The sequence below is a fragment of the Nuphar pumila genome, chromosome 2, assembly GCF_984573655.1.
Source record: "Nuphar pumila chromosome 2, dmNupPumi1.hap1.1, whole genome shotgun sequence".
Lineage (NCBI taxonomy): Eukaryota > Viridiplantae > Streptophyta > Magnoliopsida > Nymphaeales > Nymphaeaceae > Nuphar > Nuphar pumila.
In genome coordinates this window covers 117,463,831-117,535,919 of record NC_143250.1, presented here as the reverse complement: position 1 = coordinate 117,535,919, position 72,089 = coordinate 117,463,831, and the positions used below count along the sequence as shown (strand labels likewise).

Below are 72,089 nucleotides of genomic sequence, written 5' to 3'. Positions count from 1 at the left end.
CAAATTTAAAATGCTTGACAGAGCTTGCAAAAATGATAGTAATGATAAAAAAGCATAATGTGTTTTCTTTGATTTATCTACTTATCACGCATAATGTGTTTTCTTTGATTTATCTCCTTATCACTTTAGCTTTGACTCTGCTGATCCCAATGACAAGTATTGAAAGAGATTTTTCAGTTATAATATTATCAAGACTCGATTGCGTAACTAAATGGAAGACGAATGAATTAATGAATAATGTTTTGATTACCTACGTCGAGAAGGACATATTTGACACTATTAGCAATGATTCAATTATGAATGATTTTCATAATATGAAAAACCGGCAAGGTCAATTATAAAAGGTATGCTTTAAAATATTATTATTTGATTTTTTAAATATGTTATATAGTTTATTAATTTTTATTTTCCTTTTCATTGTGTATTTGTGCACCCTAGGCTAAATTCCTAGCTCCGCCACTTTTTTTGTAGGTTATATTGCTTAATGGGTTAAACCATATTAATGGATTGAATAAACCATGTTGTATTGCATAGGAGGACCAAAATTCAAGATTGATTTAGATGCTTCGAACATTATGAGATGTAGAATTTTGAATTTTATGTTTTTTTATTTAATTCATTTTTTTGTTCTAAAAATTAATTTATTAATGTTATTAAAAAAATGACCCACACATAGGTTTGGGTCAAGACCAACCCGCTTCACATTGACCCATTGGGCTAAGTCATGGGCTGCTCTTCAAACCCGAACCCGTTAAGAACAGGGCCAAAACCCAGCCCGTAAGTAAACAGATTGGGTCATTTCCGGGCTCGGCCGCACTTAAAGCCCAACCCGATGCTCTCCTACACTTTAGTGAGGAAAACCCTGGGTGGGGCCTCACAACCACCCAGGCTTACGTGGCCCACCTCTGAAAGCTATGGACACGCGATAGCTAGGGTTTGATCCGGTGCCTTCATCTCAGCACCGTCACAACCACCCCGCTGGCCCTCGAATCACCCAGCTATGATGAAGGTCTCAGTCATTGTGGCTTCCACCGCCTGGGTCGGGTGCAACTTGATCCAATCAGCCTAAACGGATACGGACATAGCCTTTGTGGATGATTACATTGTGGGAAGAGTGGGTGATATTTTATATAAAAGTGATGGCTGCAAGAGTCGTGTCTCCGACATTCGGCCTCGTGGCTTCCCGGCCTAAATTCACGGGTTTTCCGGCGAAAAAACCGCCGCTTCGGGGTCCGCAGTTCGTCGGAGGCGCGACACCGGAGACGGCCGTGGAGAGCTCTACTACAGAGAGCCCTTCCGACGGCCCTTCTTCTTCATCGGTGGTGGGCAAACCCCAGGGCTTCTCCTCTCTTATCACCGCCGACAACGTCCAGAAGGCACTCCGAGGCATCGGTACTCTCTCTCTCATTGTGGGGGAAACTAAGAGGAGGATCTGAGATTAATTAATTGATTGAATAAATGAATTAGAATGCAGCCATCACGACCATCGATCATTATGCCAGGCTCGGCATCCCCCAGGAAGCACCCTATGATCAGGTACCTACCTCTCAAATTCCTCTTCTTATGAGCATTTTCCAAATCTGCAAGTAATTTCTTGATCTCCATTCCCCAATTATAACTCATCTTCTCGTGCACCACCTAGCATCTGAGTTCCCTGTTATCCCAACCAGATCACCGTTGCGTACAAAAGAAAATGCGAGGATTGTTGGGTCCGGCTGGGGGTTTTCCGGCGAGGCCAACTATTCGACATTCCGCAGGGTGGCGATGGCCCTGCATAAAAAGAAAATAGCAGAGCGTACCTGATGCCGCCATTGATGGAGCTACTGTAGTCGCCGAAGTTTTCTGCTCAGCCGGACTACAGCCCTTCACGAGCTCAGGCTACCAGAAGCAGTCAGTGAGTAGACCTTTGATTTCCTTCTCACAAGGTCGCTCATGATACCCTGTTCTTATATGCATAAGCTGGGAACGGTTACGCACCGTTCCCCTTCATCTCATGCTGATTTATCGGCAGGATCATCCCTCAACGGGGATGTATCCACATTGTGGATAACCACCACGTTAATCGTGGTGGTTAATCCAACATTCTCCCACTTGATCCAACGATAAATCTTTTTAACCAGAAAACCTTATGGAAATAACTTGATGAATAGATTGGCCTTTATAATCTATTCTAAAGGTCCTTAGTTGAATCTCTAATCCTTAGAAGATTGACAACAACTATAATGAGAATAAAAAACTGAAAGTGATCACTTTATTTATGTGCATATGTCAAAAAGAGTTTAACAATCTCATCCTCATTACATATTCGGAATATAATCCTGGTGCTAGCCCTTTAGTAAGAGGATCAACGATCATCTCTTTGGTACCAATATTGGCAATATGCACTAAATGATTCTCCGTCCTTTATTTAACAACAAAATACTTCAATTTCATATGCTTGCATGACGTAGTACTTTTGTTGTTGTTTGAAAATGATACCGCAGCTTCATTATCACAGTAGACCTTCAGTGGCTTTCCAATGGAATCGACCACCTTTAACTGTAATATGAAGTTCTTTAACCATATAGCCTGCGAAGTAGTCTCGTATAATGCAATGAATTCTACCTCCATGGTGTGGGCAACAGTGGTCGTCTGCTTTCCACTCCTCCAAGAGATCGCTCCCCCAACAAGTAAGAAGACATACCCAGTAGTAGACTTTCTACTATCCAGGCATCCTCCTAAATCTGCATCTGAGTAGCCAATGACCTTGAGATGATCAACTTTATGATACGTTAGCATATAGTCTTTTGTCCCTTGCAAGTACCGCAAGACTTTCTTGGCAGCCTTCCAATGGGGTAAACCTGCATTACTGAAATCTGCCAAGTACCCCTACTGCAAAAGAAATATCTGGTCGAGAACATGTCTGCGCGTACTGCAAGCTGCCAACAACTGATGCATATGGATAAGCACTCATCTGTGCTTTGTCAATATCGTTTTGTGGACAATCCTTTAGGCTTAGCTTGTCACCTTTTGATATGGGTGTAGAAGTAGGAGAACAATTCTCCATCTCATATCGCTTTAACACCTTTTCTATATAGGATCTTTGGGAGAGGCCTAGAAAACCTTTTGCTCGGTCTCGACAAAACTCAATGCCAAGAACATAAGCAGCCTCACCCATATCTTTCATATCAAAATATGATGCAAGAAATTGTTTTGTCTATGAAAGCAACTTTATATCGTTGGTTGCAAGTAAGATGTCATCCACATACAACATCAATATAATGAACTTACTCCCACTTTCCTTAAGGTATATACATTGATCAATAATGTTTTCTGTAAACCCGAAAGTCACAATGACTTGGGAAAATTTAATATACCACTGTCGGGAGGCCTGTTTAAGTCCATATATTGATTTGTTAAGCTTACAAACCAAACGATCATTTTCAGAGAAACCAAGAGGTTGTTCCATGTATACCTCTTCATTCAGATCTCCGTTGAGGAACATTGTTTTCACATCCATCTGATGTAGCTCTAAGTCATAATGAGCTACGAGGGCCAGAATAATCCTCATTGACTCCTTAGTTTAGACAGGAGAGAATGTCTCATTATAGTCAATGCCCTCCATTTGGGTGAATCATTTAGCAACCAATCTTGCTTTATGTCTCTTTATGTTACCTTTGGAGTCCTTGGTCTTAAAGACCCATTTACACCCTACGGGCTTTACTCCTTTAGGTAACGTGACAAGATCCCACACTTGATTTTTAGCCATAGAGTCTAACTCTTCTTTCATGGCTTCAATCCAGTGCGAAGATTGTTTGGTTTCAACAGCTTTCACAAAATTCAACGGGTCATCATCCATATCTATGAAATCACCAGGCTCCTGAAGGTACACCACATAATCAGGATGTATGGCAGATCTCCTAATTCTTGTGGATCTCCAAACAGGTCGTTCCTCAGGCTCAGATGGAAGCTGATCATCCTATTCGTGCTCTTCCGCATTGTCCATAATAGGTTCACTTTGGATTTGTGCATTAACGATCGAATGATCAACCACACCATCATTGGGAATAACAATGTGATATCTTTCGATGTTTTCTTTAACAGGTTATAAAACTTGATCCTGTATTTCCTCAAAATCAATGCTTTGAAGTGCACTCAATCCTACTGAACCATCTTCTAGGAATTTAGCCTTATCCGTTTCAACAATCTGTGGTGAGTGAGATGGGCAATAAAACATGTACCCTTTTGATCTTTCTGGATAACCAATGAAATATGCACTGGTTGTTCTTTGATCAAAGGCTTTAATGTGGAGGTTATATAGTTTAGCCTCTGCAGGACATCCCCATATGTGCATATAAGACAATGATGGTTTCCTACCTGTCCACAACTCGTAAGGAGTTTTAGGCACAGATTTCGTAGGAACCTTATTCAAAATATGCACAGTTGTCCTTAAGGCTTCACCCCACAACTTTATGGGAAGTGTTGAATAATTCAACATAGCCCTGACCATTTCTTTAAGCGTACGATTTCTCCTTTCAGCTACACCATTCTGATAGGCACTATCAGGCATGGTATATTGAGGCACAATGCCTTCCTCTTTAAGAAATCGCGCGAATAGTCCTTCCCTTTGCCCCATCTCAGTAAACCTACCATAATATTCGCCACTTCTATCAGACCTGACTATTTTAATAACCTTATCAGTTTGTTTCTCTACTTCTTTCTTAAATTCTTTAAACATCTGAAAAATATCAGATTTTTCGAAAATCAAGTAGAGATACATATACCGAGAATAGTCATCAATAAAGGTGACAAAATATTTTTTGCCTGTTTAACAGGGAGAAAATGGTCCACATACATCTGTATGGACTATTTCTAATATCTCACTACTGCGTTTGGCACCCTCTTTATATATGTTTGTATGCTTAGCCTTTATGCAATCAACACATGAGTCATTGCCAGTAAAATCTAGAGATTGCAAGATCCCTTCATTTACCAGTCTCTTTATTCTCTTTTCAGATATATGACCCAACCTTCGATGCCAAAGCATATAAGATTTATCATCTGTCATGCTACGTTTATTTCCAACCAATTCGTATTCAGAAGTCAAAGACTCCTGAGTTTGGATCTTCACATTCAATCTATATAAACCATCATAAACTGATGCAGAACCAATTTCAATTGAATTTTTGAATATGAACAATTTGGAATTTTCAAACTTAAAACAATATCCAAATTTATTCAACTTTGAAATTGAAATTAAGTTTCTACTATACGATGGAATATAAAAGACATCATGAAGATCTAAAACTATGCCTGTATCCAGAGTAATCCTGCAGGTTCCAACACCCTTCACATGTGAACGCATATTGTTTCCCGAATAGATGCTTTTCTCATGCATTTTTTGTTCCCTTCTGCTCATGAACAACTGTAGACAGTTGGAAATATGAACAGTAGCACCAGAATCAATCCACCAGCTATTTTCAGGAATTTGTAATAAATTACATTAATGAGAAACAAATGACAAATTACCTTTTTTTTCCAACCACTTCTTGTACTTTATGCAATCTGCCTTTATGTGTCCCTTCTTCTTGCAAAAGAAGTACTTTATGGGAGTAGAGTTAGATTGCTTGTCTTGAGATGACTTATCCCCAGTTGGCTTCTTCCTAGCATTTCTCTTAAATGCATTCTTCTTTGGTCCTACCTTGGACGTATGAGAAGCTATATGTGCACTCTGTACCTTCTCACCTTTCATCCTCTCTTCTTCTTCAACACACTTGGACATAAGTTCATTAAATGTCCATTCATCATTATGTGTGTTGTACGAGATTTTGAAAGGTCCGTATTTCAAGAGTAAGGATGTTAGGACTAAATGCACTATGAAAGAATCATAGATGGTGAGTTTCATGTCATTCAACTGAGATGCTATGTTCCTCATCTCCAAAATATGCTGACGAATGTTCTCCCCTCCAGTATATTTCATAGATATCAGTTTTGACATCAGGGTACTGGCTCTGGCCTTGTTTGAACTCACAAACTGTGCCTCAATGACATTCATGAATTCCCTCACTGTTTTGCATTGTGGGATAGCACTTCGAATGTTCTTAGCTACTTTAGATTGCAAAAGCAACAAGCTAAGTCTATTCGAGCGCTCCCACTTCTCAAAAGCAATCTTTTGATCAACGGTACTCTGATCAGTGAGGGCAGCGAGTTCATCTATCCTTAGGGCCAAATCTAGATCCATAGACCCTAATGCAAAAAGAACAGTTTCTTTCCAATCACTAAAATTAGATCCATCTAGAAAAAGTATAGAGCTAGAGCCATCTAAAATCACAGAACTAGAAACTGCATGACAAAAGACACATATCAGGAAACATTCATACGAGACTAAAACTTTAGTGGAAAAAGCAAAATAATAAAAGCCCTTGATATGTTTCTTTCTAGGCGAGTGAAGGGGGTCATCAGAGTCCTACTTTGGTAAGAGCTCCGACACGCGAAACCACTTCGCCTACCGACCATATTCGGTAAAACTAAGGTTCTTGTGAAGTTAGACCATCAACACAAGGTACCTTTGGATACTCATGTGTGATGTATCTCGACACATTTACCTTATTCTACCCTACTTAAATTCCAAACACGATAAAACTATCTTTGGGTCGTTTATCGTTTCATGAATATAAGTACAACATTAATATTGATTAAAACCATATGATAGTACAACATTTTGACAACATACGTGTATTCAGTCACTTTGGTGACATGAATACACTAAGTTATCTGACTATCCTTAATGCCAATATTATATATAAAATAATATCTTAAAATAGTCCGTAAACCGAATGGGCTAGACATATGACTCTCGAAATGGTTCTAAAACTAAATGAACCTGTCATATGTTTCACGAACCGGTCTTAAAGCACTCTGAACCGGTCTGAAACAGCCCCGAACCGATCATCCAAGGGTCTGAACCGGTTCTGAACCTTATGAACCGGGTCAAATATGAACAAAAGTTCATTAAAACCCTATAACCATATGCCAAAACCCCTGTATTTTCTTATATTTAAGAAAACAGGGCCTTAACATCTCGGAACTGATGAGAAACTCGAAGGAACCGGCCAAAAACGGCTCCGAACCGGTCCCAGAAAGGGGCCGAGTCAGTCCCTTATCCGGTTCAGGCCAAATAGTGTCTGGACCCTCCTGGATCCGGGTCAGACCCGACTGCAAACTGGATCCGAGTCAGACCCGGGATTATCTGGATCCGGGTCAGACCCGATAAGATCTGGATCCGAGTCGGACCCGGTACTGTCAGGATCCGGGTCGGACCCGGTAATGACTGGATCCGGGTCAGACCCGGTACTGTTCGGATCCGGATCTGGGCCGGATCCGGTATTACTGGATCCGGGTCTGACCCGGGGTTTACTTTATACGGGTCGGACCCGAGCGGGTCCCCACCCGAATCCCGAATCCGAATCAACTTTATGGATCAGATTCGGGTGGGCGGGTCCGGTTCAGAAAATGAACCCAACCTGAAACAAATTTTTTTTTTGAAAAAAGGGCAGAAAACCCAATCTTTTTAGAAAAGAGGGGTTTTCCCCTTCTTTTCATTGCCGGCGACCAATGTCGCCGGTCGGCAACCAACGTCGCCTGCCGGCGACCCACGCCGCCTGCCGGCGACCCACGCCGCCTGCCGGCGATGCCCCCTGCCGACGACCAACACCGCCGCTCCAGATGGTGTTTCTCCTCCAGCGAAAACAACCATCCATCTGCTGGCCAAAACAGATGCCGCAGAACCCTTTCCAGAAATTCGGCGACTCAATAGTCGCCGGCGACAGTCCCAGCAACGCTTTAATGGCGGATGAAGGAGTGAAACGCCGACGGTGTCCTCGCCGACAGAAAACCCCCAAAACAGAGGTAAAAGATTTTTTTTTAATCAATCTGTCGCCCAACGGCGACAGTCGCCGGTGCCGGCGACAGGCGCCGGTGACCAGCAGCAGTGTCACCCCACGGTGACCTGCTTTGCTGGTCAACCCAGAGCACACCCCGCAGCGGAAGCGTGGTGTGGGCCCATAACCCAATGTCGGGTCCGGCTGGGGGTTTTCCGGTGAGGCCAACTATTCGGCATTCCGCAGCGTGGCGATGGCCCTGCATAAAAAGAAAACAGCAGAGCGTACCTGATGCCGCCATTGATGGAGCTACTGTGGTCGCCGGAGTTTTCTGCTCAGCCAGACTGCAGCCCTTCACGAGCCCAGGCTACCAGATGCAGTCGGTGAGTAGACCTTCGATTTCCTTCTCACAAGGTCGCTCATGATACCCTGTTCTTATATGCATAAGGTGGGAACGGTTACGCACCGTTCCCCTTCATCTCATGCTGATTTATCGGCAGGATCATCCCTCAACGGGGATGTATCCACATTGTGGATAACAACCACGTTAATCGTGGGGGTTAATCCAACAAGGATCTCATGTATCAAGGACTGGATGAGGAGCAAGCCGAGAAGGGATTGGAGCTCTTGAAGGTTAGATAACCCACATTTCTAGATTTTGGCTCCTACCGGATGTATTGCTACAGTATGAAGTTTTTATTCACGATGTTGATGAGTTTAGGTTATCATAGTTTTGTTACGACTAATGGTAGATGTTGTATGACCATGGATCCCTTGCTTCCAATTAGGAATCTTATGCGATTCTCTCGTCCGAAGAAGAGAGAAGATTATATGATTGGAGTTTAGCAAGGAGCGAGAAACCCGACCGATACGTTTGGCCATTCGAAGTTGACATAACCCAGACCCCTACTCAGCCTCCTTCCCCTCAGGTATCGATCTTCCACCCTCTCTTATCATAACTTGCTAGTAATGGGTCTACATTAGCAATGCCTTTTGTGTTGCGTTTGAATTAGAATTTATTATTATTATGTTTTTGCCGTCACATATAAAGTATAGCAATTACTTTTACACGACTCATCGGTGGAAGTCTTTTTCGTTGACACTTATGAATGCATGTTCAAATCAGGGTTACCAGAAACTTCACTACTTGCACGTGGGTAACTCATTTTTTTGAGAAACGGTTTCCGAAACGTGAACCCAACCTCTCGGAAACTTGTGGGAAACACATTTTCAATGTGCGAGAAAACCTATTTACTTTGGATGAAAAACACATTTTCTATGTGTTTTATACATTTTGTTTAAATAAGAAAATATTTTTATACAAAAAATTTCTCTCTCTCTCACACACACACACGTGTACACACGTTTTTCGTTTCACATGAACCTAAAAAGATATTTCCACGTTCTGTTTCCCTTCCTGGAAACCTTGGTCCAAATTAATCGTTTTAATATCCAAATTCCTTTCCTATAGGAATGAGGCCTTGCTGCAAAATATTATTACAGGTTCAGTGCTATCATTCCGTCCTAAGATTGGTCAGTGGTGAAGCTAAACATGATTGAACCACCTTGTACCGAATTTTGTCGTCTAAAGCAGGGTTATATGTCCTTTTTTTAGGGGGAGGGCTATATATATCTTAGAAGCAGCCTTCTTTTTACATTAATTGACCCCTTTCAGGGGCGTAGCTAGGATTCATGTGAGGGGGGGGGGGGGGGGGGGGCAAACAGGGGTGTAGCAAAAAAAACTGTATTTGTGTGATAGTCGGGGGTTCGGGGGCAGCGCCCCCGATTTTTTTTTTTTTGAGATAAAATAAAAATGGCTACAATTATTAATAAAAATCTATTTCATATGGACAAATCAAACTATTTGCTGCAGTCAGGGCTGGGCTAAAAAATGGATAAAAATCTATTTCATATGGAATCAGGGCAGGGCTAGGACTGGGCTTTTAAAAAAAAAAAATTAACTGTTTGGGGAGGCAGGACTGGGCTACAGCCCAGTCCTGCCCCCCCCTAGCTACGCCCCTGCCCCCTTTCATCAAACATGACTTTTTGGTTATATGTTTTCATGCAGATGTTTGCTTAAATTTTGCTTCTGTCGTAATTAAGATGGGTTTTTTTTTCTTCTTCATGTGTTGTTTTTTCAGTTTGCTCAACTTCAACAATGGTTAGTAATGTACTGCTTAAGAGCATAATATTTTGTCATCGTGCATGTAGGAACCAGAGGATGTTGGACCAACCAGGCTGGTATGTTATTTTTTCTTAGGTTGGTTCGTATTGGCTGTTGTACTGTCAATCGCTCTCAATAGGTAAACAAATCTTAATGCATTCAATTTGAAAGGTACCAGGGACAAGAACACTCTCATCAGTTGATTGGTGCTTATATCTTGTCTGTTATGATGGCCAACTTAGTCCTTAATGTATTTGATGATTAATCTCTTTTAAATCTGTGGTCTGTTCAATCATATGGATGTAAAGGTAATCTCTGTCTATTTTATTAAAATTGTATGCTTATACATTGAAATATTCAAAATAACATTTTATTGATTAAAAAAATCCCTGTCCTCGTCCTATTTTTTAAAATGTTTTCACACTCAAGTTGCGTGTCAAGTCTTACTAACATCTTCATGTCTGGTAGGAGAACCTAGTGCACGTCACCTTGTGTTGGGACGTTGCAAGTTCGAATCCCAATGGTATCATTGTATAACTGGTAGGGGTCTGCCTAACCTCAGCTTGCCTTGATAACAGATAATGAGGAAAAAATTAAATAAGCCACTCATGGTTCAGCTTGTGCTCAGCGCGAAGAGTTCATTCATTCTTGTAAATACCTTGGTAAGCCATCATGAACAGAAGGTATTCAGTTGGACTCATGACGCAAGGTTTTTAAGTAGTAATAAATATATTTTATTCCATACAATGGAGTGTGAAATGGATAGTTGAAGCATTTGGCTTGCAAGAAATAGGTTTAGAAATCAAATCCTACTGCTACATGTTTTGAAACAATGTACTTTTTAGTAAATGAGTTACCTCAAACTCAATTTGTTTATCTCAAGCTCATCATGAACACGAAGTCAACTTGACTTGATGCAATAATGAGCTAAGTTTCAATACCTCATGTTCAGGTCACTCGACTCGTGGAGCATCCTTAATGCTGAGTGTGTAGTAGTTCTCTATCAGACAAAAAGAATTGGCCAAGACAGAATCGGTGGCCTGTGAATACGCTATTTCTTCCGTATTATTTTGCATAAAGTTTGACTTAGCCAGAAAGGGTTACTTTTATTCTACCACTATTAATAGATATGTTTGCCAAAAACTTACGTGGATTTTACTTTGAATTAAGGGTGTCAATGGGTCGGGTTTGACCTAGTCCCTACCCATATCAAACCCTATAGGGTCAGGGTTTGGTGATACACAAGAAGGCCCGATTAGAATCAAGGTTAAACCCGAAGGGTCCGATTAATATATGAAGCCGGGCTTGGTTTATGATATTTCATACCAAACCTGAGCCCGACCCAAGTTTCGGCTAAGATCCACAAATTTTTAATGTAAAAATGATAAAATATATTATTTTGCAGACTACAGCCAGCGATCTATGTAATCCTTGTAGAAAACAAGTATAGTTCTCTAATGGAGGGTCCAATTAAACATGGGTCCGAACTCGACACCATCATCTCAAGTCAGGTTTGGGTCTAATTTCACATAGGTTCGAACCAAACCCGCCCCATACCAAACCCTATAGGATCAGGGCTTGATGATAAATAAGAAGACCCTATTAGAATCCGGGTCAAACTTGAAGGGTTCGATTAATATATAAAGTCGAATATGTTTATGAAATTTCATGACAGATCCAGGCCCTACTCGAGTTCCGATTAAGATCTGCAAATTTTCAATGTAAAAATGATAAAAAAATATTATTTTACCGAGTATGATCCAAGTCTGATTCATGTAATCGTTATAGAATCCATGTATTCAAGACCCGATACCATTATCTCAAGTCAGGTTCGAGTCTGGTTTCACATAGGTTTGAACCAAACCCGATCCATTGACACACCTACTATGAACTCATGCTGGAAACGGGTTCTGTTGGTCTTTTCGCTACCCCTACATGTGAGTTTCAACAAGTTCTTTTCCAAACTCTCCTTTACTTTTCCTAACCATAGTTCCCTTGATATTTTATGTCCTATTAACAGTACCTCACAAACCTATATATTGCTCGGATTTGAAACCAATGAAGTCAGTCTGATTAATATTTAATTCGGACCTGCAGAGTCCAAGTAGCGCATGGACTCGTATCTAGTTCATGAATTTTTATACCAGATCCTGGCCTGACCGTGTCCCAATTAAGATCATTACATACAATATATATAAAATAACATTTTACTGGATTTGGAATATGGCATACACATCCAAACCTGGTTCTGGTCCCCTTTATGCCAGGTCTAGATGGATCTAGACCCAATCCCAGCACTACTACTTTAAAGCAAGACCTGGGTCTGGATCCTCCCAGGCACAAGCTCCAATACGTTCACAGTCTAATGCCCATTAAGTTATCCCACATGGAAAATCATTTTCTAGAATATTTAGTAGAAAAGTAGAGTTTTCTATTCCACTAAATATTCTAGAAAATTATTTTTAGGTAACCTAGCACCTCTTTTGAACTAGACCCTCATGTAAGTTAGATGGTCCAACTTACTATTACCAGTAAGGTAAATCCTTTAAACAGGAGAAAGATTTTCTTTTTCTTTTGTTCTTTTCAACAAATGTTCAAAAAGATGTACCTTATTAATATGAGTGAATTTAGGTATTTGGAAAGTGGTAGCTGCCTCATATCGCCGACCCCAATTGTTTGGGATGAAGGCGTTGTTGTTGTTGTTGTTGTTGTTGTGGAAAGTGGTAGCTGCCATATCCTGGATTTGGTATATAGCAACCAAAATCCACCCTTGAATGCAAATATAAAAAAGCAAAAGCGCCAATGTAGTATGAGGAAATGCTTTTTTAGAGTAGATTCAAACACCCCGATATGATAACATTTTAATTAATATGATAACATTTTAATTAAATGTGAACATTTTCATGATATGAATGATTATTTACCAAAAATAATAATTTATCGTGGATCTGAATCTCAAACTGGTTGAATTTTGGGTTTGAGTAAAATAGGTAGTGATTGAGGGGCAAAATCATTATTTTTGGAAAGGCAATGGGTGTTTTGGGCTAGGAACATGCTAAAAAAAATTGAACCAAGTCTCGGACGTTTTTGTCATGGGGATATGAAAGGAATTTTTGTTAAAGATGATGGTTTTACAAGGTAATGGCAAAATTGTTATTTAGGTTTCATGTGAGGGTATTTTTGGTAGGCAAAATACCTACCAGTATTCTTTTTCATTTTGAGGGCATTGCTGTTGGTGGAACAGCTGTTGATGAGTAGAAGCCAAGTGGCCTCACCCTCTCTCTCTTAACCCTGGTTTAGGATAAGCTTTAAAACATAGTTTATTTTTAATCATCTTTCCCTTCATGCATAGTCTCTCTCTCATCTTCACCACCTTGTCCCTGTTCACTAACGTAGAGGGTGTTCTCTTTCTCCTCTCACTCAACTTCTTCTTCTTACCCTCTCATTCGATTGTCGAGGCAAAAAAGAGGTAATGCAACTTAAAGAGCTGCATGGTGGTTGGGGTTTTGATACACTTGAGGACTCTTGCAAAGTTGGGGCAAATCTCGGACTGTTTCAACTATATTCTTATAGTTGGACGATTTAAGATGTATGATTCTCTACTCTCACGATAACTAAGAAGTATGAAACATGGACAGATATTATGCATGTTAGAAACCATGTCTAGGGTAAGAGGTTTTTTGTAAATTTTGCATGTTTAACTCTTAAAATCTATTATAACATGCTGGGAATTCATGACTGTATTTCTTTTGATTAAAGACGATAAATTGTTGGGAAGAAATCATGACTAATATTTCAGAAATTGTGTACAACATGCTCTATGTTGAGAAAAGTCTGTTTTAGTATGTTTTTAAAATTTGGTAAAATTTAAATTGAGTTAGTTTTGGCTCTTTGGGTAAAGAACTATATTGAAAACAATGCGTAGAGTTTTGAAAGTGAAATCCGGTGTCCTCAGAGTTTAAAATTTGCAAATTTGGTTTGCAAAAAGTGTGTTTTAGCTTGTGAAGCCAAAGTTAGTGGTTAATAAGGAACTGCTCTATGTATTAGATTTTTATGACATGTATGTTTGATCTGTTTTATCTCACCCCTAAGAAGCTAGGGTGGAGTTTGATAGGATGGATATATTGTTGAATGATGTTTTGATGCTCGTAGCAATGATTTGGCAAAGCTACGAAACTCTATAATGCACAGGAGTAGACCTCTAAACTCAAGAGCACCTCTGCTGATCCACAAGCTGTTGGAAAGACCTAAGGGTCGACCCCCTGCATTCTGGGGTCGACCCCCTGCATTCTGGGGTCAACTCCCTGAACCCCCTGCATTCTGGGGTCAACTCCCTGCATTCGGGTTAGGGTTGGGTTGAATCATGTCGGTTCTGTTCTGTTCTGAAGATTGACTCCTCTTTCGTTCGTTTAGAGTGACTTAACTCGAGTTGACCCCTGATTCAACAAGATCGACTCTTCTTGAGTTTCTTTCCCTGTGTGTTTTCTTTGTCCTGCAAGTCGTCCCTAGTGTGGGCCGGGTTAACTCCTATTTGTTCATAATTTTTGGTTCATGAAGGCAAAGTTGACTTCTTTGAATTCTTCTCTTGAGCATGAGTGATTTTGAAGGTTGACAACTATAGGAAGCGTTGTGTTTAAGAACTTGAGATTTTGACAGATTGGCTTTTATATTTTTTAATAAAGCTAAAATGTATTTTACCAAGGTTAAAAAAAATGCTTGATAAAATCTTGGGTGTTACACTACCAGTTTTCAAACACCCAATACCAAGGTAGTTCGACAATGTATCTACCAAATGCATGACCTCCCATCGCAGCAGCCAAACAAACCCTAAGTTACGGGTGGATTGACACAATACATAGACAAGGTTAGCCCAAGCTTGAGCTGAAATTATGGCTGGCCTACTCAGAACGAATGGACGAACAAACACAAGCAGTCTGGACCATAAATTCGATAAAAAATTAAATATTTTTCTGAAGGAAAAAACTACTAAATGTTAATGGTGTAGGTTGGAGTTGGTTTGAATTTTGTGGATCTAGATACGAGTTTAGGTCTAACCGGTTTTGGTTTGAAACTTAAATGTGTTGTTGGTCCCAGTACTTATCCCACCACGACTGAACTGTTTCTAGGTTTTTAATAAATTTGACCCTGCAGATGTGTTCAGCATGGTTAATTTGCTAGGATACAACACTCGGATCGGATCATGTAAAAAAACATGATTTATTAATCCTTGAATATTTATGAAAATCTTAAACTATCAATTTTTGAACCTTATAAAAACCTACTGAGACGATCTAATAATAGATTCATATAAAACCAAGCATGTAAAACACATTTGTACTGTCAAATTTAACAAAAACATGAAAAAAATCTTCAAACGCCTGGTAAGCTGGCAGTAGGCAAGAAAAGTGCAGACTATCACTTTTCTTGCCGAATGCCAGCTTACCAGGCATTTGAGGATTTCTTTCATGAACATTCAAAAATCATAGGAGTTGGTCTAAGGTTGAGGAAAGTCCAAGATAGCACATTGATGTTTGGGCCAATCATAGTTATGGATGTAATATGTAAATGGTTTAGATTCGAGTCACGTGTAGCCATACCAGATATCAGCTAGTTGGGTTTGGAGTCGAATTCAGAAGGAGAAAGAGTATAATGAATCTGACTCATTAATTGTAATTTGATTTGGATATCAGATGGATTTGGTGGCAAAGTGATAAACCGAATCTGATGAATCGGATGTGATTCCAGTCACCAAAGGACACTAATTGTAGCAAAACTCGGGTCAAATGTTGGATCATATCTGACCCATTTACATTCCTAACTGTAGTTATAAGTAGTGCCCCCATTAAACCTAAGAAAATCTATATAACCTATAGAAGACGCTATTATAGATTTTTAAGATGCACCAAAGTACTAAAATAACATGATCACTGAAATTTCAGAGTGAGTGAGAGTGTAAGGAACCAATAAGTAAACGCAACCAGAATTCCATCTACATCTGGGTTAAATTTGCTGGAGAGGGTGAAGGCATAAGTTATTCAAACCTAATTAATCTAGACCATGCCTAACCAGACTTCAATTTCAAAATCAAAGGTGACTAAAGACAATAATATCAACCCAACCCCATTCAAACTTGATCTAGCCCATCTTTGGGTGGAGACGTCCGAAGAATAAGCTGTTCAAGCTGAATTACTGCACCAGACTTCAATATCGACATCCATGCGACTAAAACATGAAGCTAACCTAAACCACACTAACTAAAAGTATAGACAATATTAGAGTCGATTATAATGTGTTGTTTGTGCCCAATTACAACTACTAAACTAAGATAGTACTGTTGGAACTGGGCAGGAATAACACATTATGATGCATCTTTTTTAATTAAACACACTAAAATGGTAAATACATTGTGTTAAGACATCTATACTGTTAGATCCAACATTTGATGGATAGATCACCCCCAAAGACTAGGTACCACTGTATGAATAGTGAGAAATATTGTTGATTTTTCAAAAACACAAAAAAAGAACACAAGAAATGGCCTGGCTGATAAACAGTAAATATTTGCAAATATCAGAAAACTAAAATTTTCTGATTTTCAAACATTTTTTTGTTGCATAAATTTAATTTTTGATTTTTGAATAATTGTTTGCCACTGTTTTTCCCAAAAGACACAAAAAATAAAAACTCCATTTTCTTATGACGAAGTGATTGGCACTATTTTGCTGCCTTAAACTTGTCACCAAAACCGTATGGTAGGATGGTTCAAAACTACAATAGATTTCTTATATATATGTGTGTGCGCGCAACAGGGTCTCTGCATGGTTGGTAGGAGCTGTAAGTGCCAGTCTCCTTGTAGTGGGACATTGCAGGTTCAAACCCCCGTGGATACATTGAATAATAACTGGTGGGGTCCACCTAACCCCAGCTTGCCTTTCAAAACACACACACGATCGGGTGTAATATGATGGCACATAAATTTGTGCATTAAGCACATCGCCCTCCATCAGGTCTTGGGTCCCACACCTGACAGGCCGTCCCCAAGATGGAGGGTGATCAGGTGATTGATGCACAAATTTTTGTGCAATCATATTGCACCTGATCTTTTCACCACACACACACCAAACTGAGATTTATTTGTCATTAAAGAAAAAAGAATAAAAACTCATTTTCAAAAAGTGTTTATAGGGGACATGTTAATGCACCTGCTAAATAATAAAATCAAAACCAAGATTTTAAATAAATGACATTTTATTTTATAACAATAATTAAGTTAAATTCATTCTTATGGGACAGTTCACTTCAGAGCACGTTCAAAAAAGACTTAGGAAAAATGAAGCAAAATGAAAAATCCACAGTTTTTTGACCCTTCCATACGAGAGACTTTTTTGTTAAGATAGTTTTTCTAGAAAGTACACTTTTTGATAGGAAAGATTCCTGAAGGGGGTGGAAGAATGTTTACTACCAAGAGAAAATTTACTTTTACACTCTCCACCACCCATCTCACATCCGGCAGCATTTTTCCACTTTTTTCTCATGCTACACAAACAAGCATAAAAAATTCTTTTGGAAAACTTTTCACAGGCAAAACTTTCTTTTCCTATGAGTTTTTCTCGCTTCCAAATGTGCCCTTAGGAAATAAGAGAGAGAGAGGGGGAGGGGGGGTATGCATGGTTATTACTGTAGTTTGGAAAGGAGAAAAGGGGGTGCACATGATCCAACGTGCTGGAAGGAAAGAAGGAAATGGGTGGGTGTCAGCCATGCGTTTTTATTCAATGACCTTGAGAGGGCGTCAGACGAGAGAGAGGGTATAATGGTATTTTTAGAATTTAAATTAAAAAAAATTGCACAAATTTAGCTCTAGACACGTTTAACCACGTGTCCAACACTATTGACCGAGTGGTATTTACCGTGTCCTACCTGTGTTGTGCATAGTGTTGGACAACGTATCCAAGCGTGTCATCCAGGGCACAGGCTCAAATGGGTGTCCCCAAGCACTTGGACGGTTTTATTACTAGCAGCATCTGCCATCGGAATGAAGGCTCTCGATATATGGAGACCTGCGGTAGTTGTGGGAGGCTTGTAAAGTCATCTAATCCACATGTATGATGTATAAAAGCAGACTTGAGGGTGGATGCTGACCAACCTGGTTTAAAAGATTAATCTCAAAACTCTCTTCCTAACGTTTACTCTCTCTTTTTTTCTCTGTCCTTGACCAACTAAAGGACCGCCTCTCATAACCAAGCGTCCATGTGTGACAGTCGCACTCTCTACCTTCAGATATAAAAGGTGAGGCAATATTTCTCTTGTGAAACTGCGGCTGAGCACTTTCCAATACCAAAAGATCTTTAGATGATGTCTATGGGGATTAATAACTGTTGCTAAGTTAGGCTCTCTATTTTAGACCTTCCCCTGCGTATTAGGGATCTCATGGATCCTGGTGTATGAATAATGACCCTGCTTGTGTCATAGTAAGTGAATGATTTTTACGCTTTAATTGGTTATAGTCCCTATGACCATAACTTCCTGTTGAAGGAAAGCACATAAGATAACAGAAGCTTTATACAAATAAAAAGGAGAGCATACCTTCCTATGAGAGCAATCTTTCCAAGATGATGGTTGTCCAAACTCAGCGTAGTCCCACTTTTCTCCAACCCCATCTGTTAAGTATGTGGATCTTTCCTATTCCACACTAAGAACATAGAACGAGCAGTCGCAGTGAGGCAGAAACTACCATATGTTAGAAAATCTATTATCATTCTTCCATCTGACCTGTTCACAATCTGTATCAACAACAATAACAATTCACATTAGATCCGTTTAGCTTGTATGATCTCCCGGATATGCTCCAGCGGTGGATAAACATAAACCTATTGGTGAATTATACAATTTTCACAAAAGGAAAAAATAACCAAATAAATTTCAGCACACAAATAAACAAAATGAAATCAAGAAGAAAATGATATACCACTGTGTCCTAAAAGAGTAGATCTGATGGCCCTGGATATGCATGTACCCTGAGTTTTATCCTGACACAGCTTGAGTTTTGAGCTTCTTGTGTAAGATGATCTGTACAACTGCTAAAAGCTTGTAAAATGGATGATAACAAGGCAACATTCTAGTAACCAAAACCTCAACTATTTTTCACATTCTCGATGGGCCCTCTTGTATTCATTGTGGTAATAGTCATTTCCATCATCAATGTCTGAACCATTTGCCATCTCCCACCTGTCGTATTCCAATTCGCCATCCACATACTTTACCTTGTGCTTGGAATGCCTGTGACTATGGATGGCTTCTCTATCCTCAGGATCATTCTGTCTGGACTGCCGAGGCGGCCCTTGTTCACTCGACGAAGTGGAGCATAAATGCCTAGAATGCTGATGCTTGCCTCTGTCACCTGATGGACTGTGGTACCTATCTGTTTTTGAGTGATGATTATGATAATGATGTTTCTCAGAATCTGCCTTCTTATAGTCACTGGAGGCATCTTTCCTACTTCGGCGATGACTCTTCCAGCTACATACAGGAGTGGGACTACGTGAATTTCCCTGACAATGTTCACTTCTTTCACTGTGCTTCTTGGAACTTCTGTGCCGATGCCATAACCTCTCACTCCGTTTACTATGAAGCCCAGAGTTTCCAGACTTGTCCTGTATTTCTGAATATGACTTTTCAGAATGACGATCTCTTTGAGAAGCTGAGAATTGATGATTCTTTCCCTGTTTTGAGTGCATGACCTCATCATCTGATATGAAATCTGATGACTGATGAGCAATGCTACCAGAATGCTTATCAGATCTTTGTTTCCTTTTACTCCGCCGATGCTCGCTACCTTCAGAGTGGCTCATCACAGAATCCCTCTTTGCATTTTTAAAGTCCACAGATCTCATTTGATGCTCAAGGCGTGGTTCATTCAGCATATCATCACCATCGTATGACTCCCTGAACAAAAAGAAAATGAAAATGTGACTTCGTCATACTAAGAAAGACACATTCAACAATAACCTATATGGCAATTACTTCTATAAGGAAATTATTCATCATACACTTGGGGCCCATTCGATTCATGTAGTTTTCATAGGAAGGTGCTGAGCTGGCATCCTTTCCTGCCATGGGTGAAACAAGCATCCATGATTCATGGAGGGAAAGTGTCATGCTGGCACAAGTGGTGCCATTCAGTTACCAATCCCTTCAACCTCTTGTTTATATATATATATATATATATATATATATATATATATATATATATATATATATATATATATATATATATATATATTCTGTTTCATCTAAAATACCCAATAGGGGTATTTTGGTCTTTTCACATGTAATATAAGTTGTTATTTATAAACAACTTCTTAGGTTTTCTACTTTTTTATTTTTTTGTTTTTCCTTTTTTTATTTTATTGGGACCCTTGGGGACCTCACAATAATAGACGTTTATGACCGTTGGGGCTCCCCAACGTCTATCTTGAGGGGAGCCCCAAGGCCCCCTTTGTTTTCCCTCTCATTGTGTATAAATAGGAGGTGTTCCCCCCCTTTCCAATGTATCTTTTCTCTCATTCTCTCTCAATAATATTCATTTTATTTATGCCTTTTGGCATTACCCCTTTGTGGGTTTATGTGTGTGCACATTAAGTGCTTGTGTAATCTTTTTGGTTCTTGTTCATTATTAAGATCTACAAGTGTTCTCCACTTGTTATTGTATTTCCGCTCATTTCATTACACATCTCCCCCCATATGAAAGGCCTTTCATGGGAAACCTGAGCTGGCAGGAGTTTTTAAAATTGTGCCCTTTCCCATGTAACAAGTCAGTTTTTTTTTTTTAAATCTTTGATTTAGACAGTTTCCAGGGATTATGCAGAACAACAGAACTATAGGAATTTATTCTTTTGCATATACCATCTAAAAGTAAAGAAGAATTAATGATCGGTGTGATTGACTGGTAATATAACTATCTAAAACCAAATATAGGATCAAAATTTCGAAATAAGCCCATTAATAAAAAGATATGTACCTGTCAAGGTGTTCATTCAAAACCTTGTGTCTCCTTTCAATTTCCTGAAGTTCCATAAATTCTGTTCGACTGAGGGGGCGCTCCGTTCCAGCCACTGCAGGTCGTGCTAAACTGCTCATCCTCATAAACCCACTGCACATGGAAATCCTTAGCATCAACAGTTCCATTCCAACAGACATCTCTAGTCAAAACAGGTACAGAAAACATAATGGATAATGTTCCAACCCCAATACCAAGGTGGTATCCCATGTGGTAAGCGGGGTCCTGTGTCAAGTTGAAGGCCCAGGATCGAATCCCTCTGCCACATGGGGCGGCTGTTGTTCTGGTAGGTGTCCGCCTAAACCCAGCTTGCCTTTAAAAAAAAAAAAAAATTCCAACCCTAATAGCAACCAGTGTAGGAGATTATAATGTTTCAATGTTTCAGTATGGTTGGATCTGATGTACCATAACAGCTAGTACTTAACTAGTCAAAATTCCTTGCAAAAGGTATGTGACAGAACCAACCCAGAACCCTGCAGTGTGGGGATCTAACTTAGGCTCCAGCAGGACCACATGAAGATCTGAAGTCTAGTGTCAGTAACTAGGTCTCAGAGTATTCAACCAAGTAGAATGTTCTGACAAGTACGAACCAACCCAAAATAAAGGGTGACCTGCTGCTTTATTACATTCATTGGTCTGCTTGGCAAGGCCTTGTCTCAGAATTGAGCAGCTCACAAGAACCAAATATGTTTTTATTCTGAACAGATTATGAAATGGACTTGCACATGGACGGGTGGCAAGAACATTACAAGACTATCCCAACACAAAAAGAATGGTTGTAGGATACAACTGCCACAAGAAGAGTTCAAGGCATGCAACAAAGCAAACACCAAACTAGTTATCAAACAGAAAATATGATATTAAAATACCTAGCAGCACAAATATATTGATGTTTCTGGAGGTTTAATGACAAAAAACAAAGTTTGTTATGAAATATGGACTTGTCTGTGAAATGAAATGGGGATCTTCGAAACACGAGCTTAGATTAACAAGAGCAAGTGTCAAGAATGACACTAAAGCATAACCCTTAAAAAGGATATAACTGGAAACAAAATAAAAATAAAAATGTATTCTTTATTGATATGAAAAACCAATTGCTTAAGAAGCATTGGAGTAAAATACAAGAGGGGCTGCACCCCTTTATATACACAGCTGAAAGAGGACTCAATAGAGCTGTTGGGCACAGTCCAACAGCTCTATTAAGAGCTGTTGGACTGTGTCAGTCCAACAGCTCTATTAAGAGCTGTTGGACTGTGTCAGTCCAACAGCTCTATTGCTAGTCAAGTCTGGACAGGACTTGACTAGCAACAGTCATTCTAGTTCAAACTGAACTAGATGACATAAAGACAAAAAATAAAGGAAAAAAAATTACAGAAAAGAAAGAAATGAAAAATGTATTTATATATATATAATAATATAATATTATTATATATACATATATGTACAGTTTTACATTTTAACACTCCCCCTCAAACTTACGGTACAATGAGCGAAAGTTTGTCTAAGAGAAAGTGAAATCGGAGAGCTGCGAGAGGCTTTGTAAAGAAGTCTGCTAACTGATATTCTGAAGTGACATATGGCAGATCAATTATCCCGTGTAGATATTCCTCTCTGACGTAGTGACAATCCATTTCGATGTGTTTGGTGCGTTCGTGGAATGTTCTGTTACTGGCAATGTAGATCGCACTTTTGTTGTCACAACACATTTGTGAAGCCTTTGTTGCTTCAACTCCCATGTCAGCAAGCAGTCGTCGGAGCCAAACTACTTCCATGGTCGTGGTTGCCATGGCTCTGTATTCAGCTTCGGTGGATGAGAGAGATACCTTCTGCTGCTTTTTACACCTCCACGAGATTAATGATTCCCCTAAAAAGACACAAAAGCCAGTGGTTGAGTGTCTGTTATTGGGATCACCTCCCCAATCAGCATCAGTATATGCAATTAAATCAAGAGAAGAGGAGGAAGATAAGAAAAGTCCTCGTGAAAGAGAGGACTTGATGTATCTGATAATACGCATGACTGCTCCCATATGAACAGAAGTAGGAGCATGTTGAAATTGACTTGCTGTATGAACAACATGTGCTATATCTGGTCTGGTAATGGATAGATAGGAAAGTGCCCCGACAAGCTGTCTGTAAGGAGTAGGGTCTGCAAGAAGTTCTCCATCATCAATCTTCATTTTAACATTAACAACTTCTGGAGTGTCGACTTTCTTATCATCAGTAATACCAGACCTGAAAACAATATCAAAAGCAAATTTAGTCTGAGATAATAAATATCCTCTAGGAGAATAAGCAACTTCAATACCTAAAAAATATCTCAACAAGCCCAAATCAGTCATTTCAAAATGAGATTTAAGAAGTGTTTTGATTGTTTCAACTCCCTGTTTATCGCTTCCGGTGATAATCATATCATCCACATAGAGAAGAAGCACAATGATCCTTGCATCAGAATTTTTAATAAACAAAGCAGTGTCAGTTAAACAGAATTGAAAACCAATATCAATCATAACACGACTAAACCTATCATACCAAGCTTTTGGTGCTTGTTTAAGTCCATAAAGAGCTTTTTCTAAGCGAAGGACTTTACCCTTAGGAATACTTAGACCAGGAGGGGGTTCCATATATACTTCTTCAACTAGCTTTTCATTTAAAAAAACATTTTTGACATCCATTTGAAAAATAAACCATTTTTTGATAGAAGCTAAGGCAATTAAGGTTCGGGCAGTAGTCATACGAGCCACCGGAGCAAAGGTTTCTTCATAATCAATCCCATATTCTTGGGCATAACCTTTGGCTACTAAACGGGCTTTATATCTTTCAAGAGTACCATCACTCTTGGTTTTAATTTTATAAACCCATCGACATCCTATAGTTTTCTTCCCTGGAGGAAGATCTTGAATATTCCATGTAGAAGCCTTTTCAAGTGCATCTAATTCAGCTTTCATGGCTTCTATCCATTTGATATCATTTTTTGCTTCAAAATATGTGGATGGTTCTTCATATGAGTGAATTAATGCAATAACTGCCCTATATGTGGGTGAGAAAGACTCGTATGATACAAACTTTCCTGGAGGCCTCGAGATTCGGGTTGATTGTCTAGTTGGAATGTTAGAATATTTCTCAAGTGCACATGGAGGATTAGACTCTTGTCGCATGGAATATTGAATACTAGTATCTCTATGAACTTCTTTATTTTCAACATTAAGATCAATAATTCTTTGATCATCATCAAAGTTACAGTCAAGGTCATATTCATTAGATGTTGATGTTAGATCTAGCAAAAAGGAGTACTCAGTGACGTCTTTTAATTTTCTAAAATCAAAGAAGCTCTCCTTTTCAAGAAAGGAAACATTTCTAGACACATATAGTTTATTATTTTTGAAGTCAAAACATCTATAACCTTTCTGGTTTTCAGCATATCCTAAAAAGGCACAGGGAATCGCACAAGGGGAAAGTTTATCATTTTTGTCAGTAAATATGAAACATTTGCACCCAAATATTCTTAGTCTAGAGTAGTCTGGAGAAATGTTCATAAGTTTTTCAATGGGAGTGATATTTTGTAACGAAGAAGATGGCATCCTATTAATGAGATATGTGGCAGTTAAGGCAGCTTCTGCCCAAAAGTCTTTCGAGACTTGATTTGCTATTAATAAAGTCCTAGTGGTTTCTATAATATAGCGATGTTTTCGTTCTGCCAGTCCATTTTGTTGAGGTGTATAAGGACAAGATCTTTGATGTGTGATGCCATGCAATTTAAGATAATTTTGAAAATTTGTGGATAAGAACTCTCCCCCTGAATCTGTGCGAAAAATAGTAATATCATTTTGAAACTTGTTTTTAACCATATTATGAAAAGTTTGAAAGTATGAAAATACTTCAGACTTATGTTTGAGAAAGTACATCCACGTATGTCGGGAGAAATCATCGACAAAAATAACATAGTAAACAAATCCTCCTTTAGAAATTACTGGTGCAGGACCCCAAACATCCGAGTGTATTAATTCAAGTGGTCTTGAAGAGAAAAAGGTTCTGTTCTGAAATGGTAATCTTTTCATTTTGCCGAGAATACAATCTTTACAATCAAATGATTCAGAGTTACAAAATTTCCCTAGATTTGGAAAATGTTGGATTTTGGCTATATGTGGGTGACCAAGTCTCTTATGCCACAGTTCCAACTCTATTTTTTGAATATTATAACAAAAAGCTTTCTTCGGCATTTCCAAAAAATCCATGTAATAGAGTCCTCCTCTATGGCCTTCCCCAATCAGCTTGCCTGACTGACGATCTTGTACCCAACAACCATGAGAAGAAAAAGAAATATTACACCCATAATCAGAAATTTGAGATACAGATAAAAGATTTAAATTTAATTTGGGAACATGTCTAATTTCTGGAATAAAAAAATTTTTTGTTTTAGAATTTTTTTCAAAATTTCCTATTCCTTCTATTTTAAGAGAAGTCCCATCAGCAGTAAAGACCTTTGACACACTTGTTTTATTTTTAACACATTTGGATAGACTTTGATTATTTGGGGTCATATGAAAAGATGCACCAGAGTCAAGAAGCCAAGAAATTTTACCTAGATCAGAAAAAGATGAGGCTGCTGCGCCGGTTGAAGCTTCAGATGAGGAAGAGGCACCTTTGATGAGAGGCTGAAGAATCTCCATTAGTTGGGCCAGGGAAATTGGTGCATCCTGATCTTTAGGCTCCGATCCAGCAATTGCAGCTCTTTTTTCTCTCAGCTCCTTAAGTTTGGGACATTGTGGCCTATAGTGTCCCGGTTCATGACAGTGATGACAAATAACTTTCTTCTTATCATAGTCACCAATTTGTCGGTTAAAGTGAGGAGGCCTATATGATCGAACATGATTCCCTGGTCTAGACACGGCTAAAATGGAATCATCTTCAATTTTTAAAGAACCTTTCCGGAGACGATTTTCTTCCATTGTTAACTCTTCAATAGTTTCAACAATAGAAGGAATTTTTCCCCGGTGAAGTAGGGCCGATTTAGTGGTTTCAAATTCCGGCCTTAATCCAGTGATAAACTGGTAAAAATGTTCGGCATCGAGTTGTTTCTAACGAAGCTCGATGTCTTCGGCACAATGCGACTTTGGTTCTAAAAGGGAAAGTTCTTCCCAAAGTTCGGACAACCCATTGTAATATTCACGAATAGTTTTGTCTCCTTGTGTCATCATTCAAACTTTTTCTTGGAGGTTGCACACGTGTGCAATATCTTTAAGGGAATACATATTCTTAAGGTATTCTCATGCCTTATCGGCATGATCAAATTTGGCAAGACTTGAGCATTTTTTAATATCAACGCTATTGATAAGCCATGACATTATCTTCGCATGAGATATTCTCCATTCTTTCCATTTCTTCTCGTATGAGGCAATAGCCTTGATTTTCTCTTCTTCCGATAGAGGGACCTCTTTATCTCCCTCCTTTTTAGTAAGAGATAGCTTAGGTTCCGAATCGGAACCATCCACCATAAGCCTTTTCCCCATATATGGTGCTTCATGATTGAAGCCCATGTTACATAGTTCGTATCGCTTAGTTTCATAGGCATGATGGTGACTTTATCATTGTCATCCATCGATTACAAGGAGAGAATGAATAGGGATAGAAGAGAAACAAGAAGGAAAATGAAAAAGAAAGAAAAAAAAACAATACAACAAGATGTGAAATCTTCTCCAATGAAGTGATAAAACACTTCTCTTCAAGTGGCGAACACTTTTGCAAACGGGCACGGAAACCGAGGTAGCTTTTCCTCAAGATTTAGTACTTCCGCGGCTCTGATACCATGAAATGAAATGGGGATCTTCGAAACACGAGCTTAGATTAACAAGAGCAAGTGTCAAGAATGACACTAAAGCATAACCCTTAAAAAGGGTATAACTGGAAACAAAATAAAAATAAAAATGTATTCTTTATTGATATGAAAAACCAATTGCTTAAGAAGCATTGGAGTAAAATACAAGAGGGGTTGCACCCCTTTATATACACAGCTGAAAGAGGACTCAATAGAGCTGTTGGGCACAGTCCAACAGCTCTATTTAGAGCTGTTGGAATGTGTTAGTCCAACAGCTCTATTAAGAGCTGTTGGACTGTGTCCGTCCAACAGCTCTATTGCTAGTCAAGTCTGGACAGGACTTGACTAGCAACAGTCATTCTAGTTCAAACTGAACTAGATGACATAAAGACAAAAAATAAAAATAAAGGAAAAAAAATTACAGAAAAGAAAGAAATGAAAAATGTATTTATATATATATAATAATATAATATTATTATATATACATATATGTACAGTTTTACATTTTAACAGTCTGCACTGAATCTATACCAGTATACCATGTATGCCCATATTTTAGAGGTCAATATCTTGTCAAATTAGATAGTTTACAACAATCTGTAAGGGACAATGCCATGCTTGCTCATATGAAAGACCAACCAAATCCCTAAAAATTTGGATAGGGATGCTGCTCAGCTCCTTGATTTCAATTCTTAATCACACACAGAAGGGAAGAAAATGGTACCAAGGTATTGAAAAGACAGAAAATGCTTACCAAGGTACTGCTAAACCAGCATATATATGTGGCATGTAAGGAGGAACAGCAAATGGTGGGACTGGGACCATGTTGGGGTCAAATGGCATTGCTCCAGGAGCACCATAAAGACTAGTGAAGGGCCTAACATGTGGCATTGAAGTACCATGCCAGTAATATGGTGGAGCAAAAGGAGGCATGCCACCAGGAAATGCAGGATCTCCTGAAACACAAGTTGTCGTGTATGTGTGCACACAAGCAAACACAAATATGATCAGTGACACCAGTTCTTTAAAGTGCATTCATAACACAGATATGCAATGAATAGAAAAAGTTGAGATTTTTTTCTTTTTTACCTGACTGAATAAAAGGAATAGGACTAGAAGCCACCGGACAATCTTTTACCAAATGGTCTGGAGAGCCACATGTGTAACAGTGTCGGTCACCCTGAATTCATAATACAAAAGATTAGTTTACATCTGGTGATACAATAAATTAACTTCCAATATAGATAGAGTTACAAAACTGGAATAAAAATTGAGAACTGTGCAGTGATGCCTCTTAAATATGTGGAAAAGTTATCTGAAGGTTGCTATAAGAAACCTCAAAAGGAACCAAGCTGAGTGTGGACCTGCTGCACTACTGAAAATTGATAAGCTGAAAGTAGTTCTTTCTTTGAGGATGGTTCAAAGTTGAAACCATCCATAGATAGGAGAAATGGATCCCAAGGCTAGATTTATGGGAGCGCTAGTTTAGGAAGCTCTCAATTAGTGAACTTTATAAGTACAAACAGCAACTACAGGATAGAACATGATGTAGCTTTGCAACATAGGTAGTTCTAAAACGATGCCATACTCATGTCAACACCATGTATGGATGTTGGTACTTCATGGGTACAGGTCAGACCAGTTTCACAATCTATGACTCCACCTGTTACCTGTTATGTGAGGTCACTTAAACCATTCTTATATGGCTTTTGACACACACACACACACACACACACACATATATATATATATATATATATATATATATATATATATATATATATATATATATATATATATAGCACCACCTCTATATCAATAATTTTGAAAATTCCTGTATATCACACTTACACATCCACATCCATACCTATGTGACATAATGTGGCAGTTGTTCATGAGTGGAAATTTTGCATGCACAGGTCAGCAACATACGATACAAAGGATTAGGATAAAGAATAGACACCCTCTGGAGAGATGAAATATGGAATCCATGCTTCCAGACAATTTCCAAAATAAAAATTTTAAAAGTATTACAAAAGGTGTACCTTCCTGTTTCTACTGGAAGAAGCAAAATTAACACCTCCATCTGCCAGACAAAATGCAAAAAACTTAAAATAACTAACAATTCAAACCGTAAGGCATACCTTCAAAAGAAAAAAAACTGGGAATATTTATAAAAGTGTAAAAAGATGTAATGCTTGCAAATGTCACATCTCATTTGTCTCCATCACCATGAAATTTAAGTGAAAAACATCCAAAGGCACAGAAAATAGAATACTATTAACCATTTTTTTAGTTCTCTCTATCAGTGTATATATATAGCTACTAATGAAGGTAAAGAACTAATGAGTAGAAATCACTTTTTACTTCCAAAATTTCCAACTGTTTGTAGATCAAATGTTACGGATGTGATCTACAAGGTTTGTTTAGTAGGAAACTTGTTTTGAATCATGTGATTATGACAAGTAATTAGGTTTTTAAAGGGGTCCAAAAATCAAAAGGCCCACAATGTGCCAAAATTTCATAACTCAAAATATCAATTTTTTACAGCAGAAAAGCACGATCCAAGGCTTGATTCTTAGCAAACAAACCATGCTGAACACATATATGTGGTTAAATTGAGTCAATACAACTTGTACCTATGATTTCTAGCTCATTAGTTCCTTACCTTCATTAGTAGCGAATATATAATCCATTTGATACTGGCCGAAGTCCAAACTCATATATCTGATAGGCTTGTTGCTTCGGGTTTAGGAACCTAATTGGTCAAAGATGTGTACAGGGTACTTGTAACCTAGATTGGATCTAATAATACTAAGATGGAATGGTTCAACATATGGAAACGTGAAACCTATTAGAATTTGAATAGGTCTGTGAGCATTTTTGCCCTAAAAACAGACGCAGTTTCACTCATAAGTCAGATAGGCTTGTGGGTTCGGGTTAGGGATCTAAGTAGACTTTGTGACCTTTATAGGCTGTTTATAACCTAGAAATGGATCCAATCAATTAAGCTAGGAACATATCCAAATATGGAATCATGGGTCAATAAGCCTCTTAGACTCGAAGCAAGATCGACCTTAGTCTGGATCCTAGTCAAAATGTGTCTGCAATCATTTTAGACTCAAAATCAGACCCATCCTAGTCTGAATTGGTTCCATTCCAAAAAATCTGATAAGTTTTCAAATTGGTATGTCCAACCAAGTGAGTCTCTGGGTCTCGGTTTAAATCCATACCAGAGTTTAGGTTGGCTTCAGTTTGAATAGCTCTTAGACTGAACATAATGCATGTAAACCACAACCCAATTAAGAACTCAATCTATGCATTTAGCCCTATCCTAGATAGGTTAAATATGATCACTAGACAAATTATTCAAAACTGGCACAACCAGTGAAGTAACAGGAACTTTGACCCCCTTAAGTAAAAGATTGGACCGGGTCAAAATTCAGATCATTATAACCCAGAAAGAGGAGAAAACCCGCAACTACATCCACACTCTCAAAAAATGGTTCACGATGTCTCATTTTTTGTCCTTTTGGTTATCGTCCACCAGAAAGCCATGCAGATAGAGAAAAATGAAAAGGAGGTAGAAAAGTTGAACATTAGTGCTGATTCTCTGGTGTTTTTGAAAATTTTCCCAAGGAATTTTGATGGCTTGCACTTAGGTTAATTAAGAAGCAAAATTATATGCCTACCTCTGGAGAACAGCAACATACCTTTTCTTTTCTTTCCTGCTGAAAGGACAATAAAAAATGAAAATAAAAAAGAAAGCTAACTAGGTGAGGTATGAAAAATTAAACCAAAATTAGATCATGAATCATTTATATTGGCATGTAAACAGAACAGAACAAACAAAACTAGGGGGAGAACCGCAAAACACCAACATATATAACTTTCAGGTCATTCTTAAATAATTTATCACCCTCTTTGATCATTCTTAAATAAACATTTCCCTCTTTTCCCTACTGACAACCTACTTGAGGATTTGCTGAATAAAGTGATTTCATCATTAACATGTAAATAGAAGCAACCTATGTCACAGGGACTCGGCAAACTGGGTGCCGCACCCGCGTCGACGCAACGCAGGTGCGCGTGTGGGTGCGGCACCCGGTGCGGTCAACGGGACCCTGGGTGCAGTCAATGCACCCAGGGTCATTTGTGTCCAATTTTTGGACAAAAAAAAAAGCTCCCGAGTTCCGACTTTTCTTCCGGCGAACGCAGAGAGAGAGAGAGAGAGGGGAAGGACGCGGCAGGGAGCCGCCGGCCTCCGGCCGGCACTTCGGCAAACAGAAGAAAAAGGAGACGAAGAAGAGAAGAAGGAGATGCGTACCTAAGAGAGAGCCGGCGTCGGCGTCAGCGCCGGGGTTCGGTCGCACGCCGGGAGCGAGAGAGAGAGTGCACAATAGAGAGGGAGAGGAGGAGGAGCGCAGGGGTGAGGGCTTCCCCCTCACCCTTGTGTGATTTAAACGGTACGGGAGGACACAAATCGGGAAACCCCGTTATTAGCAGAGGGGGGGGGGACGAAGGCCCACGGCTGCATGGGCGTTAAAAAGTTTTTTTAAAGGGAAAACCCTTAGGATTTTCCCTGGACTCGGTTCCAGTCTGGGTCCAGGTCTGATTTTTTTTTTTTGTAAAATCATGGGTTAAGACAGCTTATGCCCTCGGAGAGATGAGACAGCTGACCCAGGGTGCATTGACCGCACCCAGGGTCATTTATGTCCAACTTTCGAACTTTATATATATATATATATATATATATATATATATATATATATTTGCCGCACCCGCGCACCTGCACCTGCACCCATGTGACATAGGAAGCAACAAAGTAAAGCCACTCATAAAACTGTTGCATCAGCTTATTTTTTATGAACACACCTTGTATTAAAAAATAACAGACTGGGAAGAAAGCAATACATTACAGACACACGCACACAGAAAAGAGAGAGATCCATGTTAATGATTTTTTTAAACCACAGTCAAAATACCAGATCTGATTCAAATTGCACATGTTAACATCAAAAAAAGGATGAGTAACTAAACAAAAATAAAGCCATTTTTTTCTGAACATAAGGGCTAACCAAACAGCAATACCTTCCTCCCTTGGCAAAAGAGATTGAGGCACCTTGGCAGGCAGGCCATCACCATCATAATCTAAATTTCTGTTCTCTTTCACTCTAGGAATCCGATAATCTGCACCTCCTATATGAATGATATGTGACTCCTGTGCTGCAGAGTTCCCTTTCTCTCTGACAAGTGATTCACATACAGATTCTGCATAGACATGATTGGATCCTTTTCCTGTTGCTGAAGGAGAATGTGGCAATCGTGTATCCACTTTATGAATGGATACAGCACATGAAGACTCCTTCACTTGGATTCCAGATTCACCATCTGAACCAACACAATGGTTAGAGAATATTTCTTAACGTCAAATATCTACAGAAAAGTGGGAATAGAATGAGGAAAAAAAAAAGAAAAAGAAAAACATTTACCAGGTGGATACTTATGAGAAGCATTGTCTAGGCTATTAATTAGTACTTGTGACTCAAGGAAACGTTTGATTGCCTGTCTCAGTGATACATTTGGAAGCAAATCATCTACTTTACATCGATGTGAAAGGCATCGAGGGCACCTTGCCTTCTCAACCAATGTGAAACGGATGCCTGTTGGCCAAAACAACAGATACATCATAAACATCCACAAGGAAACCACAAATAGCGAAAAGCGGACTCAAATACATAGATCAGTTATAAAAAACTTCAGGTATTGGACCACAGCGTCAAGGGGAACTGTCACATTTAAAACACATTAAAATGACATTACCATGCTTGTAGATTTAATGTCATGGCTACTCCATCACTAAAGGAGATTACAGGAATTTCCAAACCAAATATGTTGGCAATCAACATCAGAATTCTCATAGATGGGCTTACACTTTTCACAAAAGCTATGCTGACAGCAGGGAATCATCACAGCTTCTTTGAAAATAGCTTTGCAGAGGGAGCATTTCAACTCTGATGGCAAATCCACATTTAACAAGAAGGAAGAACTCTTATCTGCTACTTTAAGAAATCTCATCCTGCAAAATCAGGAAAATGAAGATCTAAGCTACCAATAACTTTTTAGCAGCAACCAAACAGACAAAAGATACAAGTAAATTGAAAATCAGAAAGCATACTCATCAGGCTTGGCAGCATTTTCTTTTGATACAACATCTGTCTGCACTAGTGCTTCCTTTTCTGCAGCATGATTACTCTCACCATGTTCCTTCCCTGATATATATCCGAATAAAGAAGCGGCAATAAGAAAATTATCAATTGTTTTTAAGACATTCACACAAAAATAAAATTGGACATCCTGTGAAGCAAAACTACTGGCTTCACCTGCTTCAAAGTTCTGGCATACTGAAACTGGCTCCAGAAAGCATCTGAAACAGGATATATGACATATATTCATCATCAGAGAATATCTGAAAAGACTGAAGGATAAAGAGCCAAAGACATGGGAACAAGAAACACTTCAACTATAAAAGGTTCTATTCTGGTCAAGATCACTCTAGCAAAATTCACAAGTTGTCCACCTTGTTAAGATAATGTATCTTTTTTACGCATTATTATATATATATATATATATTAGTCAACTAAGGTTGACTAAGTCAACTTAGGTTGACCTCTTCTAGCCGTTGGAGGATAGTCCAATGGCTAGCTTTCTAGACGGTGGACCCTCTCCAACGACTAGAAGGGATCTTCCTTTTTCCCTTGTCTCTCCTCTCTTCTTTATAAATATGTGGGTGTGTGCATGTGTAAGGGCTGAGAGAGTGATGGGTAGTTTAGGCTTATGAGTATGAGTGTATTTGTGTAGTGAGGTATTTTGTGTAATATTTTTCTTTTGGCTTATGTATTTCAAGGTTCATTATTAATGAAGATACATATTCATAAAGTTTTGTGTTGTATTTATTTTTCATTCATATGTATTGCATGTTGGTATTTACATTTGGGTTTTGAGTGTCTTGGATTCTGGACCACTTTCGTGATATGGTATCGGAGCAAAGGCATCATGGTCTTGGAGTCTTGTTCGTGATCGTGCTTCAAAGGAAAAATTCTGACTTGTTAAAATGAATATGTTTTTTATAAATTCATTGAAAGTAGAATTTATAAAAATTATTGTATCTTGACATATGGTTTTGTGTAAACATAATATATATTTGATTGTAGATAAATGTATTTTGCAAAAAGTATGTGGTTTCTTAAAAACTTATATGTTTTTTTGTGTTTTGCAAAATACTAAATTTTATGATGTCCTCCCTTGTATGACGCTTAATGAGTGTATTCACATGTATCTTGTGATTTTTTAATATTATGATGTTTTGATGAATCTTAGCTTGTGATATGCATGATATTTTGAATATATTTTTGTCCTCCTCAATATTGTATGCTCTCCATCATTGTGTCAATGTGTTGACATGATTTTTTGAGTTCAAAAACATGATTCTTGATATATTGTGTGAATTTCTATGTCGAAAAACATGCTTTAAACTCTTGAATGATTTACTCATTGAGTTGTAGAGGCTATAAATTGTTTAAAAATGTTATGAATGTTTTATAGGTTCTCATGAGATTGCGTTATTATGATTGTGTAACACCAATGTTTGACAATATTTAAGACAATCTTATTGTGCAAAATAATTTTGTAAAGGATTAATGATTAATTGAGTATGATCTTCGATGGTTTAAATTTATGAGATTAAGGAGTGATTCTTATATTTGATGGAATATTAACTCTTGTTTTAGATTCTTGGGTATATGCCATAAGTAACCTTTGTGATTGTTATATCAACTTATATTGGATTGCATGAGCAAGCTTTATTATCATGTACTTGAAAGAATTCTTTTATATATTTTATATGATCTCTTTGTAAACATCCATGATGTGCTCTTAATGAGTCCCTATATGTGCATATGCCTCGTTGTTAGGCATTTTTTTTCTTATAGAAAGCTACCACATTTTTATGTATTGAGCTCTTGTGCCTCTTAGTGAATGATGGTGCTTGGAATCTTTGTTTTTATGCTTCCGCTACTTTTACTTGATTATATTTCTTTTTGGTCCCTTAATGGACTTATGATCTAGGGTAAGCTAGCACAAGATTTTCTTGGCTGCCTTTGCTTACACAAGATTTATGATATATTGTCAATTGACACCTTGTTTGCACGTGATTACATCATATCCTAAAAATCTTTACTAAAACTGGTTTGAAATAATGATTTTCAAGTCATTTATTGTATTCGAACTCACATTATCTGAAATTTATTTTCGTGAGTTCTTTATTGCTGTGTTATGGCATTTGTTTAGTCCATCACAAAACTTTGTTTGATGAATCATTTACTTTGTCCTTGTTATTGGGTCAGGGTTAGCCGTTGAGCTGAGTTATGTGTGCACCTCATGTCATCTTATCAGTCTAGATTCCCAAGGATTATGAATGACGTGTTGTCATTTGCCTTGAGTATGATTGATGGTTGATTGGCCACTGAACTCATTGTTGTTAGAAATCCGAGTTAGTCGCTGGGATGAGTTGTGTGTGCACCTCATGACATCTTGTTAGTATAGGTATGTATCTAATTGGCAGGTGATTGACCTCGGTTTCTATGTGTGTGTTTTACCACTCATTTGTTTGTATGACAAAGGTTCCAGTATTGGATGCTTGATATTTTGTTTTTTCTGTGATGGTAGTTATGTTTTTGAAACCATAGAGTTTCAAATGATTGTTAAAATTATTTTTTTATTCTTCTCGATGGCATTAGTTTGTTTTCATTACAAGCTCTCTTAAAGCTTGTGTTTCCTCCTATTATGCCTCATATCTAAGTGTCATTTTATATAGACAAGAGATATTTATTCACACTTTTGTATGTTTATTTAGCCCATTAGTGGCATTATGATTATGCGCTTGTTCTAGTCACTGATACACTTATTTTTAGTGTCATTATATGTAGACAAGAGATGTTTATTCACACTTTTGTGTGTTTGTTTAGCCCATTAGTGGCATTGCGATTATGCTCTTGTTCTAGTGGTTGATACACTTGTTTTGAGTATCATTTTATGTAAACAAGAGATGTTGATTATTCACACTTTTCATGTATTTTTTAGCCCATTAGTGGTATTGTGATTATTTGCTTGTTCTAGTCATTGATACACTTGAATTTTGAGGTTTGGAGGTCGTGTGAAGTGATTGTTTGTGGTGCTCAAACTATTGTCAAAATTTGCAAATATCATTCATTATGTTATGTAGAATTTCTAAATCTCTCCATAAAATTTCTAAATTTTACTACTCATTTGCTCTTGTATGGGAAATGGTTATTGGAATATTTTCATGCATTTTGCATTAAATATAATTGAATGATCAAAGATATGTTAAATACATGTTTTGCATAAATTTAATTAATGTTTTTCTAAGCATGTGTTAATGAAAGAACTCTTATATTTTGTTTGTAACTCTCTTTGAGAGTTGTTGGTGTGTATCTCTATTGTGAGATTCTTTGGTCTAAGCATTTATTGATATTTGTGGGATTTTAAATCTCTTCATATTTCTTGAAAGATTTTTATTGTTATCTCTTAAAAATTGGTTCATACATGACTTTCATTGATTCTAAACTATTGCATGGTTCATTCATATATGCAGTAGTTATGTAGTTAATATTGCTTCTAATTGATCCATGTTTATTTATAACTTCCGATGTGTAAAAATGATTTGTTCTTGAAAGAAAATCTATCTATAAGTACCTTACTCTCCTTTGAGAATTTTTGTGATTTAAACTCTTTTGTGAGTTATTTCTTCATGATATTGATGTTGTTTAAAAATCCAAGCTTATTACGCATTAATGTGTTTTTTGTGATAGATATATGTGTGTATTGACTTTAAATAATGCATAATTTTTATGAATGATTAAAGTGATTAATGATTTTATCTTTATGATATTTTATGCTTGCATCGCTATTTTTAATAATATGTAGTTATGTTCTCTCGTGAATTAAGAACTACGGTTTCTTAAAAATTATCTATTGAAGTAAGTCTCTCAATGACTATTGTGTTTGAAAAATTAATGATAAATTCTTCTTCCATTAAATGATTTTAAAGTGTTTTATTAAATATTTTCTATATTGTATTTTTTGCATGTTTAACCATCCTCTCTCCATAATATACCTATATCTATCTATCTATCTATCTATCTATCTATCTATCTATATATATATATATATAGTTGGATTGCTCTTTTGCTCTATTTATAGGTTCTCAAAGTATTGGCGTTATTGATGATTCTAGAGACCTTTCAAGCATATCAAGGAAGATCTAGAAGCCCTTTTAAGAATTTGTATTATGAAAGAATGTGATATCGTATGTAATGGGATCACTTTTGTATTTTTAAACTTACAATGAGTCACCGTAAATTTGAGGAGGGATGTTAAGATAATGTATCTTATATATATATATATATATATATATATATATATATATATATATATATATATATATATATATATATATATATATATCAGTCAACTAAGGTTGACTAAGTCAACTTAGGTTGACCTTTTCTAGCCGTTGGACCCCCTCCAACGGCTAGAATGATATCCCTTTTTACCTCTTCTCTATAAATATGTGGGTGTGTGAATATATAAGGGTTGAGAGAGTGATGGGTAGTTTAGGCTCATGAGTGTGAGTGTATTTGTGTAGTGAGGTATTTTGTGTAATATTTTTCTTTTGGCTTATGTATTTCAAATTATGTATTTCAAGGTTTATTATTAATGAAGATACATATTCATAAAGTCTTGTGTTGTATTTATTTTTCATTCATATGTATTGCATGTTGGTATTAGGATTTGGGTTTTGAGTGTCTTGTATTCCGCGCCACTTTCGTGACACACCTTACCACCATGAAATTATATAAAATGTTTTGTTTCTAAGGCCAAAAAGTAATACAAGGTGTACCATAAAAAATTCTTCAAAAAGTAGATCACATTATTTTAAAAAAGAAATACATGTGTCTTGTTGGGGGGAGGGGGCGGTTGGAGAAATATATAAGAGAGCACACGTATGGCTAAAGTGTGACCCATAAAAGTTGCAATATGAAAGCATACAGCTGTTTAAGAGTTTCACAATAAAAAATTGTATATAGTGGAATATGGAAGGAAGCAAATAGAAGGCCAAAAGCTACTCACACAGAGAACACCAAATTGAATTTGAACAAGATAACTGGGCCTAGTAGGAAACAGAAGCACTAGCAAATTTTATCGGTTTTCTCTGACTGACAGTCCATAAGAAGATTTTGTTTTTGTTTTCTTGCAAAATGCCAGCTTTACCAAAGAACATCACGTATGAACTTGCCTAAAATCCCCATGGTTATCACTGCTTCTAGTACATATTAAAGTGCCAACGTGCCATTTTGTCCAGCCTCAATATATATTAGAACCTTAAGTAACTTATCTATCTACCTCCACCACAAGGTAATGGAAGGACACTTATTAGTTCAAAAGCCGCCAGCCAGAAAGTGTAAAGCTTTACCCTTAACATTCATTTTCAACACTAAAAATATAAGCCTGAATCACTTTTGGCAGTACGATGTAAAGTTCCAGGTAAAATACCAGAACCAAGGAACTCATTGATTGTCTGAGCCAGACCTTGACCTTCTACGAGGACATCAAACGATTTTCACCAGATGATGAACTTCTAAGTTATATATCTTTCTCAATTAGATAGTGTCAGTCTTGTAACGAAGTATGCGAAAATATAACTCAAGAATGCACAAGCATTTACAAAGTCCAATAATGAACAAGCACTAAAGCATACAAGTAAGAAGTCCACAAGGGACAATAAAAAGCCTAAAAAGGCTACACAAGCATTAAAAATAATGAAATATTTATTAGAGTGAGCCTTGAAAGGCATTACATTTACAAGGGGTGAAATCCCTTATTTATACACAAAAAAGAAGACATGAGAGGCCATTGGGGGCTCCCACATGGAGTCGTTGGGAGCCCTCAACAGTCATATTTGTGACTGCTGAGGGCCCCAATGACTCTATGTTGGGACCCCCAATGTATAATACAAAAAGGACGAAAAAAAGGAAAATACAAAAACAATCAACCTAATTAAAGTAGTTGTTTCTAGAAACAACTATGTAAAAAGACTAAAATACCCCTATCGGGTATATTGACAAAACTACCCCTATCGGGTATATATATTAACAAGTCCTCTCTTTAGATTGATGTAAACTTCTTTTGAAAGAAGTACATCAATTCAGGTATAAAAGAATAGCCACTTGAACTCATAAAGATCGGGATATTTCCCCGAAGTATGTCCATCTCCCATTCATTATCTGTGCGTTTTCTCGCATCGCCTGTTTGGGCAGTAGAAGCATCAGCAGTACCACAAAAAATAAGCAATCTTTTGGTGCAGTGTTGAATCGTCTCAACCTCCTCACTAGCACTACATTTCCTTTTTCTCAACATAATCTGGACAAATATTTTCCAGTCCCATCCAATCAAGGGATTTGTCTTCAGCACATGCCACGTGTTGTGGAACTGTTGTACATTGGCACTTTCTAGATATGAAGCCTTGTTCGAGAAAAGCTTCCATTTCCTTCTTCCAACTTTCCACCTAATATGTTTCATTGGTGACTATTTCCTAAAGCTCCACAGGCAGTGCCAAAACATTTATTTAATTCTACAACAAGCTTTACGAATTCACAAAATTCTCTTTCCATGCTCGACCCTTCAAGCCAAAAAGAAAAACAAATAAAAGAAGAAAAGTTTCTGGGTAGTTTGCATTGTCCATCTTGAGCACAGACTTCTGGAATTATTTGGCAAAGGATTGCCATGGAGATTAGTTAGAATATTTCTCTCCATTCCACCAAGGTTCTTCACCCCTGTCTCTTCTTCACATGGGAGGCATTTGTACCATGGTCTCAAATGCATCTATGTAAACTAGTACTTTACCAGGTCCTCATACTAGTGCCCTAACCTTGTCTTACCCGTACTGATACAATATAGCCCTTGGTATGGATCAGCTGGGTTTCAACATAATTCGACCAATTTTATCCATCTTATGGTCCAATAAATGTGCAGTGTAAGTTCCATAAAAAGTGTATTGTATATGTAAGGAAATGAGAACCTCCAGCAATATTCTCAAAATCACTAAGTGGATACACAAAAGAGCCACACTAAGATCTACCGAAAACACCATAAAGAACCACAAAATAGGCTCACAAACAAAACCGACTCAATGGGCACACAAGGAACACTTCACAAATATAAAAATATTATTTTATTCAAGAGGAATCCATAAAAGAAGCATAAGAATGAGAGGGGTTTTACCCCCTTATATATACACAAGAGTGGGAAGCTCCAAAGGGTTGTTGGGAAGGTCCAACGACTATTTAGAGTCGTTGGACCTCCCCAACGACTCTTTTGTTGACTAGTCAACAAGTATTGACTAGTTCAAACTAAACCAACAAAAGTTTTAACTAACCAAGAATAGTTACTAAGCTAGTTATATATATATATATATATATATATAACACTCTCCCTCAAACCTATGATTGGATAACCGAAAGTTTGCCTAAAAGAAAGTGAAATCTAGGAGAAGCAAGAGGTTTGGTGAAGAAATCTGCCAACTAATATTCTGAAGTAAAATAAGAAAGATCAATAGTGTTATGTAGGTACTCCTCTCATACATGGTGGAAGTTCATCTCAATATGTTTAGTTCGTTCTTGAAAGGTCCAGCTGTTGGCGATGTAGATGAAACTTTTGTTGTTACAGCACATTCGTGATGCTTCTTTAATCTGAATGCCCATATCTGTCAACAATCTTCTTTCCCAGACTACCTCTATAGTGATTGTATCCATGACTCGGTATTCTGCTTCAGTCGAGAAGAGAGAAACCTTTTGTTGCTTCTTGCATCGCCATGAGATCAACGAGTCATCTAAGAAAACACAAAAACACATGGTTGAGTGTCGGTTATTGAGATCACCTTCCTAGTTAGCAACAGTATAAGTAGTTAAATCTAAAGATGAAGGAGCGGATAAAAAAAGACCTAAATAAATAAGTCTTAATATATCTAATAATATGTAAAACCACTCTCTTATAAATAGATGTGGGAGCATACTGAAATTAACTGGTTGCGTGAACTGCATGCGCTATGTCAGGTCTCGTAATTAAAAGATAAGACAATGCCTTAATAAGTTGTTTATACGGTATTGGATTTTCAAGTGGTTCTCCGTCGTCAATTCTTATTTTGGTATTGACAACTTTAGGAGTGTCAATCTTTCTATCATGAGATATTTCAGACCTGCCAACAATATCTAAAATAAATTTAGATTCAGTCAACAAATAACCTCTAGAAAAATAAACAACTTCAATACCAGGAAAATATTTAAAAAAACTCAAATCAGTCATTTCAAAATGTGTTTTGAGAAGTTTCTTAATGTGTTCAACTCCCTGTTTGTCCCATCTAATGATAATCATGTCATCTACATAGAGGAGAAGAATAATAATACTTGTATCAGAAATCTTAATAAACAAAGTGTGTCAGTCATGCAAAATTGAAAATCAACATCAAGTATAACTTGACTAAACCAATTATACCAATCCTATGATACTTGTTTAAAACCATGCAGGGTTTTATCTAAATGAAGAGTTTTTTCTTTAGGAATAGTTATAACAGGTAGTGCTTCCATATAAACTTCTTTAACCAAATTCTCATTAAAAAATGCATTCTTGACATCCAACTCATATATTGAGTGGCAAGGGTTACTAAGTCCTAATTGTGGTCATCCTAGCAATTTGAGCAAATGTTTCTTTATAATCTATTTCATACTCTTGAGAATGTCCCTTGACAATTAATTTGGCTTTATACCTTTTAAGAGTTTCATCACTTTTGGTTTTTACCTTATACAGTCATCAACAACCTATATCTTTCTTTCCTGAGAGAATGTCTTGAATAGTCCAAGTATTTGCCTTTTTTAAGGCATCTAACTCTACCCTCATGAATTCTACCCATTCAGAATATTCTTTTGCTTGCGCATAGGTCGAGGGTTTTATGAAGAAATATATTAATGCAATGTCGGCTTGGTACTTAGGTGAAAAAGAATCATAAGACACAAATTCCCTAGGAGGTTTTGATACTCAAGATGACTTCCAGTTTGTATTTCTATATGGTTTTCATTATCAGTATATTTTTCAAGGACATGTGGATGTTCATAATCACTATGCCTGGAATATTGAATACAACTTTGATCCTTATGAAGTTGTTCTTCTTTAATCTCACTATCACAAGATTGTTCTTTACTCACTATATCACTTCTAACTTCATGATCTTCATCGAGATCAACATCACAATCATCATACTTTGGAATTAAATCCAACAAGAAAGAAAATTCAATTATTTTCTTAGATTTTTTAATTAAAAAAAAACTTTCTTTTTCTAAGAAAAACACATTTCTTGAAACATATTTTTTATTTCTAAAATCAAAGCATCTATAGCCTTTTTAGTTATTCGCATATCCCAAAAAGACACAAGGAATAGTACAGAAAAAAAGTTTATCATTCTTATCAGTAAAACCAAATCATTTACACCCACTCTTAATATAGAATAATTAGGAATTAGTTCGAAAAGTTTTTCAATCGGTGATACATTTTTTTGAAAAAGAGGATGATACACTATTAATGAGACAAACTGCAGTTAATGTGGCTTCAACCCAAAAATCTTTAGGTACTTGGTTTGAAATACACAAAGTCTTTATTGTTTCTATGATATGCCTATGTTTTCTTTCAGCTAAATCATTATGTTGTGGAGTGTAAAGACAAGATTTTTGATGTATAATACAACTTAAATCTAAGTAATCTTTAAATTCTCCCAATGAATCAGTGTGAAAGATAGAGAAATTGTTTTTAAATTTATTTTTGACCAAATTGTGAAATATTTGAAAATGTGAAGACTTCAAATTTGTGTTTAAGGAAATAAATACAAGTATGTCTAGTAAAATCATCAACAAAGATTACATAATATGCAAACCCACCCTTAGATATAACAAGTGTTGAGCCCCAAACAACCGAATGTATTAACTCAAGCAGTCGTGTAGAGATAAGTGTGGAGATAAAGGTTTTTTATTGAAATAACAATATCTTTATTTTGCCAATAATACAATTTTCACATGTAAAATTTTCAGAATTACAAAAGTTTTTCATCTTTGAAAAATACTGAATTTTGGATATATTAGGATGGCCAAGTCTTTTATGCCATAAATCCAAATCTAGTTTTTAAACATTATAACAAAAGGTATTCTTGGGTATAAACTTCCTTATCTATGGCCTTCCCCAATCAGCTTCCCTGATTGGCGATCCTACACCCGACAACTAATAAAGGAGAAGAAAACATTACATTCATGGTCAGATAATTAAGAAACAAAGAAAAGATTTAAATTTAATTTAGGAATATATCTAATTTTTTTAATAAAAAACCTTTTTGAATTTTGAAAAATATTTTTAAAATTTTATATTCCTTTTATCTCAAGAGATGTCCTATCAACAGTAAACACATTTGACCCGCTTGAGTAAATACATTCGGATAAGATATCATCACCATTTGGTGTCATGTGAAATAAGGCACCTGAGTCAAAAAGCAAAAGTCGGGATCAATGATACCAAATGAAGAGACTGTGGCTTCAGTTGATGAAGCTCCTTTGAGTAGAGATTGAAGAGTCTCTACTAGTTGAGTCAAAGACATGTTCCCAATAGATGAATCATGCGTAGTTTTGAACTCACTTAACTCTTGTGCAATCGATGCAACCTTCTTCTCATAAGGTCTTTTCAACTTAGAGCAATAAGTTTTGACGTATCACGGTTTATGACAGTAATAGCAAATATTTTTTTCTTCTCAAACCCATTGTTGTGTTTTCCATAATGATCAAGTGTGGTGCTTTGTAAGTATGAACATAGTTTCCCGACCTAGATACGGCTAGAACTGAGTCATAATCATTCTTAGAAATCTTTTTTACCCTATTTTCCTTCATACTTAGCTCTTCAATCTTGTCTTCAATAGAGTAAACTTTCCCTCTATGGAGGAGATTTGATTTTGTGGACTCAAACTCCGGTCTTAGGTTATTCAAGAATTGATAGAAGTGTTCCACATCTATTTGTTTTTGGCAGAGTTTTATATCTTCGAGACAATGCCATCTAGGCTCAAGAAGAGCCAACTCATTCCAAAGATCAGATAATTCACTAAAGTATTCTTTAATGCTTCTTCCTCTTTGGGTTATAATACGAATTTTGTCTTATAAATTATAGACATGTGTAATATCTTTAAGAGAATACATTCTCTTGAGATAATCCCATGCCTTATTTGCATGTTCGAATTTAGCAAGACTAAGACACTTCTTAATATCAATACCACTAATAAGCCAAGACATAATCTTGTCATGCCCCATTCTCCATTCCTTCCATTTCTTCTCGTAGGTAGAAATTGTCTTGGCTTTTCATCCTCTATAAGAGGTACTTCTTTCTCACATTCTATTTTAGTAAGGATTAGTTTGGGTTCCGAATCGATACCATTCACTAGTCTCCACAACACATTCTAATTTGAGTCATTGAGTTTGATTGGTTTTATGATGACATTTTCATTGTCATCCATTTTTACCAGGGCTAAAGAAGATAGAACAAGAAGAAAAGAATAGTGAAGAGGAAGATCACGAGCACTCCACCACCAAGCGAGCACCACCGATAAAGAGCACGAACACTCCACCAACCAATCTTTTACTTAAAACACAATCACGATCTCACAAGTAATTGAATAGGAATTGTAAAAGAGTAAAATTTGAGTAGCATGCTTCCCAATGCACCGAAATAAAATTCAGCTTCAACTCTTTTAAATTTTGAGTAGCACACTTTAGTTGGTAAATGACAATTTATAACTTCATATGTAGAGCATTTTGTAAGACATTGCATTGTTGTATGTATATATGTGCTCTCTCTCTCTCTCTATCTATCTATATATATATATATAGAGAGAGAGAGAGAGGGGGGGACCGTCCACAACAAGGTCCAAATCACTTTCAAAAATCAATTCTAGATGTAATTTTTTGCAAATCTAAGTAAACAGATTCAAAAGCCTAAGAACCAGCACTTGGATCAAGTTTTTTTATTGCATAAATAGGATTTTTAGTCAAAAATTTCAACCGTTGATTTTTAGAACATTATAAAATTTCATTTACACATCAAAAAAGCTGGATCCAAGTGTTGGGCCTTAGGTTTTTTATCATGTAGATCATATCCATGCACTCAGTTTTGCAAAAAAACACATCTAGAATTTATTTTTGAAAGTGGTTTGGACTTTCCTTGCCTTGGACGGTTCTCCCTTCTCATGTATATATGTGTGTATATATATATATATATATATATATATATATATATATATATATATATATATCCTTGGCTTGGATGGTTCTCCCTTCTCATGTATATATATATATATATATATATATATATATATATATATATATATATATATATATATATATATGTGTGTGTGTGTGTGTATATATATTTTTATTTATTTATTTTCAAATTGTACCCTTTGGACACGTACCGCAAGTGTACCTATCTGATGAAATGAAACAATACCAAATACAAAAGAATGCCACTAAGAGCCATAAGAGATCACAAATACAAAAAAGGCCACTAATAAATCACAATCTCACAAAGGAGATAAACACCAAGTACCAAATACAATAGAATCATAATATTGAAAAATATAACTTGTATTAATTCATAAGAGTGCTTGGAAAAGCATAACCCACATAATAGGGAATATCCCTATATATAGAGCAGAGAGGAAACAAAGGGAGGCAGTCCACCGTTGGGAGCAGCCCACAGACTAGTTGGGCTGTCCCAACAGTCACATGAATATAAAATTAAGAAAACAAAAAAATAGAAAAATAAAAAGGCAAAAATACAAAATAGCTTCTATTAGGCTGCCCCTACTACAATAGAGGAAATGACCAAAATACCCATATACCCCTTATATATATATACATACAAATGATCATATTTTAACATCTGACATAGCAATGCATCATGAAACCTAGATCACTGCACCCTTCATCCTTTTTTTGTGTTCTCTTAATACCCATGTTTCCCAAAATCTCTTATTTTTTTTCTCTTAATTGTCAAACATTCCATTATTTATTCTTCTCGGACTTTGTTTATCATTCCCCCATTCTTTTGGTGATAACCAAGCAGGGGGTCAATCACCAGCATGGTTCAAGCCCTAGACCCTCAATTCATACAGCGTTCAGCTATGGCATTTAAAGCAGCAATTCAAATTCTTTTCTTCATTTCTTCTCTCCCTGTAATAAATCCAATGAAAAAATAATACAAAAGGAAAATAAATATATGTGTGAATATACAGCAATGACATCATTAACACTGTTTTGTATCCCTCTCTGCTGACTACCCCGTTAATTCCTTCCTAAAAGAAAACCAGGAAGTCACTTGTAAATTAAAAGTATTCCTAAGATCTTGAGACCAAACCAATTCTGATGTATGTTCATAACATAGAAATCTCTTCTCTTTATGTGATCTTTCTTCCATCAATGGATTCTTATCCACTACATATGAACTCTCTTTCTCTTAAGCAATGCCTAAAAGTTCAGTACATCCAATTAACTTGGAAAAGATAAACAACTCCATTGCTAAGTTCACCCTCCAACAAAATAAAGATGAGAATGGAGTTGCTTGAGATGCAACAAAGAGATTAAGCAGCTTGCATCACATCCACACTTCTGTAGGAAGTTTTCATCATAGTCACAGATATGGCCGATATTTTGAAAATATCACAATATTAACGCTGTAAATTGAAAAAATGATATAAAAGGTCAAATATCATGATATTTTCAAAATATCGGAAATTTATATATATACCACGATATTATCACTGTCGCAGCACAACAATGGTTGTTTTTTAAAACAGTTAGTGTAAGGTTATTTTAAGATTTTTTTTAAAAAGGGGTTACATGCAGTGTTGTGAAAAGCGTTGAGGCGTAGCGAGGCGCTCCACCAAAATATGAGGCGAGGTGTAAAGCGTAAGCCTCAATTTTTTTTTAAAATAAAAAAAAAAACTATAAAAAATATTTAAAATTATAAATAAATAAAAATTGCTTTATTGATAAAGCAACAACGATCGTAAAATCAGTAATTTCACCGGTGACAAAATAATATGCATGAAAACCATGATGCATCTTTCCTGCACCAACACTTCATTCCTTTAAAGAACCCCAAAAATAGAAGCCAGTATCCATTTGGCTCCCCCAATGCATAATGTTGAGAATAGGTGGTTCTTTGTTTTAAGTTCTTTTATATTAGAGGTTTTCTGAAATTTTGTCCTCATAAGGACTTAGATGTAATTTCTCTTTTTGCCTCTCTCTATTTAATATAGAGAGAAGCCCTAATCAATAAAGTTAATGAGTTCTATTGTGCAGCCGTCTCTCTCTCTCTCTCTCTCTCTCTCTCTCTACACACACAGGTGGTTGTACATCCCATCTTATTCTACATGGTATCAGAGCCCTCGATCTTGGGAGCGTGATCAACAGGGACTGATTTTCATCAACGAGGAGCAATAACCCTACGACTTCTTAAAATCAGGTTTGGTGGTGGTTGATTGGGGAAGATCTGATAACAGATCTGGGATGTTACCCAGATCTGTCGTCAGATCTAAGGAGAAGATCTAGATATGTTCTCCTCATCTGGATCTCCTGCTGCGACCTAGTGTTGTCGAGTCCTGTTTCTGCTATGACGTGATTTTTTTTTTGGGTTCGTGAGTTGTCGAGGTGTGTTCTGATGTTTGGGAGCAGCAGAAATCTTCTTTTTTCTGTGTTGTCGTGATTGCTGAGTTCTTGTCGAGGTGTGTTCCTGCTGTTTGGGAGCAGCAGAATTTTTTTTTTGTGTTGTCCTGATTGCTGAGTTCTCTCCTGTGTTGATTGCGTGTGATCAGAATTTTGCTGAGTTCTTTCCTGTGCTGATTGCGTGTGATCAGAATTCTGCCGTGAATGTAGATTTCTTTTCTGTGTTGACTGCTTGTGATCGAAATATAATTGATTTGTCTAACTGTGCCCTGAAGACTTACTGGATGTCGTGCCTTATATGTTGGAGAACAGCAGGTGTAGTGAATATTTTGTTTTGCGACTGCATTCTATCATTGGTCGTGATGTGTTTGGGTGCAGCAATGTTCGTGATTTCTGTGGTATCAACAGCAACTGAACTTTAGTTGTTTTTAGTGGGTTGGTTTATTTCAGAATGTGGTTTTCAGCAGTTGTGACTCCCTGCTGTGTCGAGTTTTTTTTAAGGAAGCATGGTAGCTTAAGTTACTCTTCTGTCGTGGAAAATAGCAGGTGTGATTTCCTGCTGTGTTGAATTTTGTTTTGTGTGTGGGCTGCTGTTTGTTGTGGAAACAGCAGGTGTGATTTCCTGCTGAGTTGAAAATTCCTCTTGAACACTTGCTGTTCAAGTGAGGTAATTTTTTTTATTTTTTGGATCACATCTTCAGTATGGCTGAAACTTCGAAATGTGATTCCAAAATGGAACATATTGGGGAGTATAAGGCTTTTGCCAACCCCTTCTCGTATGGCTCTTCCGTAAGGTTGAATGAAACCAACTATGCCAGGTGGTCCAGAACTTTTATGATGTCGATATCTGGACATCGTCGAAAACATATTTTGTTGGAAGGCGAACCCACTGAGAAATTGGGAAAATATGTTACTTGGGATGAAGATAATGACATAGTTATGTCATGGATCATGAATAGTGTCAAACCCCATATTGCAGATGGATTAATCTACTATAATACAGCCAAACTGATGTGGGACAATCTTCGTGATACATACTCACAAGAAACGAATGTGAGTCGTATCATGCAAGTCGAACAGAAAATATATAACTTGCAACAGGAAGATCAGACCTTGGCCCAGTACTATGCCTCTGTCAAAGCTGTGTTTGAAAGACTTAATGCTCACAGGCCTCTTTGTTGCTCGAAGCAAAAGGATCATCAAGAACAAACCATGGTTGCTCGTTTTCGTACAGGTCTTTCTTCAGATTTTTCTGTTGCAAAAGTTCAAATGTTGACTGGATCAGATGTTCCCACTCTTGCTGATGCTTACAATTGTCTGAGTAGACTTACGATCTCTCTGCCACAATCTCAGCCTGTGACTCAGTCATCTGCTCTTGTTGTCCCATCTAGTTATGGGCGTAGAAATATTCAAAATATCAGAGGACGAGGACGTGGATGTGGTATGGGAGACAGAGGAAAGCTTCAATGTACATTCTGTGGAAAATCTGGACATTTAGAAGATCGTTGCTGGGATAAGCATGGTCGGCCAACCTCTTCTTCATCAAAGTCATATACTCTTAAAGCAAATGTTACTACTATTGAGGCAACAAATGCACAAGAGAATATCACTGCAAATGAAAGTAGTATCACCCTTAGTCGTGCGGAATATGATGAGTTGATCGCTCTTCGACCTTTGACTTCCACCCCTCCTGTAGCTGGTGTTGCCTATTCAACCGGAAATCATCTCCATCCGACTGATAGTAAGTGGGTTATTGACTCTGGTGCATCCAGACATTTGTGTGGAAATTCACGTGTTTTTTCAGATCTAAAGGATATTAAGGCTCAACTTGGAGTCTCATTAGCCAATGGGAGCTCCTCCCCGGTTGTTGGTCAGGGAAATATTTCTATATCCTCCTCATTACAGTTGAAAAATGTTCTTCATGCTCCAAACTTTCCTCAAAGTTTACTTTCTGTTAGTTGCCTTATAAAAGAACAAAACTGTAGAGTAATATTTGATCCAATGGGTTGTCATTTTCAGGATTTGCTGACGGGGAAGAAGATTGGTGGAGGCTATAAAGAAAATGAAATTTACTACCTACATCATCCAATGGGTTCTGTTCATGCTGCAGTGGAACATTCATTCAGTCCTGTTCAGTGGCATCGTCGTCTTGGTCATCCTTCATTGTCAAAGCTTCGGTCGGTCTTTCCTTAGATTCCTTCCACCACATCATTTCAGTGTGAAGCATGTCAGTTGGGCAAGCATCATCGAAGTTCGTTCCCTTCGAGTCAGAGTCAGTCTAGTAATAAAGTTTTTGAACTTCTTCATGCAGATGTATGGGGTCCTAGTAAGATTCCTACTAGGACTCAGTGTCGTTATTATCTTGTTATTGTTGATGATTTCTCTAAGTTATCATAGGTATTTTTAATAAAAGAACGATCTGAAGTTCCAAGTCTTATCAAATCCCTAATTCTTGAAATAAAAACTCAGTTTGAATCTATTGTCAAGATTGTTCGCACTGATAATGCTCTCGAGTTTAAATCAAAAGGTTTGTTACAATTTTACCAAGATCATGGCATCCAACCCCAAACTTCTCGTGCCTATTCATCTCAACAAAATGGGGTGGCTGAGCGAAAACATTGGCACCTCCTTGATGTTGCCAGGACCATTATGATTCAATCCAATGTTCCTACGTTATACTGGGGTGATGTGATTACCACTGCTTGCTATCTGATTAACCGCATGCTTTTGTCTTTTGTGGGTGATCAAATTCCATTACATATCCTAAAACCTAATGCCCCACTTTTTTTCTTTCTCACCAAAAATATTTGGATGTGTTTGTTTTGTACACAAACTTGGCCCTGACCGTGATGAATTAGTCGATCAAGCTACAAAATGCATATTTATCGGTTATCCAAAAAATCAAAAGGGCTATCAATGTTATGATCCTATTTCTCGCCGAGAGTATGTCAGTGCGGATGTATCTTTCCTGGAATCCTCTCCATATTACTCTAGTTCCGGTTCCCCGCTGCAGGTTGATCCAACTGAGTCTTTTCCATTACCTATACCTCCTTTTCCTTTGGAATATGTGCCCTCATTACCGAACCAAACTTCATCCTTTTCCAGATTTAATAATCCTCCATTGGTATATGTGCGTAGAGCTCCACTTCCGCAAGAGCCTTCATCTTCTTCTTCTAAGGTAAGTTCTACTGACAATAGTGATCTTCAGGATGATGATAACAGGCCTATTGCTCTACGAAAGGGGACAAGACAATGTACCTTATATCCCATATCTCATTTTGTCTCCCATGCCAGAATTGGACATCAGATGAAGTCTTTTATTTCAGCCTTGTCTGTTAAAACTATTCCTCTGAACTATCAACAGGCAGCACTTGATAATCGCTGGAAGCTGGCTATGCAAGAAGAAATGACAGCTTTGGTATCTCAGCATACCTGGGATCTAGTTGATTCCCCAGCAGATGCTGACATTGTTGGATGTAAATGGGTATATACAATAAAGTACAAATCTGATGGTTCTATTGAAAGGTACAAGGCCAGATTAGTCGCGAAAGGGTATACTCAGACATATGGAATTGACTTCTTTGAAACTTTTTCTCCTGTTGCACAGATGGGTACCATCTGTATTGTTCTCTCAGTAATTGTTCAGCATGGTTGGAGCTTGTGCCAATTAGATGTGAAAAATGCATTTCTATATGGGGATCTATCTGAGACCGTTTACATGCAACAACCTCCAGGCTTCGAGGTTGAGGGGGAGTGTCAGAAGGTGTGAAGATTGAGAAAGGCGATTTATGGCTTGAAACAAAGTCCTCGTGCATGGTTTCAAAAGTTGTTTGAAGTAATGTCAAGCTTTGGCTTTAATAGATCAGCAGCAGATCATACTCTTTTTATAAAGAAAACTAGCTCTGACATAGTTGTTATGGTGGTATATGTGGATGACATCATTCTTACAGGAGATGATGTGAAAGCTATTGAAGCCACAAAGACTCATCTTCAAAATCACTTTGTTACAAAAGACCTTGGTTCACTCAGGTATTTTTTGGGTATAGAAGTTGCTAGGAGCCGTGAAGGGATGGTTTTGTCTCAACGGAAGTATGTTTTTGACTTATTAAAGGAAACGGGCATGTTGGGAGCTAAACCAGCAAATATTCCCATGGACCATAAAGTTCAGTTGTTTGAAGAAGGGTCAAAACCAGTTGATAGCAAAAGCTATCACTCCCTAGTAGGGAAGTTATTATATGTAACTATGACCAGGCCGGATATTGCTTTAGCAGTAAGCAAAGTTAGCCAGTTTATGGACAAACCAACTGAGGTACACTGGAATGCAGCCATAATGATTCTCAGATATCTAAAATCATCTCCTGGAAAAGGGTTATTGTTCAGGAAAGGTGGAACTCTGGAGATAGTAGCCTATTCTGATGCTGACTATGCTGGATCTGTAGTAGATAGAAAATCTACCACAGGATTTTCTGTGTTTTTGGGAGACAACTTGATTTCATGGAGAAGTAAGAAACAAAATGTGGTTTCTAGGTCGAGTGCAGAATCAGAATATCGGGCTATGGCCCAAACAGCTGTTGAATTGATGTGGGTTTGCACTGTTCTTCATGATCTCCAGGTGAAGGTTCCCTCTCCAATGACCATGATGTGCGATAACAAAACGACAACATATATAGCAAACAATCATGTCTTTCATGAGAGAGCAAAGCACATTGAGGTTGATTGCCACTATGTAAGAGATATGATTCAAGCTGGTCATATCACTACCAAATACCTAAAGAAGGAAGACCAAGTTGCACAAAGCCTCTTGCTAAGCCAAATTTTTCAAAATGTTGTGACAAGCTGAGCATGATTGATATCTATGCTCCAGCTTGAGGGGGAGTGTTGAGAATAGGTGGTTCTTTGTTTTAAGTTCTTTTATATTAGAGGTTTTCTGAAATTTTGTCCTCATAAGGACTTAGATGTAATTTCTCTTTTTTCTTCTCTCTATTTAATATAGAGAGAAGCCCTAATCAATAAAGTTAACGAGTTCTATTGTGCAACCGTCTCTCTCTCTCTACACACACAGGCTGTACATCCCATCTTATTCTACACATAGTGACAAAAGTTAAAAACGGCAAAATCTCAGGAGTCAAAAACTTCGGAGATTTTGAAAATCTTCATAAATCTTGCATTTTTTGGCAAAATCTCGGCAATAAAAAATAAATTAAAAAATATGAAAAACATAATTTTTATAAGAAAATATAAATAAAACACATTTAAAAATGAAAATCTTGTGATAAATATCTGCTAAATGGTAAATATCGCGATATTTGTCACGGTTTGAAAATCACACAAAAAATTGTCATTTTAAACTTTCAGGCAATTTCTCGTGATATTATTGTGAGATTTTCATAAATCTTGCGATATTTGTTACAAAGCCCCAATGTTGTCAGCATCATTATCGGCATTGAATCGTTTTGGCCAACGATTCAGCTGTATCGGGCCAATACTGATACTCAAGTGAATCATTTTGTATCAGCCAAAAGATAATAAATAATATTATGCGTCAAACAGAACATGACATGTGTTAAAACTATTAAAATAATATTTAAAATATGAAAATTTTGAATTTTCATATTTTTTATATTTATTAAAAAATAGCTGATTTAGGGTGATGCATAGCGATTTTCTGCAGATACGATACATATCGACCGACAATATTGGGCTCCCCCAGGCCCCAGATAGTCCAGACCAGAGTTACCAGTCGAGGAAGCGGGAGCGGGAAGCGATACGGGAAGCGGGAGCGGGAAGCGAGGCACTTTAAAAAATTTAGGAAGCGGGGAAGCGTGGGACCACTTAGAAGAAAATTCTGAACCGTCTCGGAAACGACCTAGGAAGCGAACCGGAAGCGACCTAGGAAGCGAACCGGAAGCGAGGGGAAGCGAAAAAAATGAAAAAAATGGGGAAGCGAGGGGGAAGCGTGGGGGAAGCGCGCTTCCCATTTATGGGAAGAGCGTTTCCCATAAAAGGGAAGCGCGCTTCCCAAAAAAGGGGGACGCTTCCCCTCATGCTTCGGAAGCGAGACGTTTCGCGCTTCCGAAGCGCGCTTCGGGGAAGCGCGCTTCCCCTTTTGCCTAGGCGCTTCCGGTAACTCTGGTCCAGACTCAGTATCACGTATGTTCCAATCGGTAGTTGGATCTGGTTAACAGTCATTCCAAGTCGAGTGCTGCTCAAGTCCGGTCCACAAGTGCCTGACCAATGATTCTAGGGGTTCAAATGGATATGGTGCAAAGTTGGATCCATAATCCAATCTGACAAATTATTACCAGACATGGAGATATGAACATATGTGGTTCAGATTTGAACTTACATTATCAGATTCTCTTTAGAACTGGATCAGAACTTTCCACCAAATATACACTTAATTGGATACGGATCAAATCCGATCTGTTTCCGCATCTACATGTAAAACCCTTGGCTTCAACTTATGTAACATGACACGGCTAAATGGATATGAGACACTGATTTTTGTGTAATTTTCCGTTGACAGAAGGATATAAAAGGACCACCACCATACAGACACAGCCGAAAATTGGACCAACTAGGACTGTCCCATTGGACGCCGTGAGGCCAAGTGGAAATACAACTTCCCAATTGCCTTGCTTCCAAGTTCCAACCCCAAAGACCACATTCTGCAGAGCACTCCCCTAAGCAAGCAGAGGAGAATCACACCCACAAAACCAGACCAACATCAAAATGGCCACCATGATCACATCATCCATCCTCAACCCCAAGTCCTTGGCTGCACCAAACTCATCTCCCACCAACCCCAAGCCCACAAAATCCCAGCCAGCAGGACTAACTCTCTCCCCCCAAAGCCTCCCCAAGTCCTTAACCAGCTCCACCAGCTTGAAAACAGCAACAGGTGCAGCAATTGCCACCTCCCTCCTCTCGTCGCTCGCCTTCGGCGATGCCGCCTCCAAGGCCGACAGAATCGCCGACATCGCCGCGGCAGCCAGGAGATGACAACCGCGGACTGGCTCTCCTCCTCCCCATTGTTCCTGCACTGGATCCTCTAAACGGTTGCCATTTATATACAAATGGGTAGTCTTCCCATCAGCAGTCTGATACTCATACATAACAATGTATCTCGTCGCAGACTTGTCGAAAATCATCGGCTTTGGGTGGGCGATCAAACTCGCCGGAATTCTTGATTTATCGGACCCTGTTATTAAAAATCCGAGGCGTATACGCCTCACCTTGAGGCGTGCCTCGCCCCGAGGCATGCGCCTCAAGGCGTATGAGGCGCACGCCTTGGGGCATTTGCGCTTTATGATTGCGCCTCAAGGCACAAAGGCCCTCGCCTTGAGGCGAGGCGCACTTTTTGCGCCATGAGGCGCACTTTTAATAACACTGGTTACATGTCTTTTCTAATTTTTTAATAGGTTAGTTTGGGTATAAACTATAAAATGTTACCTTTTGTTAGGGTTACATGTCACTTTAAAAAGGTAAGAAACGTAAGGAAAGAAGAAAGAAAGAAAAGGGAAGGTTGTGTATTCTTGTGAACAGGGAAAGAAAAAAAGAAGACAAAGAGGAAGGCAAGGAAGAGAAAGGGAAGGAAAGAAGGAAGAAAAAAAAAAAAGAGAAGGAAGAAAAAAAGAGGAAGGAAGAGGGAAATGGGGCTTTACATTTCTTTTTTAAATTCCGAGAATTTCTCGAGATTTATTAGAAAATCGATAATATCACAATATTATACCTCGCCGAAATATAGCCGATACCAATATTTGTGACTATGGTTTTCATTAGCATACTGAACAATTGCACCACATTGGATCTTTGAGGTTGACCATATCAGACCTCTCAGATTTTAGAAGCTAAGTCACAACATGAAGATGGAGATCAAGACTTGATAATTTTCTCATGCCCATGCCAAACTTAAATCATATTTTTTGCAACCCGTATGCAAAAAGGCACACAAACCAAGTCGAGCCCAAGATAAAGTGTGTGATGAGAATGTTGGACTGAGAAAGGAATGAGACTGTGCCCATGAAACCTATTTAGCAGGACGGGGAGGAGGGAAGAAATGGCAAGAGAGAGAACATGTGGATGCCAGACACTTTAACAGTGGAGAATGAGGAAGAAAAGGATGAGGGACTTCAAAATTGACAGACACAGACCACATACGTTATGCTTGCACAATAATCATTCTCAAAATGAGATAGTAAAATATGCACTTAGTTGAAAAGGAACAATAACATTTAGAAAAGAACAATGATTTATATCCTACATAAGCATAAATACTTGCAATAAGCACGTTACTTACACATAAATATTTCTATAATATATAAAATCAGCATGCTCATCTAATAGGATTGCACTAATTCATGGACAAATTCAAGCAACACAAAACCAAATAAAATCTACCACCTTTGAGTTGCATTTTTTGTCTCTTCACTATCCATGTATTTCAGCTTTTCTTCATCAAAACCTGAACCCAGGCAAGATGTCTCAGGTGCTGTACACAAATCCATGCCAAAGTCATCAAAGTTATCCATGTCAACGTTCTGCATTTAACAGAAAAGGACAATGAATTAGTAATCCATCTCGGTTTATCATTCAACATTCTGCATTTGACAGAATGGAACAAAGGACAACGAATTAGTAACCCATTTAGCTTTAACATTCCTTTTGTTTACTTAAAAGCACCACGCAATAAGCTCCACAGCTCACCTTAAGAGAACGATTCTTGGGGTGGTGTGGTTGTTCTATTTCAATAAAATATATAGTTTGAAAAAAATGGAAGATGTGATGTTGTTGTGGATGTCACTATACATAACCTTTTAAACAGTAAATTCATGGATTAGCAAGGCCATTGATATAATTTCAAAAGTTTTTGTGCACATGAAAAGCTAAAGGATAATACCAGGTAAAGGCCGACTATGATATCTATGACTCCTTGTTGGAAAGGATAGATTTCCTCTTTTTCTGTTGAACACCACAGGCACTCTTTACACCAGTAGCAATAAACCAAAAGGACAGCTAAAGGAAGAATTTTCACCCTAGTAGCTTGACTACTGGTCTCTCTCTCTCTCTCTCTCTCTCTCTCTCTCTCTCTCTCTCTCTCTCTCTCTCTCTCTCTCTCTCTCTTCTAAGGAGGGTCCAGCCAAGAAGAGCTCACTCTCGCTTCTAAGGAGGGTCCAGCCAAGGAGAGCTTATCTTGAACACATCTTGGTCAAACTAGGTTTAGCAGCCCAATACCATATGTGGTTCGGGTTGAATGAACCTGCCTCTAAGTAGGTGCACACACAATCCCGAAAGTGCAACATGAACATGGTATTCCATTTTTCTTTTTCAGCAGATATAATCTTTAGAATAGCTATATTGACCAGAATAGCCATACAAAGAAAAATTTTCACCCTTGCACAATCATGAAGCTTAGCAGCTTGGACAGTGGTCACCATTCACCAACTCTCTCTCTCTCTCTCTCTCTCTCTTCTAAGGACAGTCTAGTCGAGGAGAGATTATGTTGAATACATCTTGGTCAAACTAGGGTTTAGCTGTCCAATACCATGTCTGGTTCAGGTTGAAACAACATGCCCTTCAATAGATTCACACACAATCCTGAAAGTGCAACACGTCATTCCATTTTTCTTTACAAACAGATTTAAAACATTGACCAGGATGGGACGAACAGTCAAAATATGTTATGCTGCAAATTGACATCTGGGGTATTCCTGGACTTAACATAAAAGGTGAAGAACATTTTGCAGGAGAAAAAAATGTGAAGATTTCACAGATTGCTGCAAATAGCTGTCAGGACTTATTTTTCAAATTCATAGCCAGACTGATATCATTTTAACAATTATTTTATAGATTGGTAGGGAAAGAAACTTCAGCAGTTTAATCATAGACACATACATGTTGACATGTTTATATATTTTATTTTTTACAGTGGACGTATAAACACAACCAAATTAAAAGTAGACCTTTAACATGAAGTTTTCTCTAAGAAAATGCCAGAACTGCTTGAACCACATGCTTTGACCAGTAAAACCTTAAACTGCTTTAACCTAACAGGTAAATGGTATTGAATATGCACCTTAATATTTTAAGATTGCTGCCTCTTATCTACAGGTTTATTTGTAAAACCCATAAAAGAGTTACCAAGATCCATTAAAATAGCAAGAAAGAAGACCTAACATGTAAAGCGCATTATGCATACTCTTCACAATTTTGGAAATCAAGATACAACAGACCTCCTTGACTTTCAGGGCTCCCATGTTATTTTTGTTAAATTAATTATGACATAATGGTGGGGTCGAATGGGATAACTGGACAGTCAGGCTCCACTATCATAACTGAGAATCTCGGGTTCAAATCCCACATGGGCTATCCCCCAGCTTGAATATCAAAAAACGATCATGACATAATGGTGAACTACTGGTTCTAATCATTTTTGTTCAGCAGGACCTACTTTGAATTGACCCGAGCACTTTGATAATTCAAGGGATGGCATCATTTTTGAAACATTACTCGAGATTATTTCATACAATAGGGGAATATTTGCCATAAATAAATCATGATGAATCATCTCCTCTCAATCAATCTATTCTCTTAAAACCCAGAGCAAAGCAAACCTCAAAAAAAAAAATCGCATCCAAAAGTAATGCTTGCATGGAACTTTATTTTAACATGGGAAAGATTATTCACATAGCATAGGTATTCAAAAATAAAAAGTAACTTAAGGTTTCCACAAGGGTTTTAAATCTTTTGCAAATAACTCATAAGATCACAACCTATGTCACAATGATTTGTGGACTTGAGGACGCTGGATTCGGATTCAACTCGAAAGTTATTTTTTTTTTCAATAAATGGGACACAAGGACACATGGATACAGACGCGGGACAAGATGTGGATACACTTGGTATGATACGATAATTTAAAAAAAAATAGGACACAAGGACACGACCGTACAAACATAGACATATGTATGTGTGTGAGTGGTGCATAAAACAACAATTCTAAATCACTACCAAATAATGAAACCAAGTTGAAATTAACATGTAATGTAATTGATGACAATTTTTTAAAAAAAAAAGAACTCAAGTGAATACAAAATAAGTAAATAAGATCATAAAAGAAAATAAATACAGTTAACGACACAATGATAACTGTGAGAAACTTGTTTGACTATTTCCATGAAGTGTCATGTCATGTCTGTGAAGTGTTCGAGTGTAATGTCATGTCGATACAGGGTACACATGCTAAATGAAGTGCGTGCGCATAGCAACCTAGGCCTAGCACCCAGGTTGGTAATTTTGTATTTGTTTTGTATAATGTTTAAAACATTATAGTCATGTTTGAGATGACACATTTGAAATATTAAGTTTTCATATTTTCTTACTTTTTAGATTCTTTATGTTTTATTTTAAGTAATAATATTTTATGCAGGTCTCTAGACAATATCTAGGCACTCGCCTAGTCATCTCACAACCTTAGTTGTTAAAAGCGATGCCTAGGTGCAGCCCCACTGCCTAGGCTATTGGTCATAGGCAGTGGGGCCCTATTTTTCCGACTAGGGACCGGCTAGGCGGCGGGGACAATGATGTTTTCTTTTTTGTTTTATTAACTATGTTGACCAGGTTTGGAATAGTCCAAACCTGGTCAAGTACCTATTAGGGCAACTATAAAAGGGAAAGGGCTACGCCCTTCCCCTTTTAGCTCGATCTAAAGAGAAGGAGGAGGAAAAGGAGACTACCAGGAACATTTTTTACCCCTTTTCTTCCTTTTCTCTCTTCTTCCCTTTTCTTTTTTTTTTTTCTTCTCCTCTGCCCTCCACTCTCTTCATTTCTTCTTCTTCTCCTTTTTTCCTTTTCTTCTTCTTCCCCTCCTCTCACCCCTCCACCAAATATGAAGCGAAGTGTAAAGTGTAAGCCTCAAAAATATATTTTAAAACTTAAAAATATATAAAAATACAAATTAAATAAAAGAAGAACAAGGAGTATATTTTAAAACTTAAAAAAATATAAAAATACAAATTAAATAAAAGAAGAACAAGGAGTCTTCTTCTTCTTCTTTTGTGATATGTTAACAATCACAATTGTTTCTGCTTCTTCTTCTTATTGTGATATTCTTATTTTTTCAATGTTTCTTTTGTCCCACCTAGGCCCCGATTAGGCCTTTTAGGGGTCTTCCGCCTAGTGCTTTTGACAACTAAGCTCACAACCCAACTCCTATGGAGGGCAACGATTAAGCATTGCCCCGTGCTTTTTACTAATAAGGATATTACTTGCTTAAGTAATTCAAGATATCCTACTTTATATAGATGTGGAGATAAGAGCACAACATGACACATGTGAAAGTTGTAAAATGTGTATGTTATCATGCATGCTTTTATTGCCATGAAAGCATTTTGCCTTTTCACTTTTTTCTTCAATCTTTATTTTTTGCATAAAAATCTATTATTTGATGTTTCTTCCATTTGTACGCTTGTTGTTATGTATCATTTAAGCTAGTGAGAACATTGTCATTACTCAACAGTTCCTTCTATCATTTTCAATACAGATGGCAATAGACATTCCAAAGTCCAAAGGTGTAACATTTAGTGAAGATCTGTGTTGTTTAGATATGTTCCCCACATTGTTTTTTTTTTTTTTACTTTTTCAGATATGCCTTGAAGTTTGATAAGCTTAGAATGACAAAAATTCCATATGCTCTAGTATATATGTGGGTGTCCATGACAAATTTGAGGACACTTGTTTATAAATGTCGGGATAGTGTTAAATGCAACAGACTACATGGGCACAAAAATAATATGTAGTGTTATGTGGGATGCAATAAAGATACTAATCAAATCCAAGTGATCTTGAATGACCAGAAAAGAAAATCATCTGAACTGTAATATAGAACAAGCTTTACAAGGCACACTACATTTACACCGATTACAAACTTAGAAAAATCTAAAGTTGCCATAAATGTGCATGGGAACAGAAGGAAAAATGTAGTGAACACAAAACATAGCAAATAAGCTAGCTGAGAATATGAAAAACAGTTAGCGGCAACAAAAAGTCATTCAAACCAGAATTTAAGTCACACTAACACATAAATCAATTACCAAACTAGCAACATCCATGCACAAATACATGCTCAACTGACTTACAGAAGGCGGCAAAGACCGTGGTGTAGAAGCAAGATCCCCAAATTTGTTCACAGGACCATCGGTGGAGGTTCTGCATAGCCTACAAAGTGTTTGAATAGCATGTAAGCTCAATGTAAGTGAATAATCCACAAACCCAACCAATGGTCACAGGGCACGATTTTTAAGCAGTCGTGATGGAATTTTCAGTTGCATAATGCATGTGAAAAACTAGAAATTCATGGAGAGTCTACAGTCATCATTTCTTCACAAATGATTAGAAGAGTTGAGACAAATTATACAAGTAAGCTCAATGGAAATGCACAATCCACAAGCCCACCCCACTGTAACTAGGTAGGATTTCAACCAGTCATACCTAGGAATTTTCACTTGCAGAATGCATGTGCAGAAATAGACATGCATGGAGAGACTAGAGCCATGATTTCTTCATAAATAATTAGAAGGGTTAAAACAAATTATACATGCAATCACGCAGGATCACGGATGTGCGTAACACGTGAGTTAAATGAACTATGCAACAGAATGCGGAAGCATAAGACTACATCCTGGGAAAATTACTCCTTCAAACTGAAATGATAAAAGAAAAATACATAGATTATTGTAAATTTCATCAATGCAAAAAAGCAATAACATAACCTCTTTTTTCCCTTCATATGTATTTCCTTGGAACTGAAAAATATTATCGCTTGGATTTTCTTTATGACATTTTCATAGCTAAGAACATCAGGAAACAACCGGTAAGAAGAACTCACACAGCCTCAACCGGATTCGCCTTCGCTGATGGTACCCTCTTTATAATCACGTTTGCACCCGAGGGAATTTGGCGATTCTCGTCTTCGAAAACTGAACCAAATCGAGAAATCAACAACACATCATACGAAGAAAACAGCAGCAACAACAAAAACAACGAAATTCACACAAATCAGCATCCTAGGGTTTCACTTTTGCGAATCATTTCGTGAAAAGAGGAAGAACCCTAATCAGAAGGAAGTTCACGACGAACGGAGACTGAGAGAGAGTCACCTTCTCCGGTCTGAGCATCGGAGATGACGAGATCAAAATCCCGGCAGACCTTGAGATTCTTCCGATCGACAATCTTCGCCCGGAGATCGCAAACGGAGATGGAGGGGCCGCCTATGCCGACAGAATCGAACCCGACGGAGCTCCTGAACTTGAAATTCACAGTCATTCCGTGGAAAGTTCCGCCCGTCCGATGGTTGAGCTAGAGAGACCGTCTCTCCCTCGAAGAATTTTTCTCGATCTCCTTTTTTTCTTTTCTTTATCTCCCTTCTCTGTCGCTTAGCAAACAAACGGAGGAAAACAGTTTAATCGCCGGAAATTTTGGGAGAAAAACAGCAAACTTTCGCTCCGAGAAATCTTCACCGTCAATTTAGCGGAAGAGTCAACTCTCGATCGCAGGATTTGTGGGGGTTTAAATTTAAAACCCAGTGATTCGTGGCCGGGTCTTTATATTTTATATAAAATATACAAATATGTGTATTTATAATATCAGTGTCGGGCGTCGAGTCAGTAAGCTATAAAAGCTATTAGTAGCTTTACCCGATTCACCTTACAACTCACACCATACCACACTCACTCACTCTCTCTCTCTCTCTCTCACACACACACACACAACAAAAAAGCAGCCCAAGCCCGGTAAACAGGTTACACCATCATGCCCATGAAACAGAAATGACCTTCACAAAACGACTCCACATCCATAAGAGAAAACAGCCTGTTGTTCCCCACTCCAATCCATTGGGATGTTAGTCTATTTGAGCTTTAATCCTTGCACCACATTTCCCAATGCGGGTGGTAGATGATGCCTTCCAAATCAGCAACCTTCCCGTGAAAGATATGTTGGTTCCTCTTTTGTCTTTTTATCGACCCGTCGTTTCACAACTTTTGAATGAAAGATATTTTTGTCATTTCCTCGAACCGTCATTTCAGGGCAAGAAAAGCAAATAAGGGTGATTAAGGCTTTGCAACAGCACCAGAGTCTGATGCAAAGTTATGTTAACATACACGGGAATACGAGCCCCATGTGCATGAATATGTGACGCTCATTTGATCCCCCGAACATAGACGTGGGATTCAGTGAATCATTGGGGGCGAACATACACCACCCTCTCCTCTTTAGCTATATCACCCGCCAAGCAGTCAAAACCCATGAACGTCAAAAAAAAAAATCCAGTCGGCACCACCCCTTGACCTGATGTGAGATGCAATGACAACCTCTCTGAGGAATGCTAAGCAGGTCGTGGTGCAACAATGTGTGAAAGAAACAACAATTATAAAACAAGTGAATAGTAAAGCCTTTGTGCACAAGCAAAGCGGCCAACGACTAGCTAGCGTGAAACCTTATTTCTTGAGCTTAGCATCTGCATTAACCGCATCACGAAGGATCAACAAACCATGAGAGAGGCTCCAGGTGGGAGGCGAGCTCCCCACAAAGCATGCTTGAGAAGCCAAAAGGTTGATGAAGGCCCAAGGAAATCAAGTCTTTCTGATGCTAAAGAGTTCCTCGTAGAGAGTCCATTAAGAAATACCATTGTTGAAATGGCAATTTTGAAGCATCTCTACGCAACACAATTTCCCATTCTCCCATGGTAAAAGACCAAAAATCCCACACCTTGCCATACTTGGTGCGAGCAAAGTTATAAACAAAAGGGTTTGTCTCGTAATTTGCAATTGTAATGCCAAGGTTCTTGCCAAAACAAAGTATGATCACCACAACCGATTTTAATTTTTACTACCTCATTGAAAGCTTGAAGCACGAAAGTCCAACCCTTCCAAATTCTAGACCTTCTTAACTATTTATGATTTTCGGACCAACACCAAGACCACCCACCCTTGCAAAGCATATTTCTCCACAAAAATACAGCTAAGATTGTCTTCTCTTTTACAATTTTTTCATAGCCATTTCGCCAACAGAGCTTTATTAATTTTTTTCAAATTGTGAATATCCCCAATAGCTAACGATTGGGATATAGAGGCCCAATTAATCCTGGCCTTAGCTTTAATCTCCAAAGATTTGTGCCAAATGAATTTTTGAAAAAGAGACTTAAGCCTGCTTTCCACCTTTTTCGGAATTTTAAAGACTTGGAGGAAATGAATTGCAAAGCAAGTGATGTTGAACCACACTAAACTGATTCTACCCATTCTTGAAAGAAACCAAAAGACACAAGATTGAATCTTTTGGCAAAATCTGATTTTCAACCACACTCCAATGATGTTCCCTAGAGACCCCCCAAATGTAGTAGAAGGCTAAAGTATTTCATTGGTAGGCCACCCACTTCAGAATTAAAAATGAAGGAGGCTAAAATTTAAAAATTCTTGCTAGGGTCATTGTGCACCATGACTTGGGACTTTCCTTCATTAACACATAGGCCTGAAATTGCAGAAAAACATTTAATGATGGTCCATAGATTTCACATGTTTGCCTTTAAGGCCTTGCCAAAGATTAATAAGTCATCTACAAATAGAAGATGTGAGATTGATACTTAATTCGATACCATACAATCCTTGAATATTCTTGCCCTCTTCGCATTCAAAATCATAACGGATAATGCCGCTATAGCAATAATGAAGAGAAAGGGAGAGATGGGATCACCTTGCCTTAAGTCCTTTTAGGCTTAAAGAACTCACCCTTTTGCCTTTAATAGACATCGCAATTGAAGTAGCGGATAGCAACCCTTCAATCCATCATGACCATTTTCCACCAAACCCCATACATTTTATATAACTCAAAAAAAAACTTCAATCAAGGGAGTCAAATGCTTTTTCAAGATTGATTTTAAGGATAAAAGATTGTGTACCTTGGAGATGAATGGAGTGGATAGTTTTATGAGCTATGACACATGCATCAAAAAGTTTTCTTCCCGAAACAAATGCACTTTGAAATTCCAAAATTAGCTGCTTAATGATATTATTTATCCTTAAGGCTAACACTTTTTAAATAAGCTTGAATAAAGAGCCCACCAAGGAGATTGGTCTAAACAGACTTAAGTCCTTGGGTTGTGGTTTCTTGGGAATGAGAATCACCAAAAATTGACCTAATGTCATTGAAATTTTCATATTTATATGGAAGTCTATCATCATTTGTAGTAACTCCCTGTTAAGAGTGTCCCACGTATGCTTGTAGAATTCGATTGGTAAGCCGTCAATACCTTGAGTCTTTTCATTTAGGAGGAACCAAATAACTTTCTTGACTTCTTCCAAAGAGAAAGCACAAGAGATTCCAGCTCTTTCTGATTCATTTAAAGAATTGAAAGATAAGAGAGACATATCATAATCTGCAACCATAACCTTTGAAAAATGATCTTTGAAGTAATCAGTGTAACACCCCGAGATTTTAACCCTTTTCAAATTACATAAAAAATTAAAACTTTTCTTTTACATTTAAAATCGTTAGCAGAAACATTGTCAACAGGATTTAAAACCTTGAGCGGGTTACGTGGCACAAAAAAATGATTATACTGAATTAATAAGACAAATAACATGACTCGTATAAAATACTTTCATTCCAAGTAACAGAGTATTACAAAACTAATAATAATATTATGTATCCAAATTGAATGCTCAAAAAAGGAAAATGATTGGCTCGTCGATAGCACTACATCATCCCACATCCACTTAGTTGCCCAACTCTGATAAACTTGTTCCCCATAAAATAGGGTCGGACTTGTGAAAGTCTAGCAGGTAATTATACTAATACCAAGTAAATGCATATAATTTCAGTGAAAGCATGAGTACAGTTAAAGTATGAGCTTATTAAATCATGAATATAATGCAAGTCAGGTATCACATTTCATCAAGCGGTTGTTCATAATTGAGAATGAAGGTATTTATTTCAATATTTACTTTGCTGATTTTTCACAGAGATTTACTGTTGATTAAAATAAGCTCCCTATATGATTACCTGATCTTGGATATGTACACCCTCACCGGGCCGTCCTTGCCGGACTATCCAGTCTTATACTTGTATATTCTTATAGAGATTGTTCTCTTAAAAACCATTCCTTAATGGGTTAGTTGATCCTGAAAATTCATATTTTCATACATGTACATATACGGTTGACCGCTTACAGGGTTGATGGCCACTAATACGGGCATAAGCATGTAAACAAATCACAAGGTTATCGGGCACCACACAAATCAATTTAGTTGACCATACACAGAGTCATCAGCCACCTGTTCAGGTTTGTACCAATTGATTGATCAAATATCATCAGATCTATGCATAATTCATTTATATACTTTAATCATAATATCGTTCATCATTTCATAATATATCATTTGACATGAAGCATATCACAATTCACATCATAGGTCACCTCATATGTCATGTATCACATACATCATGCATACTAGTGGACATAATAAAATATAGGTCATATGTCTCACACACGCAATATGATATTCCATTTACATTAATGTGGTTACTTTGAACCTTGACCCTGTCTCAAGTCGATCATATGTTTACATATAAGAATTTTTAGCTTTACTCATATATGTATCCATATGGCTCTTAGGATTTTGAGAACCCTAGCTCGATGGTTGATCTTAATCATTTATGCAAACATAGAATGATAGGTGTAAAACTTGTAAATGATTGCATAAAAGCATAAAGTATTACATGAGACTTTATGATTTTATGTAAGTTATTACATGCATGCATTAAGTAAGATATACGAGCCATTATACTTGATTTTTAGAAGAAGGCATATTGTACGAACATTTCGATTACATAGATATGAGTTGACTCTTACCGAACATGAGTCAACTCTCGTTAAACAAAGACATTGCCCAAGTCAATAATGAACTTGTGCAGTGTAGGAATCGACCATAAGGTCTCAAGGGTCGACCCTAGCATGACATAAGTCTAACCCAACTTAACCACAATACGGGTCGACTCACCTAGCCAGGAGTCAACCCTTGCTATGCATTTGATTTAGCAATAGTCGACTCCTCTCTCAAGGAGTCAATCCTTGTCTGGGTCAGAAAGGTAAGCAGGGGTTGAATCTTTCTTCAAGGGTCAACCCTTGTTGTAACAAGTATAGGCTGGGAGTTGACCCTCTAGAAGATAGAGAAATTGCAGGAGTCGACACTTGTAGATTAAGGGGTTGACACCTGAAGATCAGAAGTTGATATCTGCAAAAGCTAACAAAGGCTAGGGGTTGACTTTCTCTGTAGGAGTCGACCCTTCAGAGTGTAAGAGTTGCAGGGGTCAACCATCTATAAAGTAGAGGTCAACCCTGCCAGACCAAACACAAACGAGGAATAGGGGTCGACTCCTGTAGAAAATGGTCGACCCTTGTTGCAAACAGAAAATCGACTCATTACATGGCATGAGTCGACCCTTGAGCAAGGAAAATTCAGTATTTTTATAGAAATATATATTTAAAACATAATTTATGAAATAATATGCAATTTACAAGCATTTGGTATAAAAAATTACCTTGTATGTGCACGATTTGACGGAATAAACATGTGTGTAGGTCCTTCGACTTTTGTGCAAAAACTCAAGTTTTTGTGCACGAAGGTGGATGTATTCAAGGAGCAAGGTGGCTGGATAGGATGTTGTGGTGGTGGAGCTGATTTGAGGTGTGCAGCTGGTGGTGGGTGTTGATGAAGATAGAGAAACTCTAAAAACAAGATGAAAATAGAGGAAAAGCAGGTCAGGGAGTAAGAGAATTAAAGAGGAAGAGTGAGGGAGATTTAGAGAGAGAGAAAAGGGACTTCGTATGAGGGTTGAATGTGAGTGAAAGAGGGGTTGGGAGGTATTTCTAGTAGGAGAGGTCAATGTTGCAAATTATGCAACATTTGGTGAATTTCTTTCACCAAATGGCTAACATAAGTCAACACATGGTAAAAACCAAAATAAGTGTTATGACTTATGTATTGTCAGTTTTTGGGTCTGAGTTGGGTCCCATGTGACTCAATCCAAATCCAAACTAGTTTAATTCTGGTCAGGGCACTTAGTTATCTTTAGTTTAGTTACTTTCTAACCAAAATGAAGATTTACCAATATGTTCCTAAGTTAAATATAATGACATGTATACCCCCAAGTCAGTCAACATTGTACTGGACCATTAGGAACCCTAAGTCAAAAATCACTCTGAACTTACCCAAAATTATTGTTTTACCCTTAAATTTTGTCAGACGTGTCCTGAATTCGTTTTAACTTCATTTTTAATGAAATAAAAACCATCTTTCTTGATTTTTTGATACAAATGCAAATGCATATTTGAAACTCATAAAATAAGTTTTTAAAATTATGATTTTACCCTTAACCTTATTTTATTATTCATACTAAACATGGTTTCCAAAAAAATCTTAGTAAGCATGTTCTATGTATAAAATTTAATTAAAGAGAGTTTCTTTGTTTAATTTATCATAAAAAAGGATTCAAAATTTATGGTTGGTGGCAAAATCTGACCCGACATGCCAACCCGCTTCTTAGCCGGGTTAGGGTTTGGCTTAAACGGGTTCGTGTCGTAAACGGGTCGACCCGCCTAACCCGTTTATTAAACGAGCCGTGTTCGTGTTAGGGGTATGCCAACCCGTTTGACCCGTTTAATAAATGGGTTAGGCGGGCGGGTCAACTCGTTTACACAAACCCATCAACTCGCAACCCGTTTATATATATATATATATATATATATATAAACTTATCTAACCCTAACTCCTTCCTACCCAGCCGCAGTCGAGAGCCCAAGACCTCTCCTCTCCACCTTGTTGCCATCACCTCACAGGCGCACGCCACCACCCTCTTCTCTCCTCCCTCTGGTTCCTCCTCTTGGTTAGGCACCCAAGCAAAGAAAGCCCAACGTTTCGTCTCTCCCGTTGAAGGCACCTCATTTTTTGATAAATGGGTCATGTTCGTGTCGGGTTACCATGTCGTGTCAGGTTACCCGTTTAATAAATGGGTCATGTTCGTGTTTGCCACATCCGACCCGTTTAATAAACAGGTCATGTTCGTGTTTGCCACATCCGACCCGTTTAATAAACGGGTCATGTTCGTGTTGAGGTATTCTGACCCGCCAACCCGTTAACCCGACCCACCAACCCTCCGACCCGACCAGATTGCCACCCCTAGTTATAATCAGTAACACATGGTAAAATATGTTGACCTTCAAGTCTCACCCCATTGATGACTAAAGAATTAACCTCATTCACCCTTCTTCTCGAAAAAGCATATCAGTGAAAATAGTTGGAGTTCATTTCTTCTGATTTTAACCAAGTCTTACCCTATTGCTTCCATCTCACACATTCACGGATGCACCATTCACTAATATGGTTTACAAGATTTTGTCGTTTAATTTTCAAAATGACCTATTCCTCAACATCATTATTGGATTCCTCAAGTAATTGCAAATGGTGCAATCGAACTTCCTAGTCAACTAAGTCTTTAAACTTTGCAAGGCACTTAGACTTACTCCATTCGATGAGATTCCTCCTTATAAATCCAAGTTTTGCAAGGATTCTTTGGGCACTCCAACCACTAAATAAGGGGACCGAATCCCACCATTCACTTAAGAGGTCATTGAAATTGGCTTCATAGAACCACCACATCTCAAGCATAAAACCGTAGCTTTTGCGAGAGAGACTTTCCTCCCAAGATAACCAAATCATAGAGTGGTCCGAAATCTCAATCGGATCCGTCGATGCTCGCAAGTCTTGAAGTTGCAACATCATATAAGAAGAAACCAAAAATCTATCCAGCTTCCTCATGATCAGTGGTGATCGCTTATTAGACCATGTGAATCTTTATCCTTTCTTGTGAAGATCCGATAAGTGTGCCTCATCCATAAAAGCGGCGAACTGAAGCATGTTTCATGTGAATAATTATGCACGATTGGAGTCTCCAATTGAAGGATGGAGTTGAAGTCCCACTACAAGAAAAATGCTAATTAGCGACGAACAAAATCCGTCGCCAATTGGCGACGGAGTAGCGAGACAAAGATATTGTCGCTAAAATATCATTTATTTGTGATTTTAACGACGAAAAATATTCTGTTGATAATCCGTCGCTACATTACGACAGATTAGCGATGGATTTTATTTCGTCGCCATATCTGTTGCAACTTAGCGATGGATCGGTGACAAAACTATTACGTCGCTAAGTTGTCACCAAATAACAGTGACTTAGCAACGGAATTTGGTCATTGCGAATCCGTCATTAATTTTCTCGTAAATCTCTAATTTTTCCTCCTTTCTTTTTCTTTTCTGTTTCGTCTCTGTCGCGTTTCGCCGGCCCGTCTCCCGTCTACCCCCAACTCGCCTCCTGTTGCCCCCTAACCCTCTTTTCGTCACCCTCCGACCTGCCTCCTGTTCCCCCCCCGGTCCGTCGCCCGCGCCCCCCGGCCCGCCACCCCTCGGACGTTGCTCGACGCTCCCCCTTTGCCAACCTCCCCCCCGCTTTCTGTCGACCTCCCCCTTCACCGACACCTGACGCTCAGGTAACCCCCGACTCCCCTGTCTCTTTCCGCCGACCGTCCCCTTCGTCGATGCCCGATGCTCATGCCAGCCATTACATTTTTCACCTGGGAGGGGCCGAGCCCCCTCCCTGTGTTACGAAAGTCATGGGAGGGGCTCGACCCCTCCCTATGTTTTTTTTGTCAGGGAGAGACCAAGCCCCCTCCCTATGTTACAGGAGTCGCGGGAGGGGCTCGACCCCCTCCCTATGTTTTTTTCGTCAAGGAAGGGCCGAGCCCCCTCCCTATGTTACGGGAGTCGCGGGAGGGGCTCGACCCCCTCCCTATGTTTTTTTCATAAGGGAGGGGCCGAGCCCCCTCCTTGTGTTACGGAAATCGCAGGAGCGGCTCGGCCCCTCTCTATGTTTTTTTTGCTAGGGAGGGGCCGAGCCCCCTCCCTGTGTTACGGGATGCTCGGGAGCGGCTCGACGCCCTCCCCACTTTTTTTTTGCCTTTTTTTCGCCAGGGAGGGGCCGAGCCCCCTCCCTTTTTTTTTTGCCAGGGAGGGGTCGAGCCCCCTCTCTATTTTATTTTGTATATATGTGTTTCGCAGGTATGTTGATGAGCAAATTGCACGATGCTTAGTGTTAAGTATCACATGTGACTAAAAATGCAATGCAAAAAGAAATAAGAAAAAAATGCAAAGGCAAAAGCAATTCAAATCGGGTAAATATCTGTGGTGAGTAAGTGATGCAAGCGCATCACATGTTATTTAATTTATTAGATGCAACGCTTGTCTGTTTACACACTCACTTAGTTGTGGATATCTATGACTGCTTTGATGGAGTTTGGAGATCATGATGAGCTTGATTTTAATATATGAGAATAGAAGTGTTCTTATTTTTTGAGTACGGATTCCATGCTAGGCATGATAGTAGTTAGCGAGAGATTGAAGTGTGTTTGCTGCAGGTACATGTTTGATATTGTTTTAATAAGAATGATTTGAATGTATTGCAATGTTTGATTGTTTGTGTTCATGCTTGCATGAACTTATTTTCCATTTGATTATGCATTCCATGTGAAATTGTATCATAAATTTTTTGTTCAAATGAATATATCATTTTATGTAATGTGATTTAAAATTTCTAAATATCCTCGTGGTGTGTATAAACCGTGAATGGATGTACCATAGGATAGTTGACAATGAGGTATCGCTTGAATATATGGATGGTGTTGACAGTTTTATTGAATTTGCAATGGCAAGTGTCAGTACAGTGGATCTCACATGTCGGATCAGGTGCCTCTGCACGATATGTAAGAATAATCGATTTGTAGAACCTCATGACATTAGATATCACCTATACAAGAAGAGTTTTATGAGTGATTATCAGAATTGAACACTTCATGGTGAAGAATTTTAGAATGATTTTTACGCACGGGTGGATATGGTACACGATAATCTATATGTGGATTTGATATTTGATGTCGTAGGACCAAAACTGGGTTCTGCTATGGGTCCTAGTGATGTACCAACTGGGGTAGAAGAAGAAGCAACAAACGATGCAACTAGTAGATTTTATGATTTACTTAGAGATGCTGATGAGTCACTTTGTAATGGTTGCGAGAGTCACACTATCTTGTCTGTAGTTTTTCAACTAATGAATTTGAAGTCTGAGTATAATTTGAGTCAATCATGTTTTGACCGTTTGTGCTCAATTGTGAAAAGTATGTTGCCCAAAGATGAGAAATTGCCATAAAATTTTT

At 37.9% G+C, this 72,089-nt stretch overlaps 1 protein-coding gene and 1 long non-coding RNA gene across 5 annotated transcripts; one reads left to right on the top strand and one right to left on the bottom strand.

Annotated features, from left to right (window-relative positions):
- Positions 1 to 8,638: 8,638 nt before the first annotated feature.
- Positions 8,639 to 10,389, top strand: LOC149846882 (uncharacterized). Its single transcript, XR_016430569.1, has 2 exons — positions 8,639 to 8,788; positions 10,071 to 10,389. It is a non-coding gene; the product is annotated as an uncharacterized LOC149846882 (long non-coding RNA).
- A 5,315-nt stretch (positions 10,390 to 15,704) lies between these two features.
- Positions 15,705 to 62,317, bottom strand: LOC149846881 (uncharacterized). Of its 4 annotated transcripts, none has more exons than XM_089996631.1 (15): positions 61,930 to 62,317; positions 61,659 to 61,749; positions 60,910 to 60,988; positions 56,177 to 56,313; positions 33,275 to 33,318; positions 33,070 to 33,163; positions 32,825 to 32,970; positions 32,384 to 32,554; positions 31,983 to 32,282; positions 30,584 to 30,622; positions 28,937 to 28,977; positions 27,981 to 28,071; positions 27,646 to 27,847; positions 21,041 to 21,172; positions 15,705 to 19,965 (listed from the first exon to the last, which is right to left on the bottom strand). In XM_089996631.1, the coding sequence occupies exons 1-15, from the start codon at positions 62,093 to 62,095 to the stop codon at positions 19,158 to 19,160; spliced, it is 2,541 nt and encodes an 846-aa protein (XP_089852757.1). In that variant the 5' UTR covers positions 62,096 to 62,317; the 3' UTR covers positions 15,705 to 19,157. The 4 variants fall into 4 exon arrangements, with proteins under 4 accessions (XP_089852757.1, XP_089852759.1, XP_089852758.1 ...); XM_089996633.1 differs by having other exon boundaries at positions 30,605 to 30,622; XM_089996632.1 differs by having other exon boundaries at positions 30,584 to 30,619.
- Between the last annotated feature and the right edge of the window lie 9,772 nt (positions 62,318 to 72,089).

Coding starts and splice junctions, on each gene's coding strand:
- LOC149846881 (XM_089996631.1), bottom strand. CDS start 62,095: ATGACTGTGAATTTCAAGTTCAGGAGCTCCGTCGGGTTCGATTCTGTC. Junction 33,164..33,274: donor ATGCCAGAACTTTGAAGCAG/GTGAAGCCAGTA, acceptor GATATATATCAG/GGAAGGAACATGGTGAGAGT. Junction 30,623..31,982: donor TCTTTTGCCAAGGGAGGAAG/GTATTGCTGTTT, acceptor TTGTCCTTTCAG/CAGGAAAGAAAAGAAAAGGT.